The sequence below is a fragment of the Oncorhynchus mykiss genome, chromosome 4, assembly GCF_057628025.1.
Source record: "Oncorhynchus mykiss isolate SJ-2025 chromosome 4, ASM5762802v1, whole genome shotgun sequence".
Classification (NCBI taxonomy): domain Eukaryota; kingdom Metazoa; phylum Chordata; class Actinopteri; order Salmoniformes; family Salmonidae; genus Oncorhynchus; species Oncorhynchus mykiss.
Window position 1 is genome coordinate 38,577,057 of NC_143025.1, and position 69,909 is coordinate 38,646,965.

The 69,909-nt window shown below is 43.5% G+C and overlaps 1 protein-coding gene and 1 pseudogene across 2 annotated transcripts; both read left to right on the forward strand.

Moving 5' to 3' along the window:
• Positions 1-6,582: 6,582 nt before the first annotated feature.
• Positions 6,583-11,217, forward strand: LOC110520996 (syntaxin-binding protein 3-like; annotated as a pseudogene).
• Positions 11,218-12,292: 1,075 nt separating this feature from the next.
• Positions 12,293-33,161, forward strand: LOC110521785 (G protein-signaling modulator 2). Of its 2 annotated transcripts, none has more exons than XM_021599647.3 (14): positions 12,293-12,531; positions 24,119-24,340; positions 24,837-24,972; positions 27,943-28,082; positions 28,281-28,404; positions 28,586-28,701; positions 28,948-29,103; positions 29,318-29,426; positions 29,738-29,909; positions 30,452-30,528; positions 30,841-31,038; positions 31,296-31,458; positions 31,754-31,992; positions 32,222-33,161. In XM_021599647.3, exons 1-14 carry the CDS (start codon positions 12,503-12,505, stop codon positions 32,414-32,416), a joined length of 2,076 nt encoding a protein of 691 aa, XP_021455322.3. In that variant the 5' UTR covers positions 12,293-12,502; the 3' UTR covers positions 32,417-33,161. The 2 variants fall into 2 exon arrangements, with proteins under 2 accessions (XP_021455322.3, XP_090088077.1); XM_090231951.1 differs by lacking the exon at positions 12,293-12,531 and adding an exon at positions 19,365-19,777.
• Positions 33,162-69,909: the final 36,748 nt, after the last annotated feature.

Sequence of the window (69,909 nt, forward strand, 5' to 3'; positions counted from 1 at the left end):
GTTGTGGAGGACCTCTACAAAAGCAGAGAGCCTGTACTGGAAATGAAGGCCATCTACTTCCTGAGCCCGACAGCAAAGGTTCGACATCATTAAATGTCTCTACACCATACTCCACCTCAATATGAAAACGTCTATATTGATCATCATTCCAAACAAAATAGTACAAATAGTACAACTTGTTCTTCACGTGTTCTAAGTTTGACAGGGCTGTGAATGTGTATTTGTAGTGAAATATTTCCATTCAGTGTTGACAGTGTGTGGATGCCTTCATTGGTGACTTCAAGCTGAAACCTAAGTACAAAGCAGCCTATGTTTATTTCACTGACTGTAAGTATGTACTGAGGGAAGAAATATTCAGTCTTTTTTTATTATAAACCCCTTTATTGATGGTCAATTCTGGAACTCTCCCCACATCAGATTGTTCTGATGAGTTGTTCAGCAAGATGAAACAGTACTGTGCAAAATACATACGTGTCTACAGGGAAATAAACATTTCCTTCTTGCCCCAGGAGTCCCAAGTAAGTTTTTTTTCATTTTCCATTCACATAAGAAACTGTTACTCTCCCTTACAAAATAACTTGCACCATGTCAGTTACAGTAGGTTATTCATTTTTGTTGGTCTGTGAGTGTCTGTTGGTGCTGGATATCCGTAGGGCAAAAAGGTACACAAAATCCTGGAAGGGCGTTGCTCTAAAATCTTAATATGATATTATATTATGTGGCAATCTGTCAACGCTAGGATTCTGTAACAGAATATCTGGATACAGTAACACTTGTAGATTTATTCAAAAGACCTGTTCTGTTGTCAGGAGAAAATGCTTGAGGGGGGTGACTTGGATTATATGATCTGTGTTTTATCCCTCTAAAAAAACAGCTTTTAAGAATGCAGAAGCATGGGAAGATTATCAGTTACCGTGTGTTGATGGCACCTAGTATTTGAGAGTGAAGCTGAACACGATGAATTCAGTCAAAATTATTGGCTTTTGTAAATGGCATAAACACTTTTCTGGATGTTCCTCTCATCCATGTACAGTGGGGAGAACAAGTATTTGATACACTGCCGATTTTGCAGGTTTTCCTACTTACAAGGCATGTAGAGGTCTGTATTTTTAATCATAGGTACACTTCAACTGTGAGAGACGGAATCTAAAACAAAAATCCAGAAAATCACATTGTATTTTTTTTTATTTTACCCCATTTTCTCCCTAATTTTGTGGTATCCAATTGTTTAGTAGCTACTATCTTGTCTCATCGCTACAACTCCGGTACGGGCTCGGAAGAGACGAAGGTTAAAAGTCATGCGTCCGCCGATACACAACCCAACCAAGCCACACTGCTTCTTAACACAGCACGCATCCAACCCGGAAGCCAGCCGCACCAATGTGTCGGAGGAAACACCGTGCCCCTGGCAACCTTGGTTAGCGCGCACTGCGCCCGGCCCGCCACAGGAGTCGCTGGTGCGCGATGAGACAAGTATATCCCTACCGGCCAAACCCTCCCTAACCCGTACGATGCTAGGCCAATTGTGCGTCGTCCCACAGACCTCCCGGTCGCGGCCGGTTACGACAGAGCCTGTGCGCAAACCCAGAGTCTCTGGTGGCACAGCTGGCGCTGCAGTACAGCGCCCTTAACCACTGCGCCACCCGGGAGGCACATTGTATGATTTTTAAGTAATTCATTTGCATTTTATTGCATGACATAAGTATTTGATCACCTACCAACCAGTAAGAATTCCGGCTCTCACAGACCTGTTAGTTTTTCTTTAAGAATCGATCCTGTTCTCCACTCATTACATGTATTAACTGCACCTGTTTGAACTCGTTACCTGTATAAAAGACACTGTCCACACACTCAACCAAACAGACTCCAACCTCTCCACAATGGCCAAGACCAGAGAGCTGTGTAAGGACATCAGGGATAAAATTGTAGACTTGCACAAGGCTGGGATGGGCTACAGGACAATAGGCAAGCAGCTTGGTGAGAAAGCAATTATTAGAAAATGGAAGAAGTTCAAGATGATGGTCAATCACCCTCGTTCTGGGGCTCCATGCAAGATCTCACCTCGTGGGGCATCAATGATCATGAGGAAGGTGAGGGATCAGCTCAGAACTACATGGCAGGACCTGGTCAATGACCTGAAGAGAGCTGGGACCAGAGTCTCAAAGAAAACCATTAGTAACACACTTCGCCGTCATGGATTAAAATCCTGCAGCGCACGCAAGGTCCCCCTGCTCAAGCCAGTGCATGTCCAGGCCCGTCTGAAGTTTGCCAATGACCATCTGGATGATCTAGATGAGGAATGGGAAAAGGTCATGTGGTTTGATGAGACAAAAATAGTACTTTTTGGTCTAAAGTCCACTCGCCTTGTTTGGAGGAAGAAGAAGGATGAGTACAACCCCAAGAACACTATCCCAACCGTGAAGCATGGAGGTGGAAACATCATTCTTTGGGGCTGCTTTTCTGCAAAGGGGACAGGACACACAGCCAGGGCTACTAAGGAGTGGCTCCGTAAGAAGCATCTCAAGGTCCTGGAGTGGCCTAGCCAGTCTCCAGACCTGAACCCAATAGAACATTTTTGGAGGGAGCTGAAAGTCCGTATTGCCCAGCGACAGCCCCGAAACCTGAAGGATCTGGAGAAAGTCTGTATGGATGAGTGGGCCAAAATCCCTGCTGCAGTGTGTGCAAACCTGGTCAAGAACTACAGGAAACATATGATCTCTGTAATTGCAAACAAAGGTTTCTGTACCAAATATTAGGTTCTGCTTTTCTGAGGGGCTTTGACCCTGTGACCCCCATCCTTTTAGCTTGCCATGTACCTTAAACATGTTATTGAACAGAAATACAGTGCCTTCAGAAAATATTAATCCTTTGTGTCACTGGGCTACACGCAATACCCCGTAATGTCAAAGTGTAATTATGTTTTTAGACATTTTTACAAATTCATAAAATATGAAAGGCTTATTTCACTTATAAATCACTGTTTCACAATTCCAGTGGGTCAGAAGTTTACATGCACTAAGTTGACTGTGCCTTTAAACAGCTTGGAAAATTCCAGAAAATTATGTCATGGCTTTAGAAGCTTCTTCTAATTGACTTAATTTGAGTCAATTGGAGGTGTACCTGTGGATGTATTTCAAGGCCTACCTTCAAACTCAGTGCCTCTTTGCTTGACATCATGGGAAAATCAAAGCAATCAGAGCAATTTCCAAACGCCTGTAGGTACCACGTTCATCTGTACAAACAATAGTATGCATGTATAAACACCATGGGACCACGCAGCCGTCATACCGCTCAGGAAGGAGACACGCTCTGTCTCCTAGAGATGAACGTACTTTGGTGCGAAAAGTGCAAATCAATCCCAGAACAACAGCAAAGGACCCTGTGAAGATGCTGAAGGAAACAGGTACAAAAGTATATACATCCACAGTAAACGAGTCCTATATCGATATAACCTGAAAGGCCACTCCAAAACCGCCATAAAAAAAGACAGATTACGGTTTGCAACTGCACATGGGGACAAAGATCGTACTTTTTGGAGAAATGTCCTCTGGTCGGATGAAACAAAAACAGAACTGTTTGGCCATAATGACCATCGTTATGTTTGGGGTAAAAAAGGGGGAGTCTTGCAAGCCGAAGAACACCATCCCAACCATGAAGCATGGGGGTGGCAGCATCATGTTGTGGGGGTGCTTTGCTGCAGTGGGGACTGGTGCACTTCACAAAATGGATGGCATCATGAGGATGGAAATGATGTGGATATATTGAAGCAATATCTCAAGACATCAGGCAGGAAGTTAAAGCTTGGTCGCAAATGGGTCTTCCAAATGGACAATGACCCCAAGCATACTTCCAAAATTGTGGCACAATGTCTTAAGGACAACAAAGTCAAGGTATTGGAGTGGCCATCACAAAGCCCTGACCTCAATCCTATAGAACATTTGTGGGCAGAACTGAAAAAGTGTGTGCGAGTAAGGAGACCTACAAACCTGACTCAGTTACACCAGCTTTGTCAGGAGGAATGGGGCAAAATTCACCCAACTTATTGTGTGAAGCTTGTGGAAGGCTACCCAACGTGTTTGACCCAAGTTAAACAATTTAAAAGCATTGCTACAAAATACTAATTGAGTGTATGTAAACTTCTGACCCACTGGGAAGGTATGTTTTTTGTTAGGGAGAAATGTTTCCTCCTGTGTCTGACAATGTATCACTGACAATGTCACCAGCAAAGCACCCCCACACCATCACACCACCTCCTCCATGCTTTACGGTGGGAACCACACAGATCATCCTTTCACCTACTCTGCGATTCACAAAGACACGGCAGAACCAAACATCTCAAATTTGACTCATCAGACCAAAGGACAGATTTCAACCAGTCTCTAATGTCCATTGCTCGTGTTTCTTGGCCCAAGCAAGTCTCCTCTTCTTAATGGTCCTTTTAATAGTGGTTTCTTTGCAGCAATTCGACCATGAAGGCCTGGTTCACGCAGTCTCCTCTGAATAGTTGATGTTGAGATGTGGCAGATACTTGAATTCTGAAGGCTCCAATTTGAGGTGCAGTTAACTCTAATGAACATCCTCTGCAGCAGAGGTAACTCTGGGTCATCCTTTCCTGTGGCAGTTCTCATGAGAGCCAGTTTCATCATAATTCTTGATGGTTTTTGCGACTGCACTTGAAGAAACGTTCAAAGTTATTGAAGTTTTCCGCATTGACTGACCTTCATGTCTTAAAGAAACTGTCGTTTCTCTTTGCTTTTTTGAGCTGCTCTTGACATAATATGGACTTGGTCTTTTACCAAATAGGGCTATCTTCTGTATAATACCTTATCACAACACAACTGATTGGCTCAAACACATTAAACAGGAAAGAAATTCCACAAATTAACTTTTAACAAGGTACACCTGTTAATTGAAATGCATTCCAGGTGACTTCCTCATGAAGCTGGTTGAGAGAATGCCAAGAGTATGCAAAGCTGTAATCAAGACAAAGGGTAGCAACTTTGAAAAATCTCAATTGTAAAATGTGAACTCGGCAAAAAAAGAAACAACCATTTTTCAGAACCCTGTCTTTCAAAGATAATTCGTAAAAATCCAAATAACTTCAAGGATAGGGTTTAAACACTGTTTCCCATGCTTGTTCAATGATCTACAAACAATTAATGAACATGCACCTGTGGAATTGTCGTTAAGACTAACAGCTTACAGACGGTAGGCAATTAAGGTCAGTTATGAAAACTTAGGACACTAAAGAGGCCATTCTACTGACTCTGAAGAACACCAAAAGAAAGATGCCCAGGGTCCCTGCTCATCTGCGTGAATGTGCCTTAGGCATGCTGTAATGAGGCATGAGGACTGCAGATGTGGCTAGTGCAATAAATTGCAATGTCCGTACTGTGAGATGTCTAAGACAGCGCTACAGGGAGACAGGACGGACAGCTGATTGTCCTCACAGTGGCAGACCATGTGTAACAACACCTGCACAGGATCGGTACATCAGAACATCACATCTGCGGGACAGGTAGAGGATGGCAACAACTGCCCGAGTTACACCAGGAACGCACAATCCCTCCATCAGTGCTCAGACTGTCCACAATAGGCTGAGAGAGGCTGGACTGAGGGCTTGTAGGCCTGTTGTAAAGGCAGGTCCTCACCAGACATCACCGGCAACAACGTTTTGTCTCACCAGGGGTGATGGTCAGATTCACGTTTATCGTCGAAGGAATGAGCGTTACACCGATGCCTGTACTCTGGAGCGGGATCGATTTGGAGGTGGAGTGTCCATCATGGTCTGGGGCGGTGTGTCACAGCATCGTCGGACTGAGCTTGTTGTCATTGCAGGCAATCTCAACGCTGTGCGTTACAGGGAAGACACCCTCCTCCCTCATGTGGTACCCTTCCTGTAGGCTCATCCTGGCATGACAATGCCACCCGCCATACTGCTCGTCCTGTGCGTGATTTCCTACAAGACAGGAATGTCAGTGTTCTGCCATGGCCAGCGAAGAGCCGGATCTCAATCCCATTGAGCACATCTGGGACCTGTTGGATCGGAGGGTGAGGGCTAGGGCCATTCCCCCCCAGAAATGTCCGGTAACTTGCAGGTGCCTTGGTGGAAGAGTGGGGTAACGTCTAACAGCAAGAACTGGCAAATGTGGTGCAGTCCATGAGGAGGAGATGCACTGCAGTACTTAGTATCTGGTGTGGCCACCAGCTGCATTGACTGTTACTTTTGATTTTGACCCCCCTTTGTTCAGGGACAGATTATTCCATTTCTGTTAGTCACATAGTCACACGTCTGTGGAACTTGTTCAGTTTATGTCTCAGTCGTTGAATATTGTTATGTTCATACAAATATTTACACATGTTAAGTTTGCTGAAAATAAACGCAGTTGACAGTGGGAGGACGTTTCTTTTTTGAGTTCATTTCTTTTGGTTACTACATGTATTATTTCATAGTTTTGATGTTTTGTTGTCTTCACTATTATTCTACAATAAAGACAAACCCTTGAATGAGTATGTGTCCAAACTTTTGACCGGTACTGTACGTTTTGGGGTATGTTTTTTTTACGTACGCACGGTTTATAAATGAGGCCCCAGGACCTGGTGTCCCTGGAGGTGTTAAAAGGACAAATGGATGAACAGGTTGTTGGTACATCTAGTTGTCACCTGATGTCCCTAGTTTATGTGGCCTTTTGTAAGGAAGCATGTTTTACTTTACACACACCACACATATGCCTACACACACATCCACTCACTGTTTGTTTGCTGTTGTGTTTGTGCTGTTGGCAGTGTCTTCAGTCTTTGTCTGTTTTGTCTTAAATTGATTTTTTTGTTCGTTTTTATCCCAGCCCCCGTCACCACAGGAGGCCTTTTGCCTCTTACCAGGCCTTCATTGTAAATAAGAATTTGTTCTTAATTGACTTGCCTGGTTAAATAAAATGAAGTAAAATCATTGTTTTTATCATTTTTTTCTGTTTTCTAGATCACAATAAGTGGCTTATCGCAGCTTATGAAAAAGATGCCCCACTCCCGCAAGCAGGTGGCTCAGGTATGTAGCACCATGTAACCTGGTCCGTTTTGGTTGTCATCCTGAGTTGGTCTGCTCTGTTTGGGTGTGATGCCTCTGAGGCCCAGTATATTGTGGTGTTTCTTTTTCCACCTGCTCTCTATGATAATGATACTGTGGAAAAACAGGTCAGTCCTCTATTATGTGACTGGGTTTGTATGGAAATTAAAGCTGTTCACTTATACTGCCATGTGGGAAAATGTATTGATATTAGAATAAAATATTAGACTGGTTTTCCTCAGCCATGTTTCTATGTCAACCACAGAACAATGTCCATCTGAATTTGACTGAAGACTGTATGAACCACTTCCAGAGGAATGTGCAGAAACTCTGCAAAGCTGAGCAGGCATGCTTTACAGCGTCTCCTATTTTTGGACAACATGTGACTGTTGTAATGTACATGTCCCTTATGTATGACCTTGTGGTTTCTGACTGATGCTGTGTGTTCACTGTTGTGTAGGACCTGGCAGTAGGGTCTGATGTGGAGGGTCAGAAGGTGAAGGACCAGATGAGGACACTGCTTCCTGTGCTGTTGCACCCCCACGACATCTACGGCAAGATCAGAGCTCTTCTCCTCTACATCTTCAGCCTCAACGGCAAGTCTGCTGCTTTGACTCACCCTGTGCCCTCACAGTTTGAAAGAGGATCTTTAAATGTACATGTAAACATTTAGACGCTTTTATATGGCATCTATTCAATTGAAAATTCTAAAAAGTTTACAGTTTTAAAATGGAAGATCATGAATTCCTTATGTGCCCCTTGACAAAAGTACCATTGGAGCTTCAGCTATAGGAATATTCCTTCAATAGAATCTATTTTCGTTTGGCCTGAGGTAACTTTAGTCAATTACTATTTTTAAAACCTTTTTCTTTCTGGTTCTGAACAGGAACAACAGAGGAGAACCTGAACAAACTCATCCAACACGTTAAGATCGAGGAGGACAGAGTTTATTCTCAACTGTAGAGAACTGGGAGTCCCCATCACATCTTCGGTTAGTGGGATTTTATAGGGCATAGCTGTATGTAGTTTGCTAGATCTTAGCATGGTCATAGCCCAGGTGGATTATACAGTACCATCAGTGTATTGTATTATAGAGTGGAACTTAACTAGTTTTATGTTTTTTCTTGCTATCCTTATTTTGTATCTTCTTACCTTAAACTTTACTTTTATTTATGGTTTCGTTTCTATGTCTCTCTTTCACTCTCTCCAGCCAAGCTTGTTCCCACTGCTTAGGTCGTCTCGAAGGGAGCGATTTCAGGAAGAGACATACAACCTGTCTAGATGGACACCTGTCATCAAAGACCCGATGGAGGTCAGCGTAATGCAGATGATGATAACGTTGATAAACCGTTTCTTTGTCTCACAGAACAGAACTGTGTCACTTAGCTTTTTTCAGGCACAGGGAGGGAGGGAGTTACAAGGGCAGGGTGGAGCAGGAAGTGATGGGCTCAAACAGAGCCTGTATTCACAAAGTAGGAGTGCTATTCTAGGATCTTACAAATTCTCATAAAATAGATTAAGTGAATTCAATTAATGAAAACATATTGGAAAAAGTGAAATTACGTTAACAATGTCATAGAACAATTTTATTAACATTTTGAATGTAGTGGCCTTTCCTTGTAGGCTATGTTTATTTAATTTATCTAGGCAGGTCAGTTAAGAACATATTCTTGTTTACAATGACAATGTTTACAATGACAATGTGATGCAGTGCCTTAGACCGCTGCTCCACTCGGCCCCCTTATGAAGCAAGGTCACATTCATAATTTAGTTTAATTTTAGACAAAGCCTCTTCATTGTTAAAATAGGCCTACAGAGAGGAAGGGGTCCATCCAAATCATCTTGGTGCCTGGACCCTATCCTCACATTTCAAGGCTGTGCTGAGACATTTACTTATTAACACTCCAAGTCCCCCTCAGGTAATCCCAACTGTAAATTGTCAGCATTGTCTTTATACTGCCGGCCTGCACCAGGTAACCTTCATTGACTCTTGTTTTAACCCACGTCCTCGCTCGAGGCATAAGCCCAATGGTTCAGTTGTATACAATCCTGTACCTATTCCAATTGAAACCAATCCCATGGCATTTTCAAATAATGGGACTCCATAACTCCATCTGACCTGAAATCCCGCAGCTGCGGTCTTGGAATTTGTTCATATAAATGCCAGAAGTTTGATTTCAAAGATGGATTTGATTTTAAATTCTAGCTTCTCAATCCAACGTGAACATTCTGGTAATTTCGGAAACTTGGTTGAATAATTCTGTGCTGGACTCTGATGAATCTCTGTCTGCTTATAATATTTACAGATTGGACAATTTGCAGAGGTGGTGGTGTAGACATATTTATAAAGGACAATTTAAATGTTACAGTTTCTCTTGCTGCCTCTCTCCCTAAGCAGTTTGATTGTCTCGTTCTTAATGTGGGCCTTGGTCATAATAACCAGCTGACACTAGTAGGAGTGTATCGCCCTCTCTCGGCTCCCTCATGTTCTCTTAGCAATTCAGATACATTAATGTTATCTAAGTATGGTAAATCTGAACCATTCATTTTAGGCGATTTCAATATTGATTGTGGGACGCCAGTGTCAGATACATTGAAAGATATTTGCTATGAGCTACACCTGTCTCAGCCTATAACTGAACCTACATGGCCACATCCTAAAGATCCATCAATCTACCCTGATTGATATTATTTTGACGCATACTCCAGATAAATATGTTGCTAGTGGGGTTTTCCCAGTGGATTTGAGTGACCGTTGTCTATGTCAGAGATGTGAGAATGCATCAATCTAAGCCTCGTGTCATCACTAAGAGGAACTTTAAAAACGTGTGAACAAGCTTTTTTACATTATTTTAGTGACCTTTGTAGACTGCAAATTGACCACAATAATCCCAGATATAGTATTTAACTAAAACACCATTTCAAATCTTGCTCACATTTGTAAATGATCTCTCTATAATGCTTGGGAATACTTGGGACCAAAATTCCAAAATTAAAATCCCTTGGAGACAATTTCTGGTATTGTTAGTCTTATGTCCAAGAATGAAAATCCCCCCAAATATTAATTATTTTGTGGATTTGTTTAGGGCTCAGAAGACTTTTGTGGGGTGGGGGGGAGGCAGGCAAATAAAAAAACCCACGTGCCAAATTCGGGTCTGCGGGCCGACAGGTCGGGAACCCTGCTTTATAGTCTAGGTCTCGGATATGGAAGAGATGCAGATGATTATTTTTTTAATTAATAAAATCATATATGATAATGTGACTTAATAATAAGTTCCAATCTCACACACACCCTCTCCATATCTTAATCCCTCTCTCCTCTCCTAGTGCCCGTCAGAAACACAAGGCCAGTTCTCAGGATGAGCGGAGGAGTGGCTCCAGGCTCATCATATTCGTCATCGGAGGGATCCGCTACTCAGAGATTCGCTGTGCCTACCAGGTCACACTGTCCATCAAGTCCTGTGAGGTCCTCATAGGTGGGTACCAACAGCAGTGGGTGAATCTCAAAAGTATTCACGGTTAGTTGCGTCCTCTCTCGTCGCTTCCAAGGTGAATTAAGACTTTTGAGATTCACCCAACCATTGCTATTGTCCCAAACTACAGCCCAGTCAGTACCTGTTCTAGTGCTTGACACCCCCTGTTGTAAATACACGGTAGTACAAAAAACAAGAGGTAATGAATGAAAAATGAAGATTCACAGTACAACAGTATGGTTCTGTCATGGTCTTGAATGTCAGGAAAAGCAACACTACAGAATGTTCTTCATCAGTGATTTTTATGACATTATTTTGTTAGTAAACAAACATGTAATTTTCATTACATCTCCAGGATCATCCCACATTGTGACCCCAACCAACCTCCACCAAGGAGTCCTTTACAATAGTGAAGGAGTGACCCACCCTGTAACCCTTCCCCCTATGTAACACCAACCACACTCCCCTTTTCCCTGTACCCCTTCCTCAAATGTAACACCGCCCCCCCCCCCCACGTTGGAAAACCTGTGAGAAATGCTTAGAGATGTAATTTGGATGAAATAAGACGTTGAAGAGCTGAGCTAATGTTGTACATATGATGTAAGCTATGTCTGCTGCTTGCTAAACTCTCACCCTGCTCTTACTGTTTATATTTTCTCACCTGTATTATGATTATCAACAGTGTTTTATCTTGCTGTGTTGAACAACTGATAAACAAATGGATGTGGTTCAATGGTGCCTTATTCTTTGGAGTGATTGCTCACTTTGTTAAAAAGTTCTGCTATGAAAAACAACTATACTTTAGTGGGGGGGGGGGGGGGGGGGGGGGGGTCAAACATCTCTTATCTGAAAAATGAAGAAAATAAACTTACCAGAAAGCCTAATCAGAACAACAGTAATGTGATCTTTGCAACACTTGTACCAAAAGCCAGTCCTCTCCAGTGGGCAACTACAGACAGGAAGCAGAGGCAAAGATTTCAATGGAGAAGACAATAAGAGCAGCAGGGTTTTTGACTGGTATCCGGCAGAGCTGGGACTTGGGTATCGGGTGGACGAAGTGTCCTCATAACTGAGGGAGACAATGGGTCTCCCCCTCTCTGAGAATATGAGGCTTCTGTAATGTAATATATCGAATCTGCCACATGTTTTGCCAGGCTCCCTGAAGAATACAGGATCACAGCCATGTTTTACATTGTGTCAATTGATTGTTGGTGGTGAATCATCGCATTGGAGTGTGTAGGCTACATATATTACTAGTGCCCCATATTGACCCCGTATTAGCAACCTGAATTGAATTGACTGAATTTTTCAGACACATTTTTGGGGATAAGTGCACCATAGAACATATATAACATTAACTATATGAACAAAATATCTCCACGTCTTTGGTTTTCAGATCAGTGTGTAAGAGGAAGCTGCTGTAGAGTATTGAGACTGATCCATCCCTAGTCTGAGAGACAGAGCAGATTAGCCTCACAAATTGTTGTTGCTAAATTCATTGAGCAATAAAGCATTATTAGTGATAATTAGGTGGACATGCATGTAATGTCTTCCATTTGCCTCATAACAGTCTTGTGAATCAGATTGCATTTCTTATTCAAATATTAGATCAGTTAATAGACCAAGTCCATTGACAGTAGTAGTCTAATGCTGCCTTTGTTTCCAAATTGACCTTGAAAACAGTAACAGAAAAGTAAAAATTACAATGTATCTCGACTATAGGTATGTCGAAATGTAATTGGTCAAGGATACCAGTGTTACTATAAGGCGTGGTTTGCTTCAAGTTGTGTTTAACGCCATTGGCCAATTTGGTATTTTGTGGGGGGTGCGCACTGGCGAAAGTAGTGAGGCAAACATTTTTCACTTCAATGAAACGGTCTATTTGCTAAAAATCGACATTACCGCGAAATTGAAAATATGAATAGGATATGCTGTTAGGTTTCTGAAGTCTAAGCCACATTGAATAATGGGCGAATCCGAATACACAATTATAAGGTAAGTTTGTTCAGGCTACTAATGCGAACGTGCCAGACGACTCCACGCATGAAAACAGTTTCTTATTAACTTTGGGGCTCATATGGAAATGTGCATGGAATTGAAGTCTAAATGCATGAATATGTACGCTACACTAACTATGTTTTATTGTTCTGTGCTTGAGAAGCCTCTTGCGTACTTTGTACTGATCTGGTATACACTAACAGCGAAAAATGGCATACTACCAAGTGGACCAACCAACAAAATGTAAACAAGGGAGTAAAATGCTTGATTGGTCCTAAGATTATGATAAGGGTAAAACAGTTTTAATCCATAAGGTAGGTCATATATTTCGAAATCAACTGGTATATTTCATTAGGTTTAATTACTGTCTGAATAGGACACGATATTGGGCAATGGGTGGTGTGTCAGATCTGACTTTGTACCAGTTCCTGACTCCAGCATGGTGGGCATGTTCATGATGTTTTCATGTTATTTTTTTTTTTTACCTTTTATTTAACTAGGCAAGTCAGTTAAGAACAAATTCTTATTTACAATGATGGCCTACACCAACCAAACCCGGGCAAATTGTGTGCAGCCCTATTGGACTCCCAATCATGGCCGGTTGTGATACAGCCTGGATTCGAACCAGGTTGTCTGTAGTGATGCTTCTAGCACTGAGATGCAGTCCCTTAGACCGCTGCACTGCTCGGGAGCCCATTCATAGCCACACAGTGCAACCCAAATCCACAGTACAGCAAATTTCCCATCAGGTCCTGATGACTTGTTTGCTTATCTGCGGTGTTTCGCGCTTCTTTCCATCCATCTAGAAAACCAAATAACTTGCCCTGGCCCACCAGCTTGTCTTTCATCAGTCTTGAAAGTAGGTAAAATAAGCTAAAACCAGGGTTGAGAATGAGAAGCCATCCAAACCAAACATCCAAGCTGAAATGCAGGCAACCCTAATACAAAGTCTTCTATGAATGGTTGCCTTTTACACACTACTGGGCCTGCAGTCTCACTCCCTTGTCCCCTTGTTGTGATTATGTTGAACCCTCTACAGCAGGGATTGGCAATTTTGATGGGGCTGGATGCCACAACAAATCTGAACTCCTCATGAGGGGCCGTAGTGACTCTCCGGTCTGCATCCTCTCATTCAGAGTGACTGACAAATCAATGTTGGCCTCCCTGTCCATAATTCGAACTTGATTATTACAAATTCAGATAGCTGGGGGGGGTTACTTGTGAGGTCTTTGCTGTTGTTTTCCCCTTGTGCAACGTTTGTGTGGTGTATTTTTCCACTGTCTCGCTTACCCTTTGGCACTCGCACAGCAGTGTCTGCCTGACTTCCTTTTGAAATGGTTTGCATCTGGTTTAGTTTTTATTTGAGCTACTACATTTTATTTCTTCCAAAGTGTATGGTTGGCTGTGATTCCTCCACCATGCTCTCCAGCTCTCTTTTTCTCCGCCTGGTTTTTAATTTGGATCATAATGACTTCTGTACTTGTTATGCACCCATAATGGACAGCAGTGTTTCTCTGCTTAGCGCGCAGGACGAGGAGCAAGCGCTTCATTCCCGCCACCTATCTATATAAAGTATGTGTGTTCTCTCCTCTTATTTTGGGGCATGTAACTATGCCACCCTTTTGGAATGTCATTTGATGTATTGGTTAGTTCAATCTGTGTTCCCTGTGGTGACAGTGACCGGAGGTAGGCGATTCTCTCCTTCAGTCTCAGTACACCGACATCCCAGTGGTAGGCCAGTGATATGGAGTTGAAGTAGCCTTAACAGGCCTGAGGTTGTAAGCAGTGTTTTGAATTAAAAAAAAAAAAAGTTTTTATATTGTCTTTATAGTTTGGCCTCGGTCCTCCACAGTGCAGACTGTGAATGTTCTGCTCTCAATTTTGGAGCTTGTCTCTGAACTGAAGCACATTTCAAAACGTGTCCAACTGTCATTCCGCAGACCGGTTTGCCTGGAAATGGAGCAAACCGGTATAGTGTAGATTACATAGCAACGTCTCTCTTCCTTGTAAAAAAAAATAACCCGCCCCATTTTACTGGGAGTAAAGATCCTGGTCAATAGACAAATAATCTGTCATTGCCATGTGCATGACTGAAACCTTAATTCAATACAATTTAGACCGGAGGTGTGACCTAACCAGTGCTTTGATGCCACCTGTCCTTGTGAAAGCTAATCGGTAAACATAGTGGTTCACCGTAGCATACACCCAAGCCGAGGGCACCTTGGGCCAGGACAGTCATTACGGTCGTTCCATGTCATTTCACCAAGCCATGACAGCCACCAACCTCGGATTGTTCTGAAATTATTTCTGTATTTAGAAACAGATAAGATTCACATTCCTGTAACATTATTTTGTCAATATAATATATTTTAAAAATGCAGCTAATTGATTGCACCCAAATTGGCCATTTTAATTTATACAATTCATATATTTTTTTTAATAAATACAGTACCAAAATCTGTTTTGGACCAACATTTGTTTTTAGACAGTGAGTTAGACATATTCCTTTCAGACATAGCTGATACTATATACTTGTTGTTGAGGTGGGGTTGGGAATGGAGGGTCCCTGGGTGGCTTTTAACCATTTCATTGGATTCCTCATGTCTAACTTGGTTAGAAACATGTTTGGTACAAATCAGATGTTAGGGACTATATTTATTGAATATTATATTAATCTGATTTTTTTTTAGTTTTATTTATTTATTTTTTTATTTATATATATTGTAACAATGTTGCAGGAATTATAATCTTATCTGTTTCTAACAGAAACAATTTCAGAACAATCAGCGACGGTGGGTGTCAATCCAATTGTATTTATTTTTGTGCTTTTTGAAGTGGAACAACCCATTTTTAATGAGTTAATGCACTAAATACAGACAAGTGGATTTCTTCAGATTGGCCTTATTTACCCAACTGGAGGATAAGTAGTGGGCCACCACAGTGCCTTGTGGGAAATTGAGTTCTTACCCTGTTCCTGTTGTGCTGCTGTAGTTGTGCAGCAGATACTATCTCCATCATGGACATTTGACTTCGTTATCTCCAAAGTTCATATCAGGGGTGACTGAAACTCGTGTAGGGGTTCCCTGAATCATTCCAAAATCATGGGCATTAATATGGAATTGGTCCCCCTTTGCTGCTATAACAGCCTCCACTTATCTGGGAAGGCTTTTTCACTAGATGTTGAAACATTGCTTCGGGGACTTGCTTCCATTCAGCCACAAGGGCTGATGTTGGGCGATTTGGCCTGGCTGGCAGTCTGCATTCCAATTCACCCCAAAGGTGTTCGATAGGGTTGAGGTCAGGGCTCTGTGCAGGCCGTCAAGTTCATAGAAGAGCATGGCACAGCCATAGCCTTGGCTACTAAGCACAGATAAATAAAACTCAACATGCTATTCTGTTCTTTTGTATCATGATTTTCATGACCTTCCTCAACTAAATATTGATTGATTTCTTTGTGATTGTGTATATTAACAGTGAGATTAGTACCGAGCAGCCTCTAGTAAAGATGAGGTCAAGCGCATTGTCTTGTGAGTTGGAGGGGATTTGGGGAAGGGTGAGGTCAAACGAGGCAAGAAGGGGGAGATGGAAAGAAATTAATTGAAGGCAGACGTCTGGAAGTTGGAAGTCGCCCAGTATGAAGAGCGGTGAGCCATTGTCAGGAAATGAGCTTATCAAGGTGGCAAGCACATTGAGGAACTCTCCAATGGCACCTGGACTGTTTTTCGATGATGATCAAATAGCACCACAAATGCCAGACAGAAGGGTGGTTATAGACATGAGCAACCCACTGAATGATTTTGATGAAATCAATTTCAGGGACCGTTTCCGTATGTACAAAGAAAATGCAGCTAACATTTGTTTGCTTGAGTCATAACTTTCATCAGACTCTCTTCTGGGAAGGCCCATCCCTCCTTCACTTCACTGGGATTTTTGGCAGGGTGTCACGTCTGCTGCAGGTGCAGTTGATGAAGTCAGTTGTTCGACTGGAGCTAGCTAGTGTGTTCATGTTTCAAACATGTTCTCAAATGCCATTGAAATGGCAGCAGCGGTATGACGGCTAGCATATTCATGAGCCCGACATATGACTTCAGTACAAAATCCTCGACGACCCACTGCGCTGTCAGACTCAGCAATGCTCATGGGGCTGATATCGCTGGTCCAAATGTCAGTCGTGAAGCTAATGGCAGTAACGCTATTACTGTGTAACTCCGGTAGGGCAACATTTGGAAAAATAGCGTGTGAACCGGTGATCGACCAGTAGGCGAAGAGCCAACATCACCCACGACAGAGAACAGTTGATTGTCAAGGGCAATGATTTCCATTATCTTTGTGTTAATGGATTTCGCCTTTTGATTTGTCTCGCTGAAATTGTTTTACTCTTTCAAATGACTGCTCGACTTGTTGACTGCTCGATCCACACAGCAGACATTGTGGGCTAGGTTAGGAATGCTGTGTAGCGCTACATTTTACGTGGCGTCATGTACCTACGTTATAGAGGTATGCATGTCAGCTTTGACATCAGCTTTGCACATTGGCGTTAAACTAGACATCGGGTCGACGGTAGCATTTTTAGCTAATATCATCTGATTCCAATATATCGTGCATCCCTATAACACATTGTCATTGTTAGAATCTTAATATGACAAAAATGTAATGGTTATAACCAGTTTGGACATATAATTTTTTTTAAAATGTTTTTTCCCATTGCCCCTCCTGACATTAGGGCCTGCTCCACTCCCTTTCCCTAGTTGAAGGTGCTGTGCCCAGTTGATAATCACCCCCATAATTGCTTCAAAACTGAATCAAAACTAATTTCACAGATATAACAATAGATTAAATAAAGTACAGTAGCATGGGGGAGAATGGGTGTTGATGAGCGAGGGGAAGCGAACGATGCATAATTATGTAATCACCAATTGTGAATGAAGAACAGGGCGGGTCATTGTATTGCATTCATCTTTTCTAATTATAATCTCAAAATGGTGTACCCACTATCACTCCACCAAACACCAGCAGTTTTTTAAGTTGTCAGCATGCTTCAGTTCGCCTAGTAGGTGACCTGAATGATTGTGCTTGCGTACTCCCTTAAAATACCTTTGAGGGCCTACCGAGTGGCGCAGCAGTCTAAGGCATCTCTACAGACCCAGGTTTGATCCCGGGCTGTGTTGCAGCCGGCCAAAACCGGGAGACCGATGGGACGGTGCATCGTTGTCCCAGCATCCTCCAGGTTAGGGGAGGGTTTGGCTGGCCGTGATGTCCTTGTTCCATCGAGCTCTAGCGACTCTGTGGCGGTCCGGGTGCATGCATGCGGACGCAGTCGACAGCTGGACGGTGTTTCCTCCGACACATTGGTGCGGCTGGCTTCCGGGTTAAGCGAGCAGTTTGTCAAGAAGCAGTGCAGCTTGGCAGGATTGTGTTTTGGAGGACGCCTGGCTCTCGACCTTCACCTTTCCCGAGTCCATACGGGAGTTGCAGCGATGGAACAAGACTAACTGCCACTTGGATATCATGTAATGGGGAGAAAATAGGGGGATGTAAATAAATAAATTCATTTTTTAAAGACCTTTGCTTGAACAATGTAGTACCGTTTTGTCAATTTTGAGATGGCGTAACCAGTATACACTCCCTCAAAATAGTAGGATTTCTGAAATCTATCATTCATTTTGACGTTTTTTACCGAGGAGATTCTAGTCGTGGAATTTTACATCCAAGATGTTTGGTGCAGTGTTTCTCATTGAAAAATATTTAGCATCTGATACTGTTTTGCATCATATGATACAAAATGCATCATACGGGGATTATTTCCTTATTTTGACTGCTGACAAGCAAAACATTTGGGAATTATCTCACCAATGGAGTAATGAAACAAATACCAAAAGAGTTTTGGGGTGGAATTTTCCTCTAGACCGTAATGGAGTATGCTACACAGTGAGAGCATGCGTAATTTACTATGGCAAGACCAAGACGAATGGATGCACATGCTGCGTTAGCTTTGCTACAAGATCTAAATGAAAACGTCTCAGATGATCCAGACATTTCTGATTCATGCTGAACGGCTTTCCATATCTGGGAAAGGATCAATATCAGGCAGCAGGTGAGTGAGTGTTGGATAATGTTTCGGATCAGATGGCATGGCTGTACTTGGTGAAAGGAGGAACTTGCTGCTGACCTGTTGCTGTGTTCTACAACATGCTTGACTTGGCTGCTATCAACGCACAGGTGTTGTTCACGAGTCTGACACACAGGGCTACGGCACGAGTCTGACACACAGGGCTACGGCACGAGTCTGACACACAGGGCTACGGCACGAGTCTGACACACAGGGCTACGGCACGAGTCTGACACACAGGGCTACGGCACGAGGGCCAAAGCAGCAGCAAAGATTCCATGTGAAGAAACTGCCAGGTGGGCAGATGCACTTGAACAGAACCCAGCACCATGGTCAATTTGGGTGCAATCAATTAGATTCATTTCTCAAAGATCAAAATAAATTTGCAGGAATGCTAATCTTCTGTTTTAGGGACCACAGCGTTTGGTCCCTAAAACAGTGCGCTGAACGATCAGCAGACGAACACTCGATCCACATTCGTTGAGGTGTCATAAGGAGTGGGTATGCCCAGCCTCAGTCAGAATTCACAGGTATTTTGTAACAAAAAGCATTAGTCAATCCCGGAGCCACTTAGCTATCCCCTGTAATTACCTCTGAACATGCTGGCTAATGAGATGTGACACGCACCAGCAGGTGGCCAAGAGGAGGGAGGAGAAGATATGCTGCCGTCGGCTAAGCCCTGCTTACCGTAGTCACTACCACAACCCCTGATCCCATTCCTGTATGTGAAACCTACTTTTACCTCGACTGCAGCCCTGACTAGACTGTCAACAGAAGATTTGATGCTTTGGACGTCTAACTGGGAGGGGTTAGGAGTCCAGGACAGAAGGCAGTTATAGTCTGAAGTTGTGCTGTTACTGCAGGTCAGAGAGACGGTTTTAAGAGACTGTGTCGACATTGGAGAGTCTTCCTGGGGATATATATATTTATTTTTAGTTTTTGTTGTTGCTGTATCTGGGCTAGCTAACGGTTCACCGCCGTTGGTATGTGTATGCACGCCAAAGGACAGCAACTGAGTTGTCTCTCCCTGAAGGAGCCGGTCTCGATCAAAGCCAGTGACCGAGTGATCAAGAAGCTTGCGATGTCTGTCCTATCAAGGGTCCGGGAATGGGTTAGGATGAAGAGAGGCAGCAGGTACTGTATGTTAGCTATAGGTGCAGCACTGAAGTCTCTGGATGACTGGCCCATATGTCCGATTAGCTTTGCATGGGTGTGTCGGGCATTATATTCTAATCGAACTCTAATCACAGTAATGATTTGTCTTGGACATTGGTTGTGGTTGTTCATTAATGTACTATTTTCCTATCAGCTAATGTTCATTGATGTTTGAATCGGATGCTGGAAAATGCTTGGTTGGTAGTGAGGAGAGCAGGGGTTTACTGTATTGTATGTGTTGGATTGAGTTGACCATGTTTTTGCCACTTCAGGCAGTGTGCCTACAGCATGTTATATGCTGTGCTGTATGGAGGTGGGGAGTCATGCTTGGACAAAGCCATGCTAATTATGGGTAACTATGATGTGACATAATAATCCTATAGTTTACTCTTCCTTCAGCAGTATACTCTCCGGGTAGGTACTGTAACCTCGTCCTCAGGCTAACCCAGGAAGAGTCTGAAAGGCACTACTCTTCTGGTGAGACTATTTTTTTTTTTAGAAATGCCTGTTGTTGTTTTGCTGCCTCTATGGTGGCATCAGAGGAAGCCTGAAGCTGTACTTTTTAAAGAAAGCAACAGAACTTCCCTGAGGAGTAACCAACCACAGCTGTTTTTAAGCTGGTGGTGGCAGGGTGTGGACTGTGTACTTCTACAGTATAGATGCAGATCCTAACCACATGCACGGATGGGTGTGCTGTGGAGCCGAACTGTCTTCGTGGAATGATCTTTGGTTCGGTATACCAACATGACAAATGTATTTCAGCAGTCCATGTCATTGGTCTGGTGTACCCGGAGTGCCCGTCTGTGCTATCATGCAAACAATTGTCATGCCATGTTTGGCTTGAAAATGACAGCAATTACCATGAGCACAAACAGATCTGGGACCAGGCTAGGTCTGGTATTCTCTGATTGGGACAGCACTTTGACCATAACTGCTATGTTTGCGATTTACGATCTTATGTGTGTTTGTTCTGGTGATGGTGGTCGTTGTCGGCCTTTAACACGAGAACCGCCATAGGCCAACAGCCACTGATGTTTGCTTTTGTAGCTATGACCTGCTCCTTCCATGACTTTTCCTAAATGTTTGTATTTTACACTACTCATTTGTCTGAATTTTTAAATCAACAGAGAAGTATTTAGGGTCTTTTTCCACACACTTATTCCTAACATAATCCGCCAAGACGATGTGCTGTGGGACGTTGGTACCCAGCCACGCTCTAATGAGTCTCTCTCTCCTCACTGAATGAATCACAAATGGATGAAGGGGTGGTAATTGTGCACCTTACTTGACAGTTGAATTTAAGTTAGGCCTAACTGAATGAGGTTGATTTTATTTATTTAGAACAACAATAGTATAATGTTGAGTTTGTTATGCCTTTATCAGCACCAAATAATTTGACCATGCCTTTTGGGGTTGATAACATTCTCTTTTACATTTTACTTTGTAAAAATAAGCTGTTATTTGACTTTTATTTACTATAAATCTATTACTGAGCGACTGTATTGTAGGGGAAATGATAACATGCTACATGTTGGAGTAGGCCATTAGAATAATGAAAAACATATCCTTGACTCTATCCAGTGAAACAATTGATGCCAGCCCACTGAATGAATGACAAATGCATGGAATAGGTTATAATTGTGCAAGTTGCTAAACATCGCATTTTTAAAGTAGGCTGAATGAGGAGGTTGAATATGTTGATTTTAATTTAGAACAACAATGGTGTAATGAGGAGTGTATGCCTGTTTATCAGCTTTGGCGCTCATGTTAATTTGACAGCACGCCTTGAGGGTTGATACCATTTCTCTTATGTTTTAGCTGTTACAGGACTATGTTTACTTTAACTCTGTTACTAATCTAATTTATTGCAAGGGAAACAGGACCAGGCTATGTGTTGCTTTAGGCCTTCAGAATGACGCAAACCATATCCTTGACTCTATCCAACTTGATGAGCGGAAAACAAACGATGCCATCGGCCTGCAACTAATTTTGTACATGATGAGTTAGCCTGTAGACTAGATTCAATTGACAATCTGATGAGCATATTCTGCAGTTTCGTCAAATACAGTGCATTTGTTATTTTGTTACTTTTTATTATTTTTTACTTTAGTGTACTTGGTAAATATTTTCTTAACTCTTCTTGAACTGCACTGTTGATTAAGGGCTTGTAAAGTAAGCATTTCATATTAAGGTCTACACTTGTTGTATTCGGCGCATGTGACAAATTAAGTTTGATTAGGAAGTATTCAAACCCCTTGACTTTTTCCACATTTTACAGCCTTATTCTAAAATGTATTCAATAGTTTTTTTTCCCCCCCTCATCAATCTACACACAATACCCCATAATGACAAAGCGAAAATGTTTTTTTGTTTTTTTTGTGCTAATTTATAAAAATTAAATAATGGTACCTTATGTAAATAAGTGTTCAGACCCTTTGCTGTGAGACTCGAGATTGAGCTCAGGTGCATCCAGTTTCCATTGATCATCCTTCATGTTTCTACAGATTGATTGGAGTCCACCTGTGGTAAATTCAATTGATTGGATATGATTTGGAGAGGTACAAACCTGTCTAAATAAGCTCCCACAGTGTCAGAGCAAAAACCAAGCCATGAGGTTGAAGGAATTGTCTGTAGAGCTCCGAGACAGGAATGTGTTGAGGCACAGATCTGGGGAAGGGTACTTAACAATTTCTGCAGCATTGAAGGTCCCCAAGAACACTGCAATCATTCTTAAATGGAAGAAGTTTTGAACCACCAAGACTCTTCCTAGAGCTGGCCAAACTGAGAAATCGGGTGTGAAGGGCCTTGGCCAAGAACCTGATGATCACTCTGATAGAGTTCCTCTGTGGAGATGGGGATAACTTTCCAGAAGGACAACCATCTCTGCAGAACTCCACCAATCAGGCCCTTTATGGTTGAGTGGCCAGACGGAATCCACTCCTCAGTAAAAGGCACGACAGCCCTCTTGGAGTTTGCCAAAATGCACTTAGACTCTGACCATGGTCTGATGATACCAAGATTGAACTCTTTGGCCTAAATGCCAAGTGTAACTTCTGGAGGAATCCTGGCACAATCCCGGCGGTGAATTGTGGCGACATCATGCTGTGGGGATGTTTTTCAGCGGCAGGGACTGGGAGACTAGTCAGGCTCAAGGCAAAGATGAATGGAGCAAAGTACAGAGATCCTAGATGAAAATCTGCTCCAGAGTGCTCAGGTCCTCAGACTGGGGTGAATGTTCACCTTCCCACAGGACAACCACCCTAAGGACACAGACAAGACAACGCAGGAGTGACTTTGGGACAAGTCTCTGAATGTCCTTGAGTGGCCCAGCCACAGCCCGGACTTGAACCCGATCAAACTTCTCTGGAAAGACCTGAAAATAGCTGTGTAGCAACGCTCCCCATCCAACCTGACAGAGCTTCAGAGGATCTGCATAGAAGAATGGGAGAAACTCCCCAAATACAGTTGTGCCAAGCTTGTAGCATCAGACTCGAGGCTGTAATCGCTGCCAAAGGCGCTTCTGCCAAGTATAGATTAAAGGGTCTGAATACTTATGTAAATGTAGTGTTTTTTGCTTTGTCATTATGGGGAATTTTGTGTAGATTGAGGGGGGGTCTATTTTAGAATAAGGCTGTGGAGAAAGTCAAGTGGTGGGAATACTTTCCGACTGCATTGTATGCTAAAGGGGACGCCCAGGCAATGTTTTCTAGCGGGTACTTATATGCTGAAAGGGCATGCGGTTCTGGTGTTAATATTGTTTTACCCTGGCTACCACACAAAATGTCCAGGTGCAATAAAAATTCCTTTCATAAAGATGTTGGGTATGGTTAAATTTCACGTGCCCTTAGGCAGAACTTGGCGTCTTCTGAGGTTGAGTTTCTAGCTGTCAAATCCGCTATAGTAGTCTTAGAATGATCTATTATGTGTAATATATGGTCTACTTTGAACCAGATGGATTATAGGCTAGATTTATGTTATGTTCTGGGCCTGGCACTGGGAGAATGAACGGATAAGGATGTTCATACAGTGAGTTTTTCGGGGAGAACGTGACTGACTCTGTTGCATACATTTTTTGTTTTCCCCCTTTGTTCTGCACCCTGTTTTTATTCAACCTTTTTAAAATCCAGAAGTGTTTTGCCTTATCCTTCTGAATATATAATTTACACACCTGAACCATCTAAAATTCAGAACTGATGGAAGTATACCTCAACTTTCCTCCTAAATTAGTTTCTGTTCCTAGACTGTCTGATCACACAAACACACACACACACGCACACACACACACAGAAATTGGGCTATAAAGTGTTTTTCTCCTTCTAGGATGGAGATGTCCTGTCTGGAGCTGGCCCTGAAGGGAGAGAGGCAGTGTAAGGTGGGGGATTACCATGCTGGGGTCTCCTTCTTTGAGTCGGCCATCCAGGTGGGCACAGAGGACCTCCAGATCCTCAGCGCAATCTACAGCCAGCTGGGCAATGCCTACTTTCACCTGCAGGAGTACAGCAAGGCTCTGGAATACCACTGCCATGACCTCACCCTCACCAGGTACACACACTTAGCACGACCTCTCGCTGATCAGGTACACAGCACCGCCATGACATCAGAACACCGCTACAATCTCACTCTGACCTAACCTAATGTAGCAGGTGTAAAATAAAAACGTGAAACGAAATGCCATACATTCTGGTCTTGACGAGAAGGGGGGAACACTTTTGGGAGGTTCTCTTCTACACTGCTCAACCAATCCAGTAAATGTGGAGGAGGAGTTAAGATGGAGTTGTTGGACTCTACAGAGGCTACTGGGGGACTGGCGAAGTGATCAGTTTGTTGGTTTGGGCAGAAAGTAAGCAAAGCACCCAGGTCACAGTATCCCATGGGGATGAAACATTTATCACCTCAAATGGGAGCTTTACTCGAGTAGGGAGACAAATGCTGATTTGTGAAGCAAATTCAAATTTCTCTTTTCTCTGTCAAGAATGTTTCATGGTACAGTATACCATTGACGTTTCTCATTCTGTGTTTGGGTGTGATTTCTCTCCAGAACCATTGGGGATGAACTTGGAGAAGCAAAAGCCAGTGGCAACCTTGGAAACACCCTGAAGGTTCTGGGACGGTTTGATGAAGCAGTGGTCTGTTGCCAAAGACACTATGACATTACCAGAGGGATGTACGATAAGGTGAGACATTCAAACGTAATAATTAAATCACAAGTGTTAGGTTCTAAACAGAGTAAAAACTCAAATGGAATACTAGGAAAAGTTTATTCACCCACTAGGTCAAACAGCTGCTAAGACAAATACCTGTTTACACAAGCACATATACAGTATTTATACACTCTTACTAGGTGGGGTGTCAACTCCTTCCATCTAGACAGCCAATACATCTGTTGCTAGTCAGGAACTGAATTGGTTCCTCTCGTTGGTGTAGTCATGGCCCCTCCTCCTGCTAGACCCTTCGTGTGCATGTAAGTATGTGTGTGTAACAGGACTGTTCCTTGTCACTTCACCTGACCTGACGCCAAAATCCTCACTCCTCTCTAATCCACGGCTGTCCTACCTTATCAGTTACTGAAACCAAACTGTTGCCCTTTGCCTCCCTCCTTAGGAGCCATGAGATTTGTCACCCCCTTTATCTCTCCAATTTTGATCTCATCGCTGCAACTCCCCACCGCCAAACCGCTCTATTTAACAACCGCCAGCTGCACCAATGTGTCAGAGGAAACACCGTTCAACTGAACGGTCAGCCTGCAGGTGGCCGGCCTGCCACAAGGAGTTGCTAGAACGTGATAAGCCAAGTAAAGCTTCCCCAGCCAAACCCTCCCGTAACCCAGATGACGCTGGGCCAATTGTGTGCCGCCCTATGGGACTCGTGATTACGGCCGGTTGTGGTACAGCCTGGGATCGAACCCGGGTCTGTGGTGACTGCTCCCGGGTCTGTGGTGACGGCTAGAATAAGTGATTAATAATTACAATTGAAGTCGAAGTTTACATACACCTCAGCCAAATACATTTAAACTCAGTTTTTCACAATTCCTGACATTTAATCGCAGTAAAAATTCCCTGTGCCTTAGACCGCTGCACCACTCGGGAGGCCCAACAACACCATGTTTTGACAGAATGTCAACTTTATTCACTCCCCCTTCCTCACTCAGTAACTTTCCATACACCTAGTTCTCATCCACCCTCCATTGACCTCAACATTAACCATCCTTACATGTAACGTAATCAATAAGTTATAGTATGGTAACATGAATAAGTATATTTCAAGCTAGAATCCAACACAAGTAAATAATATTTTTGTATTGTAATTAGTAGTACTCAGAAACCCTGGTCCTGGAGAGAAACATGCTGTTCTAATCTTGGTTCCAGCCCAACACATATCTTATTCAAACGTTCAATCATAACATCAAGACCTTGTTTAATGAAGATTTAGTGCTAGACTGGAACGAAAGACCACTGATTGTGGCCATAATGTATTTAGCCAAATACATTTAAACTCAGATTTTCACAATTCCTGACATTTAATCATAGTAAAAATTCCCTGTCTTAAGTCATTTAGGATCACCACGTTATTTTAAGGATGTAAAATGTCAGAATAATAGTAGAGAGAATGATTCACTTCAGCTTCATCACATTCCCAGTGGGTCAGATGTTTACATACACTCAATTAGTATTTGTTAGCATTGTCTTTAAATTGTTTAACTTGGGTCAACCATTTTGGGTAGCCTTTCACAAGCTTCCCACAATAAGTTGGGTGAATTTTGGCCCATTCCTCCTGACAGAGCTGGTGTAACTGAGTCAGGTTTGTAGGCCTCCTTGCTTACACACGCTTTTTCAGTTCTGCTCACAATATTTTTATAGGATTGAGGTCAGGGCTTTATGATGGCCACTCCAATACTTTGACTTTGTTGTTATTAAGCCATTGTGCCACAACTTTGGAAGTATGCTTGGGGTCATTGTCCATTTGGAAGACCCATTTGCGGCCAAGCTTTAACTTCCTGACTGATGTCTTGCGGTATTGCTTCAATATATCCACATAATTTTCCTCGTGTTGCCATCTATTTTGTGAAGTACACCAGTCCATCCTGCAGCAAAGCACCCCCACAACATGATGCTGCCCCCCCTGTGCTTCACGGTTGGGATGGTGTTCTTTGGCTTGCAAGACTCCCCCCTTTTCCTCCAAACATAACGATGGTCATTATGGCCAAACAGTTCTATTTTTGTTTCATCAGACCAGAGGACATTTCTCCAAAAAGTACGATCTTTGTCCCCATATGGAGTTGCAAACTGTAGTCTGGCTATTTTATGGCGGTTTTGGAGCAGTGGCTTCTTCCATGCTGAGCGGCCTTTCAGGTTATGTCTATCGGACTTGTTTTTACTGTGGATATAGATACTTTTGTACCTGTTTCCTCCAGCATCTTCACAAGGTCCTTTGCTGCTGTTCTGGGATTGATTTGCACTTTTCGCAAAGTACGTTCATCTCTAGGAGACAGAGCGCTTCTCCTTCCTGTGCGGTATGACGTCTAGGTGGTCCCATGGTGTTTATACTTGCATACTATTGTTTGTACAGATGAACGTGGTACCTTCAGGCGTTTGGAAATTGCTCCCAAGGATGAATCAGACTTGTGGAGGTGTACCATTTTTTTTCTGAGGTCTTGGCTGATATCTTTGATTTTCCTATGATGTCAAGCAAAGAGGCACAGAGTTTGAAGGCAGGCCTTGAAATACAACAGGCACACCTCCAATTGACTCAAATTATCTCAATTAGCCTATCAGAAGCTTCTAAAGCCATGACATCATTTTCTGGAATTTTCCAAGTTGTTTAAAGGCACAGTCAACTTCTGACCCACCGGAATTGTGATACAGTGAAATGTAAACAATTGTTGGAAAAATTACTTGTGTCATGCACAAAGTAGATGTCCTAACCGACTTGCCAAAACTATAGTTAACAAGAAATTTGTGGAGTGGTTGAAAAAAACGTTTTTAATGACTCCGACCTTATGTATGTAAACTTCTGACTTCAACTGTATGTGTTGATGTCTAGACTAGTTTGACGCCCAACCCTCTGTGTGCTGGGCAAGTATTTACAATGTTGGTTGTGTTGGCCTGTTCCTCTCTGTGTGTGTGTGTGTGTGTGTGTGTGTGTAGGTTGGGCAGGCCCGAGCGCTGTATAATTTTGGCAACGTTTACTACTCCAAGGGGAAGAGTATCTGCTGGACTGGAGCAGAGCCAGGAGAAATCCCAGAGGAGGCCAAGTTTGCGCTAGTCAAAGCCACAGAGTATTACGAGTGAGTTAATCAGTGGGTTTCTATAATGGAGTCTGCCTATGATGTAAAGAAGAGTGTAATGGTGAATGTATGACTTTTTCGAATGTCTGTGACCTTTTTAATACTTTATATGATGGCGTCGGCTGATAAATGACAGTGTACGAATAAATTACTTTTGGTGAATGTTACCCTTAATACTTTTGTCTGTTTATTGTATAGATTAAACCTGTCCATTGTGAAGGACTTGGAGGATCGGGCAGCACAGGGACGAACCTATGGTAACCTAGGTAACGCATACTATCTGCTCGGAAACTTCCAGAAAACTGTGGGGGCCCATGAACAGGTACATACCCTAAATTAGTGGCATCACAAGTCTTAGTACATGACTACCAGGGTTATTATTTATATATATGATGCATGTGTGAATATTGTTGTATGATATTATATGTTCTCGTTACTTTATTTAGTAGAAAAGAGAACATATCACTCAGACCACTCAAATTCTTCCATTATTTGTTTTGAAGCGTCTCCTCATCGCTAAGGAGTTTGGCGACAGGGCGGCTGAGAGGAGGGCCTACTGTAACCTAGGGAACGCCTACATCTTCCTGGGCCAGTTTGGAGTGGCAGCTGAACATTACAAGTGAGTGGACTTACTTCCTTAGACCAATTGACCATCAAAGGCCCAGGGATTTCTCAGACACTACTGCCAAGTTAGTACATGTACGTTTGGACGTGGGAAAGAATAAAAACCAAAAAAGAAGGAAAAGTGAGGGGGAATTATAAGTGAATATGTTTCTGGAAATCTCTTAACAAAGCCCCACAGTTAGGGGCAAGCAAGATTAGTTTCTGGTGACCTCTTCCTTATCTCTTGACCTCTGCCCCCCAGGAGGACGCTGCAGCTGGCCAGGCTGCTGAAGGACAAGGCTGTGGAGGCTCAGGCCTGTTACAGCCTGGGGAACACCTACACACTGCTGCGCGACTACGAGAGAGCCATCGACTACCACCTCAAACACCTCATCATCGCACGGGAGCTCAAGGACAGGTACACACACTTACAATACTTGGTTGCTTATGGTTGTTGATCGTGTATGACCATGACCATCTTTAATTATGAGTCCTCTGATCATGACCATCTTCTTTGCCTAAGACATGCATTGTTCAAAAGGCTTATGCAAAGTGTTCACAGTAGGGAAGTGTACTTTCTGAGTTGGCAATTATTCAATCTCCCTTCTGTCTGTCCTTCTGTGTTTGTTCAGAGTCGGGGAGGGAAGAGCGTGCTGGAGTTTAGGAAATGCCCACACGGCCCTGGGGAATCATCAGGATGCCGTTCACTTTGCTGAGAAACATCTGGAGATATCCAAAGAGGTGTACTGCCTGGTCAATGTTTACTCCACCTCCCTATTTAATGCACGTTATCAGTACCTGTCATCTAGTCACAGATTTTTCTACATGGAATGAACCTGCTCGTTATTGTCCGATAAGTCACAACTCTAGGAATTCCGTATGAATAAAATGAACGAGGCAATCTCTTCCAGTACCGAGGGGAGGGGTGAGGACAACAACACCTCAACTCTCTATATGGCCAGATTATTCCCCAGCTGTGTTCAAGTTGTGTTCTTCTTAATGCAGTTATGTTTTTTTTCTCTAATACACTTCTCATCCTGTATTTGGTCCAGACTGGAGACAAAAATAGCGAGGCAACAGCCAGGATGAACTTGTCAGACCTGAAGTTATTGCTGGTTCTGGGTCAGAACCCAAGCTCAAGCCTCAACACCAACAGCAGCTCCAACTTTAACAGCAACAGCTCTGTTCGGACTGAGAACCTCAGGAAGCAGAATACCTTACCAGGTACAAGTCCTTACCGTCCTACCAGTAACAATGCTACAGTATTATTATGATGATATATATATTAGTGTAAATCAATATGGTCCTGTGTGGCTCAGTTGGTAGAGCATGGCGCTTGCAACATTGATCGTGGGTTTGATTCCCACTGGGGTCACCCATGCGAAAATGTACGCACACGGGTCGCTTTGAATAAAAGCATCTGCTAAATGGCATATAATATTATAAATAACCATTATTCCATTTGAACTCATTATGCTGAACCTTATTTTTTTTACCTTTATTTAACTAGGCAAGTCAGTTAAGAACAAATTCTTATTTTCAATGACGGCCTAGGAACAGTGGGCAGAACGACAGATTTGTACCTTGTCAGCTCGGGGGTTTGAATTTGCAACCTTCCGGTTACTAGTCCAACGCTCTAACCACTAGGCTACCCTGCCGCCACAAATCTGTAGTTCGAAGTCAGTCCAGGTGCAAGCCTGGCAAAGTGACACATGCAAATGGATACATATGGCACACACACCCACTTCTGATTTTGTTCGTTTCAGGCGTTAAGTCAGAAGGAAGGAGGAACAGTATGGAGAACTTGGAGGTGGTAGGACTGAGTCCTGAAAAAACTGTGGAGGTGGGTACAAAAATATGTACAGTACACATGCATATTAAGACATGTACATATTCTTATGAGCAGGAATACCCCCTCTCCGTCATGTTACTATTGTATTGATTTACACTACCGTTCAGAAGTTTGAGGTCACTTAGACGTTTCCTTGTTTTTGAAAGAAAAGTATGTATGTAAATTTTGTTTTTATTGATTGGTTATATAGCGATGGTGACGTCTCGACTAAACTGCCTACACACACCACCTATCACGCCCCTATCCTCCATGTTTCTTTTCATGTACCGGTACACTTGTCTTCATGTACTGCCCTTACAACAGAACTGGGACGAAGGCGTGTTCAGGCCTCCTAATCCTAAATCCAGCATGGCCAAGGCCGCCTCCAAGCTGTTCTTTATCAACCGGCTCAGAGGAAAGAAACACAAGAAGCACAGCTCTCCTACCAGAGACGGAGTTCTCCAGGACACCAGGAACAAACCCACAGCCCCAGAGATGGAAACACAGAAGTCAGAAGCCACGGTAGCTTCAACCGTAGAGATAGGCCTACATAGTAGCGTAATCATATAATTGGTCTATTGCTATTATTTTAAATGCATTCCTATGGGTTCAACAGCCTACTTTGGTTTAGCTACAGTAGATGACATGGAGGCTGGGCATGTTGTGCAGTCCATTGTAGAGTTCTTGTCTTATAATGACAACCATAAAAAGGATATCCTTTTTATCTGAGACTTTTCTGGTTGTTTTAGTGGGTGTTTTGTGCCTCTTTTCTCCTGTAGATTGGAGGTTCTGACACTCTGGGTGATGAAGGCTTCTTCGACCTCCTAAGTCGTTTCCAGGGCAGCAGAATGGAAGACCAAAGATGCTCCTTATTGGACGACCAGAGCAGTCTCATCGACCCACTCTCTCTCTGTACCACCCCACCCGTAGCCATGAGGAAATGTAAGTTAGTCTCGCCCACCCTCTGCATGCCATGTGTCTACCAATGTGCCTGGTTGGCACTTTGTGACCTACGCATCGTCCAATGCCTTTCCTGTACGTGCCTTCCTTATCCTATTCACTGGTGGTAGGAGCTCATCTACTTGTGATTTTTCCTCCTTGAATTTTGTGTTCATAATAAAAATAATATTGCTTTGGCAAAGGAGATGTAGCTTTCAGGCTAAACTGAAACTACTCCTTCCTTTCCCTCTTTCTATCATCACCCCTTCCTCACCTCTCTGTCCTCTGCTACCTCAAGTAACTACTTCCGTGTGCGAGGCCAACCTGGAGCCTGGGCATTTCCTGGACCTGCTGGCCACCTCCCAGGGCCGTCGGCTGGACGAGCAGAGAGCCAGCGTGGGCAGCAGCTTCCCCGGTCTACGTCTCTGCAGCTCCAATCATTCCCTCAGCCCCCCCACCACGTGCAGTCCCCTGATGACCAGTACTGACCAGCCTCAGGCTGATGACGTTTTCTTCGACATGCTAGTCAAGTGCCAGGTAATCAAGACCTAGCCTACAGTAGGCAATTTTAGGTGGTTCACTGAAAATGACTTTACTATTCAGAAGTTAGTAAAAGCCTCATTTGCTTACACCTTAGTACTGATTGTAAAGATGATGAATTGTAACTCATGGACCAAATTTATTGAAAAATACTATATTTCAGAAATTTTGACTGACACTGTTGATTTGAGATCAAAATCTGGTCTGTTCCAATGTGCCTGTGTAGGGTTCTAGACTGAATGACCAGCGGTCTACAGTGCCCCCTCTCCCCACTAAGGGTTCTACTGTCCCAGACGAGGACTTCTTAAGCCTCATCCTGCGATCCCAGGCCAACAGGATGGACGAGCAGCGGGTCCCACTACCACTACCTCCCAGCTCTGACGCTGTCCCTAGCCAGCCCTGCCAAGATTGCCCAGACTGATGCCTTATATGTCTGCCTACCTATCCTCTAACTTGAGCTCATTCCTGAACTCCTCACAGCCTGTTCCAGACTGACTATCCCACTTTTACCTGCCCAGGCACGAGCTCCTCAAGATTGATGCAATGATCACAGGGTTTCCTCTACCACAGCTGAAAAATGTATCTACCCTGTGAACCCAAATAACCCCTGCCAGACATTCACGACAGTATTCCCCTTTACACTCTGGATTCACACAGCCGGGCTCAGACAGTCAATTACATGGGTCTCCAACTCCACACAACTTTCAATGGATTAGTGGACCGTCTTCTCTGCAGGGAAACATGATCTGAGCCCCCACACTACTGTAGAATCACCAGGTTTGAGTTGGAAGAAGTGACATGAACTTGACTCCTGCTGAAATGTTTGAATTTTGTTTTTATTTCTATACCGTGTTTGAGTTGACACTTTCTATTATTGTACAGAAATGTTATTCTGGCAGAGATTTTCAATTTTTTATTTTTTTTCATGACGGATCCTTTCAGCTGTTCTCAGTATGTGAAGAACCAGACATTGCAATGAACTTTGACACCAATTTACCAGACATGTCATAAACACCTTTTTAATGAAATGTAGAGACACAAGCTTATGTTGATAGAGTAAAAAAAATATGATGCGCAAAAAAATGTATTGTACAGGCCAGCAATGTTTTTTTTTTTTTTTACTTCCAGTTTATGCTGACCATGGGGAAATAAATCATTTTAACACACTTTTTGTGCTTTTACCACATTTTCTCCCAAATTTCGTGATATCCAATTGGTAGTTAGTCTTGTCCCATCTCTGCAACTCCTCTACTGACTCGGCAGAGGTGGATGTGGAGAGCCATGCGCCCTCCGAAACACGACCCCGCCAAGCCTCACTGCTTCTTGACACACTGCTCGCTTAACCCGGAAGCCAGCTGCACCAATGTGTCGGAGGAAACACCGTCCAGCTGGCGACCGACGTTAGCTTGCAGGCGCCCGCTACATGGAGTCACTAGAGTGATGGGACAAGGAAATCCTGGACGACGCTAGGGCAATTTTTAGAGGTTAGTTACTGAAGTTCCATTGGTTGATTTTGAATAAACATCAAACCCCTGTGATGTCACTCAGGTTGATCTCACTTGGCGAAGTAGCTGGTTATGGAGGAGCAGGTACTGGAGCCCGGCTACCCTCGACCTGGTAGCATGCTGAGGTGGGCAGGTCTTTGCACTCTGACATGAACACAGGCAGAGCCGACACTGGGATCCACTGCAAGACAAACAACAGGAGGATTATTCTGATGAGGAATATTTTGAATAGAAAGAATTGTAAAAAGGGGAAAAAAACTCAGGGGAAATGTAATAACAGAAGTGCATATTCGAACAGCAGATCAAAATATTAGGCTTAGAAATCAGTCGACGTTAGGGAAAGGGTTCATGTCTGCTGGCTGTATACACTGCCTATAATGTGTCGTAGGTATCGGTGATTAAGAAGGAGATGAATGTGTAGAGGTAGACTCTGCTGAACAGCCACACCAAATAACTAATCTGCTGTAGGTCATCTCTGTTGGTCAAGGAGAACAGGCACTCTTGAAACTGTGTTCCAAAACTCACAGCTAAACAAAATGGTTAATGTAATAAAATGAGTGTTCCCAGTTAGGTCTCCTTTTTCTGTTATCACTCAACCACACAGGTGCAGGTGTCAACACTCTAAACACAAAGATCAATTCCAGTTTGATCTTGTGGCAGGGCCTGAGCACGATCCAGCCACAGAAACGGTACCCCAGGTAGAAGATTCTGGTACTGAAACGCTGCTCTCAGGGGTCAGAGTGGGAATCTAGGAATACCCCAGCACAATACACACATCAATGGAATTCTGGTGGAATTGATCAAATATTCCACTTAACTAAATAATAGGGCTTGTGCGAAGCATCAAGTGTTGAATTCAACATGAGTTTCTTACATTGTACCTCTTGAAGTAGTGTATGACTCTGTGACTCTGTGTATGCTGCAGACATTGTAATGGGTCAGAATCGAATGGGGGAAAGAACAAACGCTGTCACCACAAATTAAACATATGTATGTGAAGGCACAGACACACAGTACAAAACTTTACCTTTGTCTGGATTTTGAGAATGGAGCCGATGAGGATATACCAGCCTTTCAGAAACTCCAGTCTATCTGACCATGGAACCTCAACACTGGAAGACTATACAGAAGTATATGTACTCCTGTCAAATCACACAGACAGGTTTACACAAAGGTTTACACAGACAGACATTTCTTTGTAAACTCAGCAAAAAAAGAAACGTCCTCACTGTCAACTGTGTTCATTTTCCGCAAACAATGTAAATATTTGTATGACATAAGATTCAACAACTGAGACATAAACTGAACAAGTTCCACAGACGTGACTAACAGAAATGGAACGTGTCCCTGAACAAAGGGGGAGGGGGTCAAAATCAAAATGAACAGTCAGTATCTGGTGTGGCCAGATACTGCATTAAGTACTGCAGTGCATCTCCTCCTCATGGACTGCACCAGATTTGCCAGTTCTTGCTGTGAGATGGTACCCCACTCGTCCACCAAGGCACCTGCAAGTTCCTGGACATTTCTGACGGGAATGGCCCTAGCCCTCACCCTCCGATCCAACAGGTTCCAGATGTGCTCAATGGGATTGAGATCCGGGCTCCTCGCTGGCCATGGCAGAACACTGACATTCCTGTCTTGCAGGAAATCACGCACAGAACGAGCAGTATGGCTGGTGGCATTGTCATTCCTTTGACGATAAACGCAAATCCGACCATCACCCCTGGTGAGACAAAACCGCTACTCGTCAGTGAAGAGCACTTTTTGCCTGTCCTGTCTGGTCCAGCGACGGTGGGTTTGTGCCCATAGGCAATGTTGTTGTCGGTGATGTCTGCCTTACAACAGGCCTACAAGCCTTCAGTCCAGCCTCTCTCAGCCTATTGTGGACAGTCAGCACTGATGGAGGGATTGTGGGTTCCTGGTGTAACTCAGGCAGTTGTTGTTGCCATCCCTCACCTGTCCCGCAGGTGTGATGTTCGGATGTACCGATCCTGTGCAGGTGTTGCTACACGTGGCCTGCCATTGCGAGGACGATCAGCTGTCCGTCCTGTCTCCTTGTAGCGCTGTCTTAGGCTTCTCACAGTACGGACATTGCAATTTATTGCCCTGGCCACATCTGCAGTCCTCATGCCTCCTTGCGGCATGCCGAAGACACGTTCACGCAGATGAGTAGGGACCCTGGGCATCTTTCTTTTGGTCTTTTTCAGAGTCAGTAGAAAGGCCTCTTTAGTGTCCTAAGTTTTCATAACTGACCTTAATTGCCTACCGTCTGTAAGCTGTTAGTTTCTTAACGACCGTTCCACAGGTGCATGTTCATTAATTGTCTATGGTTCATTGAACAAGCATGGGAAACAGATCTTTTGAAGTTATTTGGATTTTTACAAATTATCTTTGAAAAGATAGGGTCCTGAAAAAGGGACGTTTCTTTTTTTGCTGAGTTTATATATCAATAAAAAATATGTGGATTCATGACTGACTGGTGGGGAAAAGACGTTCCTTGTCCTGATGTTAATTCTCAATTGGAGATCGAATTTCAATATTGAAACAATGTTGTAAATGTCGATGGACAGACAGCAATGATTGTACAACCAACCGCCTGTTGTTGCAAACCAAATGTTAGGCTAGAAGCAAGGGGAAATAATATCTAGATGCTTTTTACAGTGGAGATCAAGTTAATTAATTGGCTGGTAGGACATTGGATGTGCAGGAATTTCTCAGATGGAACAGAAAACAAGATGTACATTTTTGCATCGTAGGCTAACCTGTGCTAAACAGGTTTTTCGCTTAGAACGCGTCTCAACCAATGAGTCAGGTTTGTAGGCATCCTTGCTGGCACATGCTTTTTCAGTTCTGCCCACAAATGTTCTATAGGATCGAGGTCAGGGCTTTGTGATGGCCACTCCAATACCTTGACTTTGTTGTCCTTAAGCCATTTTGCCACAACGTTGAAAGTATGCTTGGGGTCATTGTCCATTTAGAAGACCCATTTGCGACCAAGCTTTAACTTCCTGACAGATGTCTTGAGATATTGCTTCAATATATCCACATCATTTTCCCTCTTCATGTTGCCATCTATTCTGTGAAGTGCACCAGTCCCTCCTGCAGCAAAGCACCCCCACAACATGATGATGCCACCCCCTGTGCTTCACGGTTGGGATGGTGTTCTTCAGCTTGCAAGCCTGGACCTTTTTCCTCCAAACATAATGATGGTCACTTTGGCCAAACAGTTCTATTTTTGTTCCATCAGACCAGAGGCCATTTCTCCAAAAAGTACGATCTTTGTCCCCATGTGCAGTTGCAAACCGTAGTCTGGCTTTTTTATGGCGGTTTTGGAGCGGGGGCTTCTTCCTCGCTGAGCGGCCTTTCAGGTTATGTCGATATAGGACTTGTTTTACTGTGGATATAGATATTTTTGTACCTGTTTCCTCCTCTGAGCGGTATGACGGCTGCGTGGTCCCATGGTGTTTATACTCGCGTACTATTGTTTGTACAGATGAACGTGGTACCTTCAGTCGTTTGGAAATTGCTCCCAAGGATGAACCAGACTTGTGGAGGTCTACAATTTTTTTCTGAGGTCTTGCCTGATTTCTTTTGATTTTCCCATGATGTCAAGCAAAGAGGTACTGAGTTTGAAGGTAGGCCTTGAAATACAACAACAGGTACACCACCAATTGACTCAAATTATGTCAATTAGCCTACTAGAAGCTTCTAAAGCATGCCATGATTTTCTGGAATTTTCCAAGGTGTTTAAACTTAGTGTATGTAAACTTCTGACTCACTGGAATTGTGATACAGTGAATTATAAGTGAAATAATCTGTAAACAATTTTTGGAAAAATTACTTGTCATGCACAAAGTAGATGTCCTAATCGGCTTGCCAAAACTATAGTTTGTTAACAAGAAATGTGTGGAGTGGTTGAAAAACTTCTGTTGGAGTCATTAAAACTAGTTATGTAAACTTCTGGCTTCAACTGTATGTACAAGGTGGGCATTTCTTAATAAAACAACTTTGAAGCACTGACCTTCGGCAAATCGATGTAGTTGGAGCTAGATTCCACAACGCCTGATCTCTACTCCATGCTTGGTGAGGTTCATCAGAAACATCCTTCACCGGAGTGGAGTTTATTCTGCTACTGTTACTCAAACGTTTAACACTAGTAGGAGTTAACCTTAGCTAGCCAAAGAAGAACAACCACGCCACCCTTATTCCCCACCGCCGTTAGCTAGTTCGTTTACAAACTTTGTCATTTCTATCCTATCCATCAAAGTGTTTTTCTCTACCCTGTTTAGTTTCACCATGTGCCACCCAATGTCTCTACAACTAGTTTTAACAGTTAAGACAGTAGCAAGTATTTGCCATCAGATGTCGCCACAGCACATGTTTTGTTCTGACTAGCTGGCTCTGTAAACTGGGCTGAAAATTACACTGAGTACTTGTGAACAAGCCTCAATCGATTTCCATGGATTTTTTCACACACCAGACAGAAAGTAGACAAAACAGACTAAATAAAGTAGGTGTCGTAGGGTGTTTGATACAGCATATTATTAACTCTCAATACCTTATACTCCACTTCAAATATCTCTGTGAGTAGGCCTAACTGCAGGCATGACCAACCACAAAGAGACCCATGAGCACAGCCAGTGTGGGCAGTAAGGTGAAAGCCAAAGGTGTGCATGACCCCCATATATAATAAGTATATGGTATAACCTCTTGAGTATATCTAACTTTGGATCACCATATTTATTCACCTTTTTATATAACGCTAATGTAATTTAAATGAAAAGTAAAGTAAACAAAGTATGACAATTCAACATTTCTTCTGTTTTGAATCCATGTAGACAAACGAGGCTGATGAGTCTCCTGTAGGAAGTGTTGCAGGGTCTGGTAAGATTTATTTGATGCATTATACAGGCTAATAGACATTTTCCTGAATGTTCCTGGCTCATTTCCTGTAGATCAAACTCATGATACTGCAATGGCTAACACTTAAATATAGAACAATAAGCGGGGACATCCTGGGCATGAGTTCACTGAAATTCACTGGACTCTCTTCTACTGCTCCAGAAATGTAGACCACTGACACTATTTCTTGGATGTTTCTATTGAAATTCAATAAATCATTAGCAACCTGAATTCTGCTTTCTGAATAGGCCAGCGATGGGTCTCTAACACAAAGGGTTGTGTGAAAATGCTTTGCCTAAATTACTGCAGCCTTCGCTATAGTATAATCTCACTGATTTACAATTTGGTAATAAGGACATAATTTCCCTCTGAAACTATCAAGTCTGTCTGATAAACACCAGCATGATCTACATCTGGTTTCTCATCAATTCACATTACTTTCGCAGCAGAAATAAACACAGTACTCTCACGTGCTTCTGTTCCAAAACAAACAGGACAGATAACAGCTCTTTGCAAATTACCCTCCTGATTGAATGGCAAGCCTGTATATGAATGCTTGGCTGAGAAGGCCTGGCTCCTGCGATACACGTCGTTCACTCAGACAGATACTAAGGGTTCCAGAGGAGACTATTTTACTCTTAAACAGTGATGTAATGTGTACGATATACTCAACAGTGCTGACTCTTTGTGGGGGAAAAAACCTGTATACCCTCTGCATGCTTTTGATGTGAGCAAGGGTGTACTGTTGCAGACCCTGTGGACATGCACACGACTACTGGTATAATACACTGCTCAAAAAAATAAAGGGAACACTTAAACAACACAATGTAACTCCAAGTCAATCACACTTCTGTGAAATCAAACTGTCCACTTAGGAAGCAACACTGATTGACAATAAATTTCACATGCTATTGTGCAAATGGAATAGACAACAGGTGAAAATTTTAGGCAATTAGCAAGACACCCCCAATAAAGGAGTGGTTCTGCAGGTGATAACCACAGACCACTTCTCAGTTCCTATGCTTCCTGGCTGATGTTTTGGTCACAATTGAATGCTGCCGGTGCTTTCACTCTAGTGGTAGCATGAGACGGAGTCTACAACCCACACAAGTGGCTCAGGTAGTGCAGCTCATCCAGGATGGCACATCAATGCGAGCTGTGGCAAGAAGGTTTGCTGTGTCTGTCAGCGTAGTGTCCAGAGCATGGAGGCGCTACCAGGAGACAGGCCAGTACATCAGGAGACGTGGAGGAGGCCGTAGGAGGGCAACAACCCAGCAGCAGGACCGCTACCTCCGCCTTTGTGCAAGGAGGAGCAGGAGGAGCACTGCCAGAGCCCTGCAAAATGACCTCCAGCAGGCCACAAATGTGCTTGTGTCTGCTCAAACGGTCAGAAACAGACTCCATGAGGGTGGTATGAGGGCCCGACGTCCACAGGTGGGGGTTGTGCTTACAGCCCAACACCGTGCAGGACATTTGGCATTTGCCAGAGAACACCAAGATTGGCAAATTCGCCACTGGCGCCCTGTTCTCTTCACAGATGGAAGCAGGTTCACACTGAGCACATGTGACAGACGTCACAGTCTGGAGATGCCGTGGAGGGAGGTCATACAGGCACGTGGAGGCCACACACACTACTGAGCCTCATTTTGACTTGTTTTAAGGACATTACATCAAAGTTGGATCAGCCTGTAGTGTGGTTTTCCACTTTAATTTTGAGTGTGACTCCAAATCCAGACCTCCATGGGTTGATAAATTTGATTTCCATTGATAATGTTTGTGTGATTTTGTTGTCAGCACATTCAACTATGTAAAGAAAAAAATATTTAATAAGAATATTTCATTAATTCAGATCTAGGATGTGTTATTTTAGTGTTCCCTTGATTTTTTTGAGCAGAATTAGAAAGAACAATGAAATGAAACTAAGCGATTAAACTCAAAACAGCTCATGAAGAATGTCATCATTCCTATTCTCATCATTTATAATGTGTGCCTGACTCATGCAGCCCATAGTGGCCGTGTGGGATGAGGAGGCTTTGGAGCGAGAGTCATCTGAAGTGTTTGCAGCACAAATTCAACAATGAGTTGTTTGGAAGGAATCGGTGACAGTGGCTAACCGCAAGCCTTGCAACTGGTCATTCAGACTGGGAAAATACGTTTTGAACGGGCATCCAATTCGGAATTGTAAAACTTTTTCTTTGATGACAAAATTTGCCATCGAAGGACCACCGCTCACAACAAGGTCAGTCCAAAAATGTCTTATATGTTGCTGCATAAATTATGTAATAACACCAGAGAGATATGGTCAGTCATATCAGCTATGTTTTTTTAAAAGGCAGTAAACGAGGCTGAATGAATTGTTTCGCTGCCAGACAATGCTCCGCTGATAGTCAGGTGTAGCAGTGGTAAGATGTTGGGAATGCTGTTGGGACAGCTTTATGTACGCCCTAAAAGTTTGTGGGCACTGTTTGTCACCATTATAGTGCAATCAATGTATAGTTTAGTGTTGTGTAGTGGCTTTGCTGGCATACATCCCACTTTCATTTGTTTTTGCCCCACCAAGATTTACATGCTAAAATCACAACTGAATACTGCATTCTGAATTAAATTACTTGTAGCTATTGGCCAGTAAGTTACTGCAGAGTTTCAGGACTAGGTTTAGTAAAACTCCTAAAATACAGTATGTTACCATTTTGTGTGGTGGTACAGAATTCTTAATCATGGGTTCAACAAGTATAGCCACTTACAAGGCACGCCTTAAAATATGTTAATGAGCCAGAGACTCTTTCCACTGCCTACAACATTTTCATTCTACATTGTTTTACTTTTGAAATTACAGAAAGGTCTGACAGTGTGCTGTAAAATGAATGTATAGTGTTTTACGGTGCATTATACGGTAATCTGCTGTGTTCAGTTTATACAGTATCATAATGTTGATTAATACAGTAAATGACAGATCAAATTACAAAAGTGGCTAACAGTGTAAGGATTACATTAAAAACGACCCAGCTGCTCGGTCAACCCAGCATGAAAGTAAAAAATACCCAACTGATGGTTAAATTAACCCACGTTTGCTATAATCGCAACAAGCCAACATGGGTTATTCACGCAACCCAAGTGTCTGGGTCAAAAATAACCCAGCGTGTGTTCTGTCCAATGTTTATGAAAAAATATACAAATATGCACATCCAACTTATCAGGTGCAGGACAGAAGAACGTGTCATGACGAAGATCTAACACGGATCAACATTTTTTTTTTTATGTGTATGATTAAATCACCCTCGGAGCATAGCAGAGTTGCAGACATTTCTTTTTTCTCTGTCCAATATTTTCCCAGCACTGGGTTACCAAAGAACACAAATTGGGTTGTTTTTAAACCAGCATTTTGTAGGTGTTGAGATACAGGTGTTGACACACTCTGACTAATAAACTTCTTTGTGCTGTTGTCATCTCAGGTTGTGTTATGGGATATATCCGCCCACGTAGAACAATTACAGAGTACACGCACCAGCAGTGGAAATAACATCGCAATGAACACTAACATACAACCAGAATGTCCTAAAAACACTGATTTGATCCCAGTGGTATACCTCATGTGAAGTCATTGTTAAAACGTATTTGGGACCAGTGGGCAGTATTTAGTAGCTGCTACTCAGGCCCAAAAGCTAGAATATGCATACAATTAGTAGATTTGGATAGTAAACACTCTGAAGTTTCTAAAACTGTTTGAATGATGTCTGTGAGTATAACAGAAATCCAGCCAGGAAGTGGGAAATCTGAGGTTTGTAGTTTTCCAAGTCATTGCCTATCGTATATACAGTGTCTATGGGGTCATATTGCACTTCCTAAGGCTTCCACTAGATGTCAACAGTCTTTAGAACCTTGTTTGAGGCTTCTACTGTGAAGGGGGAGAGAATGAGAGCTGTTTCAACCAGGTGTCTGGCAGAGTGCCATGAGCTCAGTCTCGCGATATATGGAATCAATCTTTAGGATGTTTTTATCGTAAATCTTCAATAATCTTCCAAGGCGGCGCACAATTGGCCCAGTGTCTTGAGGGTTTGGCCAGTGGAGTAGGCCGTCACTGTAAATAAGAATTTGTTCTTAACTGACTTGCTTAATTAAATAATTATCCATCTATCTCTATCTCTGTCTATTACATTCTTAGAAGTAAAAGAGTCTCAAAGAACATTTTGGGATTCAAAAGAGTGCCACACAGTTGTTTTTTATTGTCACATACACCAGATAGGTGCAGTGAAATGTGCTGTTTTGCAGGGTCAGCCATAGTAGTAGTACAACACTACTGGAGCAAATTAGGGTTAAGTGCCTTGCTCAAGGCACATCAACAGATTTGTCACCTTGTCGGCTCAGGTATTCAAACCAGTGTGACCTACTGTCCCTAACCACTAGGCTACCTGCCGCCATTTGAGGAACTAGAATCCTACCCGGAAGCCAGCCGCACCAATGTGTCAGAGGAAACACCGTGCACCTGGCAACCTTGGTTAGCACGCACTGCGCCCGGCCCGCCACAGGAGTCGCTGTTGCACGATGAGACAAGGACATCGCTACCGACCAATCCATCCCTAACCCAGACGACGCTAGGCCAATTGTGTGTCGCCCCACGGACCTCCCGGTCGCGGCCGGTTATGACAGAGCCTGGGTGCGAACCCAGGGACTCTGATGGCACTGCGCCACCCGGGAGGCCCCTTGTTTTACCTTTTTTTAAATATATTGTAATGGTGACAGCCTATCATAAGATTGGAAGTGTGGATTATTGGACATCTGGCTTTCAGATAGTTACTTTTGGCCACCCGTGAGAGTAAATGTCATTCCTGTTCATAATGTTAAAGGACACAAACAGTCAAAATCATGTTTTTCAGTAAATTGGATGATATTTGTATGAACCAAATCAAAGTAGGAAAAATGACTGTTGCTTCTACAGTATGTTGATCAAGTTTGATCATAAAGTTACTGTGCCCCTCTCCCATGTCAAACACTTGGATTCAGGAGGCGGGATTATTGAGGGGATATGGTGACATCACCCTAACTCTCATTTTAATACACCAATGGTAACATGATAATCTCTTACCTAATTTAAATAAGTACTGCCAACATCTGAGAAGTACTGAAAGGGAAATTAACCTTCCTCAAGCATTGATGGTTTCCAGCCAATTGTATCGGAAATAGATTAATTACTCAAGGTATTAAAAGTTTTAGTTTAGTTTATTAATGCGACCATTTAAAAAAAACAAGCACACATAAAACTTGAAAAAGCCATACATGCACATGAATAAAATGATCGAGGATAACAAACAAAGTCTGGGACTTATTTCCATTGTTACGGTGCGTGAATGAGGACCCAAAAGCGAATTAACGTAAACAGAACTTCTTTAATAACAAAACATAGGTAGGCTCAGATGGACCGGCAGATTCCGACAGGACAGGACAAGGTTGCAGCAAACATGACGATAGTCTGGTTCAGGCATGAAAAACACAAACAAGAATCCGACAAAGACAGGAACAAAAACAGAGAGAGATATAGAGGACTAATCAGAGGGAAAAAGGGAACAGGTGGGAAAAGGGGTGACGAGGTAGTTAGGAGGAGACAAGGAACAGCTGGGGGAAAGAGGGGGAGAAAAGGTAACCTAATAACGACCAGCAGAGGGAGACAGGGTGAAGGGAAAGGACAGAAACAAGACACAACATGACAATACATGACAGTACCCCCCCACTCACCGAGCGCCTCCTGGCGCACTCGAGGAGGAAACCTGGCGGCAACGGAGGAAATCATCGATCAGCGCACGGTCCAGCACGTCCCGAGAGGGAACCCAACTCCTCTCCTCAGGACCGTACCCCTCCCAATCTACTAGGTACTGATGACCACGGCCCCGAGGACGCATGTCCAAAATCCTACGGACCCTGTAGATGGGTGCGCCCTCGACAAGGATGGGGGGGGGGGGAAGACGAGCGGGGGCGCGAAGAACGGGCTTGACACAGGAGACATGGAAGACCGGGTGGACGCGACGAAGATATCGCGGAAGAAGAAGTCGCACTGCGACAGGATTAATGATCCGAGAAATACGGAACGGACCAATGAACCGCGGGGTCAACTTGCGAGAAGCGGTCTTAAGGGGAAGGTTCTGAGTGGAGAGCCAAACTCTCTGACCGCGACAATATCTAGGACTCTTAGTTCTACGCTTATTAGCAGCTCTCACAGTCTGCGCCCTATAACGGCAAAGTGCAGACCTGACCCTCTTCCAGGTGCGCTCGCAACGTTGGACAAAAGCCTGAGCGGAGGGGACGCTGGACTCGGCGAACTGAGATGAGAACAGCGGAGGCTGGTACCCGAGGCTACTCTGAAAAGGAGATAGCCCGGTCGCAGACGAAGGAAGCGAGTTGTGGGCGTATTCTGCCCAGGGGAGCTGTTCTGACCAAGACGCAGGGTTGCGAAAAGAAAGACTGCGTAAGATGCGACCAATAGTCTGATTGGCCCGTTCTGCTTGACCGTTAGACTGGGGGTGAAAGCCGGAAGAGAGACTGACGGAAGCCCCAATCAAACGGCAAAACTCCCTCCAAAATTGAGACGTGAATTGCGGACCTCTGTCTGAAACGACGTCTGACGGAAGGCCATGAATTCTGAAAACATTCTCGATGATGATTTGTGCCGTCTCTTTAGCAGAAGGAAGCTTAGCAAGGGGAATAAAATGAGCCGCCTTAGAGAACCTGTCGACAACCGTAAGAATAACAGTCTTCCCCGCTGACGAAGGCAGTCCGGTGACAAAATCTAAGGCGATGTGAGACCACGGTCGAGAGGGAATGGGAAGCGGCCTGAGACGGCCGGCAGGAGGGGAGTTACCGGACTTAGTCTGCGCGCAGACCGAACAAGCAGCCACGAAGCGACGCGTGTCATGCTCCCGGGTGGGCCACCAAAAACGCTGGCGAATGGAAGCAAGCGTACCCCGAACGCCAGGATGGCCGGCTAACTTGGCAGAGTGAGCCCACTGAAGAACGGCCAGACGAGTAGGAACGGGAACGAAAAGAAGGTTCCTAGGACAAGCGCGCGGCGACGGAGTTTGAGTGAGTGCTTGCTTTACCTGCCTCTCAATTCCCCAGACAGTCAACCCGACAACACGCCCCTCAGGGAGAATCCCCTCGGGGTCAGTGGAGGCTACTGAAGAACTGAAGAGACGAGATAAAGCATCAGGTTTGGTGTTCTTAGAGCCCGGACGATAAGAAATCACGAACTCGAAACGAGCGAAAAACAGCGCCCAGCGCGCCTGACGCGCATTAAGTCGTTTGGCAGAACGGATGTACTCAAGGTTCCTATGGTCAGTCCAAACGACAAAAGGAACGGTCGCCCCCTCCAACCACTGTCGCCATTCGCCTAGGGCTAAGCGGATGGCGAGCAGTTCGCGGTTTCCCACATCATAGTTACGTTCCGACGGCGACAGGCGATGAGAAAAATAGGCGCAAGGGTGGACCTTGTCGTCAGAGAGGGAGCGCTGAGAAAGAATGGCTCCCACGCCCACCTCTGACGCGTCAACCTCGACAACGAACTGTCTAGTGACGTCAGGTGTAACAAGGATAGGTGCGGATGTAAAACGATTCTTGAGGAGATCAAAAGCTCCCTGGGCGGAAACGGACCACTTAAAGCACGTCTTGACAGAAGTAAGGGCAGTGAGAGGAGCTGCCACCTGACCGAAATTACGGATGAAACGACGATAGAAGTTCGCGAAGCCGAGAAAGCGCTGCAGCTCGACGCGTGACTTAGGGACGGGCCAATCAATGACAGCTTGGACCTTAGCGGGATCCATCTTAATGCCTTCAGCGGAAATAACAGAACCGAGAAATGTGACGGAGGAGGCATGAAAAGAGCACTTCTCAGCCTTCACAAAAATACAATTCTCTAAAAGGCGCTGGAGGACACGTCGAACGTGCTGAACATGAATCTGGAGTGACGGTGAAAAAATCAGGATATCGTCAAGGTAAACGAAAACAAAGATGTTCAGCATGTCTCTCAGGACATCATTGACTAATGCCTGAAAGACAGCTGGAGCGTTAGCGAGGCCGAAAGGAAGAACCCGGTATTCAAAGTGCCCTAACGGAGTGTTAAACGCCGTCTTCCACTCGTCCCCCTCCCTGATGCGCACGAGATGGTAAGCGTTACGAAGGTCCAACTTAGTGAAAAACCTGGCTCCCTGCAGGATCTCGAAGGCTGAAGACATAAGAGGAAGCGGATAACGATTCTTCACTGTTATGTCATTCAGCCCTCAATAATCTATGCAGGGGCGCAGGGACCCGTCCTTCTTCTTAACAAAAAAAACCCCGCTCCGGCGGGAGAGGAGGAGGGGACTATGGTACCGGCGGCAAGAGCTACAGACAAATAATCTTCGAGAGCCTTACGTTCGGGAGCCGACAGAGAGTATAGTCTACCCCGGGGGGGAGTGGTTCCCGGAAGGAGATCAATACTACAATCATACGACCGGTGTGGGGGAAGAGAGGTGGCCCTGGACCGACTGAACACCGTGCGCAGATCGTGATATTCCTCCGGCACCCCTGTCAAATCACCAGGCTCCTCCTGTGAAGAAGAGACAGAGGAAACAGGAGGGATAGCAGACATTAAACATTTCACATGACAAGAGACGTTCCAGGAGAGGATAGAATTACTAGACCAATTAATGGAAGGATTATGACAAACTAGCCAGGGATGGCCCAAAACAACAGGTGTAAAAGGTGAACGAAAAATTAAAAAAGAAATGGTTTCGCTATGATTACCAGAAACAGTGAGGGTTAAAGGTAGCGTCTCACGCTGAATCCTGGGGAGAGGACTACCATCCAGGGCGAACAAGGCCGTGGACTCCCTTAACTGTCTGAGAGGAATGTCATGTTCCCGAGCCCAGGTCTCGTCCATAAAACAGCCCTCCGCCCCAGAGTCTATTAAGGCACTGCAGGAAGCTGACGAACCGGTCCAGCGTAGATGGACCGACAAGGTAGTGCAGGATCTTGAAGGAGAGACAGGAGTAGTAGCGCTCACCAGTAGCCCTCCGCTTACTGATGAGCTCTGGCTTTTACTGGACATGAAGTGACAAAATGACCAGCAGAACCGCAATAGAGACAGAGGCGGTTGGTGATTCTCCGTTCCCTCTCCTTAGTCGAGATGCGGATACCTCCCAGCTGCATAGGCTCAGCACCCGAGCCGGCAGAGGAAGATGGTAGTGATGCGGAGAGGGGGGCAACGGAGAACGCGAGCTCCTTTCCACGAGCTCGGTGACGAAGATCAACCCGTCGCTCAATGCGAATAGCGAGTTCAATCAAGGAATCCACGCTGGAAGGAACCTCCCGGGAGAGAATCTCATCCTTTACCTCTGCGCGGAGACCCTCCAGAAAACGAGCGAGCAAAGCCGGCTCGTTCCAGCCACTGGAGGCAGCAAGAGTGCGAAACTCAATAGAGTAGTCTGTTATGGATCGATTACCTTGACATAGGGAAGACAGGGCCCTGGAAGCCTCCTCCCCAAAAACAGATCGATCAAAAACCCGTATCATCTCCTCCTTAAAGTCCTGATACTGGTTAGTACACTCAGCCCTTGCCTCCCAGATTGCCGTGCCCCACTCACGAGCCCGTCCAGTAAGGAGAGATATGACGTAGGCGACACGAGCAGTGCTCCTGGAGTAAGTGTTGGGCTGGAGAGAAAACACAATATCACACTGGGTGAGGAACGAGCGGCATTCAGTGGGCTCCCCAGAGTAACACGGCGGGTTATTGATTCTGGGCTCCGGAGATTCGAAAGCCCTGGAAGTGGCCGGTGGATCGAGGCGGAGATGGTGAACCTGTTCTGTGAGGTTGGAGACTTGGGTGGCCAGGGTCTCAACGGCATGTCGAGCAGCAGACAATTCCTGCTCGTGTCTGCCTAGCATCGCTCCCTGGATCTCGACGGCTGAGTGGAGAGGATCCGAAGTCGCTGGGTCCATTCTTGGTCGGATTCTTCTGTTACGGTGCGTGAATGAGGACCCAAAAGCGAATTAACGTAAACAGAACTTCTTTAATAACAAAACATAGGTAGGCTCAGATGGACCGGCAGATTCCGACAGGACAGGACAAGGTTGCAGCAAACATGACGATAGTCTGGTTCAGGCATGAAAAACACAAACAAGAATCCGACAAAGACAGGAACAAAAACAGAGAGAGATATAGAGGACTAATCAGAGGGAAAAAGGGAACAGGTGGGAAAAGGGGTGACGAGGTAGTTAGGAGGAGACAAGGAACAGCTGGGGGAAAGAGGGGGAGAAAAGGTAACCTAATAACGACCAGCAGAGGGAGACAGGGTGAAGGGAAAGGACAGAAACAAGACACAACATGACAATACATGACATCCATTGTGGTCCTCTTGAGACGAGATGGCTAGACAAGATGGAACACAGTATGGAAGTGAAATAATTAAACAAAAACAGAGAAGAACATCTATCTCATCATTCCAGTTACATCATAGGGGTTATTCATATGGGCACAGAGGACATCAAACATATTTTTACTTTATTTTTAAAGCTGTCCAGAGAGGACGTTGTTTTTATGGGCAGGGGGAAATCATTCCATTCTGAGGCTCCAGTATACAAGAAACGACCTTTCCCAGCATTACTCCTGAACCTGTTTAAGCACACATCAGCAACACCTGATCTGGTGCTGTGATTGTGTGCTTCCCTAACACTAGGAAAGTAATCACTTAGATATCTGGGCGCAGGACCATAAATACTCCTGTAAACCAAACCTAGTCTAATCTGGGACACCCTAGCCTCAACAGGCAGCCAGTTTAGTTCCTGGAAGCAGCTCCTGCCTATGTGAGTAAGTGGACTCACCTTCAATACTACCCTGATCAGCTTATTCTGGGCTATCTGGAGCTTCCCCTTCATAAGTTTAGATAAGCCACCAAACCAGTAAGTACTAGCATAGTCAAAATGTCATTGAATGTGGGCAGTAGCTAGCACTTTCATGGAGTCCTTATCAAGCAGCTTGGACTTTCTAGCCAAAAACTTAGTCCTGGCATTAACCTTCCCTAGCACCTTATTGGCCATGCTCACACCTCCCAAGCTTCCATCAAGGATACATCCCAAGTAGCTAACAGAGGTTTTAGTAGTCAGCACCTCACCCCCTAACTCCACTCTGATTTCAGACGACCTACACAATTTAGGTCTGGATCCAAAAATAATTGCTTTAGTTTTCCCTAAGTGCAGAGATAGCTTATTATCTCCAAGCACTTTGCTACACTATTTATCCAAGGCAAAGATACGTATATGTCTCCCCTTTCATCTGTGTCTGGTGTTAGCTAGTTACTGACTAGCTAGGTCTTCAGCCAGCATAGAACAAAAGGGGGGCATGGGTCGTTTAAAACTCTGACGCAGTTGTCATGTCAACACATCCATCATTGCATCTGTGAAACGCTGAACAAGAGACATGCCAAACAGGAAATGTATAAAAAAATAATTGACATCATTGATGCAATGTTGCTTGAGGTGATTTTACTGCAACTATGCTCACCACATCCATTATTCTTGTCATAGGCATTTCAAAGAGCTGTCAGTCAAGGTGATCTGATGAATATAAGTTCCCCGCCCACTCAGCCTGTCTTTTCAAACTTCCTGGTAGTTAGCCACGAGAGAAAATGAAATGTTCTCATATGTTTTGACATTTTGCATGTGAATCAGAATGACTGTTTAAGTTTCTAAACTCAACATGTTTGTGTTCCTCTCTACACTCTTTTCTCTCTCTTCAATTTAATTTTCTTTCAACCGACTAGGGAACAGTGCTAGTGACAGTGGCTTGACTGCGGCTGGTGCTGTTCCCCTAGTCCACGGACCACTCCGACACCTGAATGACTGGGGACAAAGGAAAGGTAACAGTCTAGTCCCCCCCGGACCCTCTGAGCTGCCTTCACCAGTTATATCACCCTCGATCCCTCCACCAAGACAGTTCAGGGGGCCACCAGTCAGTCAGACCTGTGAACAGTCAAGAACCACCGAACAACAAAAACTACCCGCCAGAAGCCCTCTCAACCCCAGTTACCCATTACCATGACCCTGACAATACCATCAGAACAGAAAGACATACTCCAGTTGGCTGTTCATAGTTGCATCCCCACTAGGGAATCCATCCATAGACACCACAAGGTACGTAGAGAGAACTGCCCCCACGGATGCACTCACACTGAACACACGTCCCACCTGTTTGTGAGTGCTCGGTGGCCAGGTGGGTCTAGGCCCTGTTTATTCCCTCTGTCCTCCAGCGTCCAGCCTTGCCGCTGCATTGCACTTTCTCCAGCACCAGTCCCAGCATCAACTCAGTTCCCGGTTTCCAGTACCAGACCACGAAACGAGACACAGACCTTCACTCAGAGCGAGCAGGCCACAAGGGAGTGCCACCGTTGACTTCCAGATCTTCCTTGTGTGTCTGTTTGTGCCTCAGATTGTCCTTCCTCCCCTATATAGATCCGGTACCCAGCCATGGTTACCAGCCCCTTCGTCAACCCTGTACACAGCATTGGTCACCACAACCGCCACCTCCACCCAGCCATCGAATATACGTTTTTCTGTGGTGTTCATACATTTTTTTCAGCATGCCTTTTGATGAGCAGCTGATTAGATTCTTCTGCTATGATTTCATGACTTATTGATGTAATTCCTTATTATTTATTAAACTGTTTATTTACTGAATTATTGATTATCTTTTGACTTGACTGAAATGTGTACATGTTTTGACTTAATATACAATATCATATAAATGATATTAACATTGCTGTTTACGTATAGCAATAAAGTGGTAGCTACTCCAACATTGGAATTTGCATAGGCTTTTGAGGAACACAGGCACCTCTATCAACCTCAATGGAACTACAAATCTTTGCATCCAGCCTTAGCATGTACTTGACAGTACAACAAAACCGATGAACATGAATTACATTTACTCTACTGGGTAGCCCAAAATGATCTACAGTGCCTTGCAAAACTATTCACCCCCACCTCTCTATTTTGTTGCATTACAACTTGTAAATTATAAGGATTTACTTGGATTTCATGTAATGGACATACACAAAATAGTCCAATTTGGTGAAGTGAAATGAAAAAAATTACTTGCTTCAAAAAAGTATTTTTCAAAATAAATGGAAAAGTGGTGCGTGCATATGTATTCACCCCCTTTGCTATGAAGCCCCTAAATAAGATCTGGTGCAACCAATTACCTTCAGAAGTCACATAATTAGTTAGATTGCACACAGGTGGACTTCATTTAAGTGTCACATGATCTGTCACATGATCTCAGTATACATACACCTGCTCTGAAAGGCCCCAGAGTCTGCAACACCACTATGCAAGGGGCACCACCAAGCAAGCGGCACTATGAAGACCAAGGAGCTCTCCAAACACGTCAGGGACAAAGTTGTGGAGAAGTACAGATCAGGGTTGAGTTATAAAAACTATCAGAAACTTTGAACATCCCACAGAGCACCATTAAATCCATTATTAAATAATGGAAAGAATATGGCACCACAACAAACCTGCCAATTGAGGGCCGCCCACCAAAACTCACGAACCAGGCAAGGAGGGCATTAATCAGAAAGGCAACAAAGATTGGAGTATCTGTCCATGGGACCACTTTAAGCCGTACACTCCACAGAGCTGGGTTTTATGGAAGAGTGGCCAGAAAAAAATAAGCAAACACGTTTGGTATTCGCCATGTGGGAGACCCCCCAAACATGTGGAATAAGGTTCTCTGGTCAGATGAGACTAAGATTGAGCTATTTGGCCATCAAGGAAAACGGTATGTCTGGCACAAGCCCAACACCTCTCATCACCAGGAGAACACCATCATGCTGTGGGGATGTTTTTCATCGGTAGGGACTGGGAAACTGGTCAGAATTGAAGGAATGATGGATGAGGGAAACCTGTTTCAGTCTCCCAGAAATTTGAGACTGTCTTGAAATGTCCTAGACCCAGACCTCAATCCAATTGAGAATATGTGGTATGACTTAAAGATTGCTGTTCCCCACGGAACCCATCCAACTTGAAGGAGCTGGAGCAGTTTTGCCTTGTAGAATGGGCTAAAATCCCAGTAGCTAGATGTGCCATGCTTATAGAGACATACCAAGAGACTTGCAGCTGTAATTGCTGCAAAGGTGGCTCTACAAAGTATTGACTTTGGGGGGGTTGAATAGTTATGCACACTCAAGTTTTCCGTTTTTTTTGTCTTATTTCTTGTGTGTTTCACAATAAAAAATGAAACGCCACTGAAACACCAAGTGCTTTGAAGTACACTGCTCAGCGATTTTGACGCATGCCTCGGAGCTCAGGAATCAAACATAACAGCAGACAACATAATGTGACTTTCAGGCCTGATGTGTTTGGTAAACTATGAGCTTCAGGGCACTGTATTAGGGTAACACACAACACCCCATGATGTCATAGTATAATTATGTTTTTTGAATTTTTTTACAAATTAATAAAAAATGAAAAAAGCTGAAATGTCTTAAGTCAATAAGTATTCAGGAGTAAACATTTGCTTAACAAGACACGTAATAAGTGTTTCACATGATTTTTGAATGACTAACGTATCTCTGTATTCCACACGTATGTGTGGAGTACAGAGATAAGGATGGATCAACAATGTTGATACGGATGGATCAACAATGTTGTGGTCCCGTGCAGCTCAGATGGGAGAGCATGGCACTTGCAACGCCAGGGTTTGATGTACCCCGGGGACCAGTACGAATGAAAATGTACGTACTTACTACAAGTCACTCTGGATATGAGTCTGCTAAATGACTAAAATGTAAAATTCCACAAAACCATCCTAATTGATAGAGTGAAAAGAAAGAAGTCTGTACAGAATAAAAAACATTCCAAAACATGCATCCTGTTTGCTGGAAGGCACTACAGTAATAGTGCAAAAAAATGGCAAAGCAATAAACTTTTTGTCCTGAATACAAAGTATTATGTTTGGGGCAAATCCAATACAACACATTACCGAGTACCACTCTACATATTTTCAAGCATAGTGGTGGCTGCATCTTGTTGTGGTTTTTCAGGATAAAAAAGAAACAGAATGGAGCTAATCACAGGCAAAATCCTAGAGGAACACCTGGTCCACATTTATTTTAGCAAAAAAGAGCTACAGTACGTACTTCCAGTATTTAGCTATTCCGCTACATGGCAAAAAAAGTAGTTAACTACTGAAAACACTACCAAGATTTTGAATTTAAATGTATTTAAATTACTAGCTGAACTGGATATCTCTTGGTGAAGGCCACAGGACTGAAAATGAATGCATGTAACAGCCATAAGGCTGCATCTTCTCTCCCTTCATTAACTGTGTCTCTGTTTACTCCAGTCAACATCCAGTATCCAGAGTCAACAACACTCACACACACCACACTCCAGCTCTTAACTAAGTGCTGTATGTAGGCCCCTGATAGGTCGGTTACAGCCGATACCACACACACGTACACAAACACACGGCTGACATAAAACACACATCTGATTACATTTTGGCAGAACGAACATGGTCAGTTCTATCAGCTAAAGGCCAATTAACGACGAGTGCTTTGAAAGGCATGCTCTTACTAGCACCTGCTACTAACTTATCAAGCGTAGTGCACAGTATAGGGAATAGGGTGCCATTTGGGATGAATCCAGTGACATACATCAAGGCCCATCCAGTAGACATGCAGTAACATATAGAGCATCCCCAAGCATGCAGCTACACTGTTTAGTCTAGATCTCTTTCCAATAATCCAGTGATCTCAGCCCTCATGAGAAACAGAGCCAACTGTGGTTGCCAAAGTAAAAAGTTCAATCGCATGCTCTGCTTTAGGCAGTATGTACAGTAATATAAACCACAGTCTGGTTTAATTTAGACTGTTAACAAAGCAACTAACTACAGTGTTTAATTTCGGTCTTTGGTGGAATATAATAGAATATAAATGATAATTCTGTTACAATGAAGTATGTAGAATTATATATGCCAAAGAGAGAGTTCAAATACTGTACATTTAGTTGTTTTGTTACGAGTGGAAATTCAAACCAGAATGTGGTTTATATTATAGTTGTAACTCTGTATCTTCCATAGTACTATTATGTTGTGGAGACTATTGATTGACCTTTTCAGTGTGTATGACATCCTGCAGTTTGCTGTTTGTTCTCTGCTGTTTTGTATGACTACCACACTATAAACCCCAAGGCATTTTTAACTCAAACACTTACAGTAAGTTGAACTCAAAGTCAATGAACAGTAATCATTACTTAAAATGTTTATATGGTACTGACTCAAAACTAAATGAGAAGTCACATCAAGTACCTATTTTTAGGTTATGATAACAAAATTACTTTTTATCCAGCATGCTCTACTGTAGGTACATTTTTTCATGAATTGTTTATAATATCTGCGTTTTTGCATGTACATTGAGTGATTGATTGAATAATCCTATGCTACACAAAGATAAATAACATACATTTTTCTAAACAGAGCCACTGTTGGATTTTTTTGCACGCGTTACTGAAATGGTTGTTCCAGTTTTAATGGCTTAGCTAGTCTCCTCACACTGTCCCTATCTCTAGCAGTCATTATGAAGATAAAAATGCAGGTCAATAAAAATTCCAACTATTGGATATCCTAACTCTGGCTGGATTTCAATTGGAATTACATGTCCCATGGCAAGTCCGCATAATATGACTTGAAGGTACGATTGTGGAATTCTGGTGAATTTCCCAGGTTTTCCAGAAACGTCTGTTGGAAGATTAAAATCTGGGAATTTTGGTTAAAGTTACTGGAATTCTGCAACCCTACTTGAATGCCTAATGTGGCCTATAAACCAGGAATGTTATGGCACTGTACTAGAGTAAAGCTAGGCCTCAACAAGGCCTTACGCGTTATGTATTGTCATAAAGAGTTTAACGATAATGTTCACCTTGGATGAAGGCCACAGAACCATGTCTCTGTCACTAACAAATACAGTCATGGTTAGTAACTCTACAATTCACTTGAAAAGGCACACTGGGAAATTATATTGGAGCTGTGGCTTAGTGGGAGCGTTACATTTGTGTTGATACAACTCAAATTTGGACACCGTATAGGGTCACGGTGACTCTATTGGTTTGAGTAAATACTACACTATCACTTTAAGTAAATAAAAAAAACAGGTGTTTAAAAAAAACAGGTTTCCTCAAAAGTATTGAGTAATGACAGCCATTGTGATTTACAGTTTGAAAGGATGCTGCTTCCACTGTAGAATACAAATCTTCTATTAGATCATGTAAAAACATTTATCATTTTTGTTGGTTCTTACCATGGGAAAAATACTAATGTATTTTGTGCTTGGCTATTTGACTTAGATGTGTTTTTTTCTACTTCTAAATTCTAAATTCTTGAAAGTTTTCCTGATTTCCAACTCACTCAGCTCCCACCTTATCAGATCTAAAGTAAACACTGACAAAGTGCCCAAAATACCAGAGAATGGGAGAACTACTCAACTCGACACAAAGCCGACGCTTTAAAGCGTTCCACGCCTAATTTACACACTGACATTCAAACACTTAACGTGAAAAGGGTCAACTAGGCCCTCTTATCGATCTAATGATTTCAGAGTCTAATTTTGGAATGATGACCCTGTATAAATTGCAATCCAATCGAACTTAAAAGCACTTTGACCGTTATGCAATTCATTTTTAGCAGGATCTGAGATGGTGGATCAGTGAAAGCAGCTACAGCAGAGAAGGGCTATGGTAAGAGGTTTATAGGAGAGGTCAAGGGTGAATGTTACAATTGGCTTTTAGACATATTACTGTGGTCCATCTACAGTCAGGGGTCCTGTCAACACAAGCCTCCCCAACAGGTCAGAGCATATAATAACAGGTGACACATCTTCAAGTAACTTGTCATGATGCCTTTATAGTGCTGTTGTCTAATGATATCCCTAGCTACATGCCTTTCCCACAGCTTCATTTACCAAGGAAGAGAAGAGGTGTTAGGCAAGATTTTGAAACACAATGTACTGTATGTGCAGTAATAATAGCAATGGAGACTTACAAGGCAACCCATTCTTCATGCTCTATGCTTGCATGGAGTGAACATTAGTTCATTAAGCAAGGATTTTCTACTAGAACATCCCTGGTCATCCCTACTGCCTCTGATCTGGCAGACCCACTAAACATAAATGTAAATTATGTCTGAGTGTTGGAGTGTGCTATCCGTCAATAAAAAAATAAAGACAATTGCGCTGTCTGGTTTGCCTTACCCTATTGGATTAATAAATATTGTAAGACTCCAACCATCTGCATCTGGGTCTCGCCTTGTGTCATGATACTGACTGGTACAGTATAGGCTCAAAGTGACATAAACATAAAATATCTGACTAAATACAATCATCCTATTTCAAAGAAATACTGAATTACCCTCTGTCTGTCTCTGTCTGTGTCTGTGTCTCTCGGTCTGTCTCTCTGTCTCTCTCTGACACCGCAGTGTGATGTTTTGGGACATCTGTGCTCCCAGACCATGGCCGACCAGAGGAAGGCAGAGGAGAAACCCCTGGAGAATCCTCACAGAGTTCCCAACACCTTCAAACACCTCAACCTGGAAACCACTATTCAGGGTACGGCATAACATACTGTAGCATTACTGGTTTATAACAAACCCTGTTGTTTAGTGGTAACACTCCTGGCACATATAATGTGAACCCAGAGACCAGGGTTCAATCCCCATGGTAACCCTTCTCACCTTCACATCTACCTTCCCCTCCACGTCTAATCTGAGTTACAAATACAGTAGAACATAGTGAAAGATAGTGGTGTTTCACTCTTTTTTTTTTAAAATATATATGAAAAAATGCCTGATTTAGTAATGCAGTCTGTGTTTGACAGTTCTCTAAAGGTATTAGATATATGTCAAAGCTATTCTCGCTGTTATGCCAGGTTTCCCTGCCTAAGATCAATACCGACACAGAGTATAGCCCTTTGAAATTCAGCCTGCGAGACAACACCTGTGACAACCATACAGGTAGAAATGCAGGTGAGCATCTCTCTTCCCTCTGTTCATTTCTCTTGCTGTTAGTCTTCTTTTCCTCTTCTCGTGTCCACGCTTTTTTCTATCACCTTGAAGCAACATAGGTGAGCAGAACACTGAACTGTGAAGGCAGGAAGCCCCCCCAAAACAATCTGTCTTTAAATCAGGAATCTTAGGAGAAAGATATAACAGATATAACAGATACGAGACTGGTTACTCTGTGTCATGGACCCGCAGGGCACACACTATTTTTGGATTGTGTTTGCCAGTGTGTGGGAGTGTGTGTCTGTACATTGCGTACGACCTGCTTGTGTATGATGTGTGTGAGTGTGCACGGTCTCAGTTTCTACTTTGGATCAGTGAGCACCATGATCAGTGGGGCATGGCCGCCCATACTGTCTCGGATCTCTCGCATCTGGTTTCACACTGTTTTTAACGATCCGTCACAGACCCAAACAAGGCTCTCATAGTGAAGGGGCAATAGCTTTACTGACTGTCAGCTGTTTGCAATATGCTGCCAAGCCCCTGGGGCCAAAATATGTCCCTTTGTCCTGGGTGATACATCAACAAGAAATCCAGCTTTGATGAAGGTTATGGAATTAATACACTTTAAGTTCCTGAGCCCAAGGTCAGTTTACCTTGTGTTATTCATTTACATGACTTTCCTTGATCTGTCCAGCCCTTATATTTAGCCTCACAACACAGTGCTTTACCATTTTCTTTTCAGGACATCCAGGGCTACAAGTAGAACACAAACAATTTGACATAAACAGTTGCCTTCATGAGTTTTATTGACAAATGTCAACAACAAAAAAACTGATTAAAATGAACGCATATGAATACTGTACATTCAGAAATGGTTTGCTCAGCGGGAAATGAGTATCCAACCAGTCAGTGACAACTGTCTGGAATTTGGAGTTTGTAACATCAACTATGTGAGCTTATTACAGTACTATAGACACTATGTTCTTGTATTTCATATGATTTTCTATGTAGAGGAACCCCTTACCTTCTAATGACTCTTCAGTAGCTCGTGAGCGTCATAGAGCAAAACATTTCAAAGGTAGCTTTTAATAGTTTGTAGCTCCAATCATTCTTACTCTACAGATGCGCCTCACAAACACCGCTCTAGCTCAGCCTGTGTGTTTGTGCTGCAGACGTCTGTAGCTCAAACACACCATTTTAAAAGGGGTTAGCACTCCACATCGTGCTGGCGTTGTGGTGGGACCGACCCTCATATTCTCCATCTCCCTTCTTCCTCTCTCCTGCTGATGGACAGATGACAGAGATGGCAGCTATCATCACATAGCTGCAGGAGGACCCTGTCTGTACTGTGGTCAACTGCCCTGCTCCACTCACAGTCATCAGGATAAAGAGAACAGGAGTAGTGGGGGAAAAGCTTCAACAATTAAGCTACTGGGGAAAAAATGCCCTAACCATGATGTTTAACTACTTCACAACCTTGCTCACTCTCTGCTCCTTCTGATAACCTCTGTTGGACCTCACAGACAGGGCCCACCTGAATGCAGAGAGATCAGAGGTTGTTCCAAAGTACGCCCTACTCAGAGTGCCTTCAGCCAAACAACTCAAGCCACTGGAGGACATCAGCACCAAGTTCTATGCAGGAACCGAGGTACAGTACTGTAGGTTCTCTTGCCCATATCTCCTGTATACATGGATGGATGGAGGTTTCAAAGGAGAAACTAATATCAAGAAACTCAAAAGTACATATTACTAGAGGAAGAATGAGTTTCATGAAGTTATGGAGTTAATACTCTCCCGCATCTATCATAAAGTAATCAATTCAAGTCACATATCTTGTCATATGCCAACTATACACTCTCCAACCTGGGGCTTAGTCACAGTAAGGTAAAAGCTCTGTTGCTCTTTCTATCATGTTTTGCCCCCAGGACAGGGAGATTGTGTACACAGACTGGAAGTTGGAGAAGGGCAATGACTCTGGAAGACTGTTCAGTAAGGTCACCGTAGATTAGACTTGACCTAATATAATATACTCTAACTTGAGTGGTGTAAAGTACTTAAGTAAAAATACTTTAAAGTACTACTTAAGTATCTGTACTTTACTATTTCTATTTTTGATGACTTTTACTTCACTACATTCCTAAAGAAAATAGTTTACTCCATACATTTTCCCTGATACCCAAAAGTATTTGTTACATTTTGAATGCTTAGCAAAAAAATTGTCCAATTCACTAATTATCAAGAGAACATCCCTGGTCATCCCTATTGCCTTTGATCTGGCAGACTCATAGCACACAGGCTTTGTTTGTAAATTATGTCTGAGTTTTGGAGTATGTTCCTGGCTATCTGTAAATGAAAAAAAAAACAAGAGAATGGTGCTATTTGGTTTTCTTAATATAAGGAATTTTAAATGATTTATACTTTTACTTTTGCTACTTAAAACAAAATATTTTTACTCAAGTAGTATTTTCCTGGATTACTTTACTTGAGAAATGTTCTTTATTTTTTTTGTGTATTTTACCCCCCTTTTCTCCCCAATTTTGATCTTGTCTCATCGCTGCAACTCTCAAACGGGCTCGGGAAAGGCGAAAGTCGAGCCATGCATCCTCTGAAACATGACCCACCAAACAGCGCTTCTTAACACCCGCCCGCTTAACCTGGATGCCAGCTGCACCAATGTGTAGGAAGAAACAACGTTCAACTGATTACCGAAGTCAGCCTGCAGGCCCCCGGGCTGCCACAAGGAGTCGCTAGAGCGCAATGAGCCAAGTAAATCCCCCTCTGGCCAAACCCTCACCTAACCCAGACAGCGCTGGGCCAATTGTGCACCGCCTTATGGGACTACCGGTCACGACACACCCTGGGATCGAACTCTTAGACCGCTGCGCCACTCAGGATGCCCTACTTGAGTCTTTTTCTGTTAAGATATCTTTACTTTTACTCAAGTAGGACAATTGAGTACTTTTCCAACACTGTCTAACTCACTTTGAACAGCTAACAACAATCTCCTAAACCTCTAGAGCTTTGAGTAATGGGAAGAAATGAGTTGCAAATTTAAAATATTTTGCTTTCATCAAGAATTCCTTAAGTATGATGAATGTAACCTCTCTTATGGAAAAAACACATGTGTTCACATATGGAAAATCACATGATTTCACATGAAAAGAACAATTAGTTATGATACACACACAGTGCTTTTATCATAGTGTTTTGACCTTTCATATTTGACACGTTGTCTGTTTTTATTATTCAACGTGTCACCTGGGATTTCAACTGGGTTCACTGCATTCTGATTTTCCTGCCACGCCGCCATGTCTGTGTCAATAACTGATTTCACCTGTATTCCTACACTTTGGATTTCAAAGTAAATCCCTAGACAACTATATAGAAAACATGGTCCTTACCCTTACGGAAAAACCTCATGAATTTCACGTGTTTCACATGCGATCTTATTTGGTTAATATGAGAAGCAACATGTCATAACATGAAACTACACATGTGAAAACATGATCTCATGAAAAATGTATGTGAAATAAATGTGACACATAGAGATGAAACCTCCCTAAATCATGGCATTGAACAGTTCCGCAGACTTTTAGCCTTCCATAACTGGCTACGAGACTGTTGCAGATCTGTGAGTGTAACATTTAATGACAATGTTGATACCTTCTGGAAACAAATCTTGTATTATAAGGAAGCATGGGATCCTTTCACAGCATTATGAGGCTGCGTTGAGACAATGACTTATCAATGATCCATGCCCAGCTCATTTAATCACTACCGTTGTGTCGCTGAGTTGTCATAACGCTTCAGCAAATGTACATTATCCCAGGGGCGCTGGAAGACACAATGTAAGTAACCTAATTTATGTCCCTCTTACTGCCCTGAAGGCCTCTGCTGATCCTACGGCTATTGTATGCCGTAATCATATGCCTATGAACCAGAGTTATACTGTTAGCACTGAGGTGGTGTGCCCTAGCAGGAAGTACACTGTGTGAAGCTCACCCTGCTCTAACATAAATAACATCTCCACCTTTATTTTTTATTTCTTTTATTTCACCTATATTTAACCAGGTAGGCTAGTTGAGAACAAGTTCTCATTTGCAACTGCGACCTGGCGAAGATAAAGCAAAGCAGTGTGACACAGACAACAACACAGAGTTACACATGGAGTAAACAATAAACAAGCCAATAACACAATAAACAAGTCAATGACACAGTAGAAAAAAGAAAGTCTATACAGTATACAGTGTGTGCAAAAGGCATGAGGAGGTAGGCAATAAATAGGCCATAGGAGCGAATAGTTACAATTTAGCAGATTAACACTGGAGTGATAAATGAGCAGATGATGATGTGCAAGTAGAGATACTGGTTGCAAAAGAGCAGAAAAGTAAATAAAATAAAAACAGTATGGGGATGAGGTAGGTAGATTGGGTGGGCTATTTACAGATGGACTATGTACAGCTGCAGCGCTCGGTTAGCTGCTCAGATAGTTGATGTTTAAAGTTGGTGAGGGAAATAAAAGTCTCCAACTTCAGCGATTTTTGCAATTCGTTCCAGTCACTGGCAGCAGAGAACTGGAAGGAAAGGCAGCCAAATGAGGTGTTGGCTTTGGGGATGATCAGTGAGATATACCTGCTGGAACGTGTGCTACGGGTGGGTGTTGTTATCGTGACCAGTGAACTGAGATAAGGCGGAGCTTTACCTAGCATAGACTTATAGATGACCTGGAGCCAGTGGGTCTGGCGACTAATATGTATCGAGGGCCAGCCGACTAGAGCATACAGGTCACAGTGGTGGGTGGTATAAGGTGATTTGGTAACAAAACGGATGGCACTGTGATTGACTGCATCCAGTTTGCTGAGTAGAGTGTTGGAAGCTATTTTGTAGATGACATCGCCGAAGTCGAGGATCGGTAGGATAGTCAGTTTTACTAGGGTAAGTTTGGCGGCGTGAGTGATTGAGGCTTTGTTGCAAAATAGAAAGCTGATTCTAGATTTGATTTTTGATTGGAGATGTTTAATATGAGTCTGGAAGGAGAGTTTACAGTCTAGCCAGACACCTAGGTATTTATAGTTGTCCACATATTCTAGGTAGGAACCGTCCAGGGTGGTGATGTTAGTCGGGCGGGCGGGCGGGTGCGGGCAGCGAACGGTTGAAAAGCATGCATTTGGTTTTACTAGTGTTTAAGAACAGCTGGAGGCCACGGAAGGAGTGTTGTATGGCATTGAAGCTCGTTATTTAGCACAGTGTCCAAGGAAGGGCCAGAAGTGTACAGAATGGTGTCGTCTGCGTAGAGGTGGATCAGGGAATCGCCTGCAGCAAGAGCGACATCATTGATATATACAGAGAAAAGAGTTGGCCCGAGAATTGAACCCTGTGGCACCCCCATAGAGACCGCCAGAGGTCCGGACAACATGCCCTCCAATTTGACACACTGAACTCTGTCTGAAAAGTAGTTGGTGAACCAGGCGAGGCAGTCATTAGAAAAACCAAGGTTATTGAGTCTGCCGATAAGAATACGGTGATTGACAGAGTCTTTACTATTTATATTTTTGACAACTTTTACTCCACTACATTCCTAAAGAAAATAATGTACTTTTTACTCCATACATTTTCCCTGACACCCAAAAGTACTACTACATTTTGAAAGCTTAGGAGGGCAAGAAAATGTTCCAATTCACACACATCAAAAGAACATCCCTGGCCATCCCTACTGCCTCTTATCTGGCAGACTCACTAAACAGGGAAGGCAAATAGGGAAGGCAACCAAAATGTGAAGGAGTCCAGGGGAGTCCAATGAGCGCAGATGCGCGTAAGTATTCTTGCCGTTTGCTATGAGACTTGAAATTGAGCTCAGGTGCATCCTGTTTCCTCTGATCATCCTTGAGATGTTTCTACAAATTGATTGGAGTCCACCTGTGGTAAATTCAATTGATTGGACATTATTTAGAAAGGTACATACCTGTCTATATAAGGTTCCACAGTTGACAGTGCATGTCAGAGCAAAAACCAAGACATGAGGTCAAAGCAATTTTCCATAGAGCTCCAAGACAGGACTGTGTCGAGGCACAGATCTGGGGAAGGGTACCACAAAAATTCTGCAGCATTGGAGGTCCCCAAGAACACAGTGGCCTCTATCATTCTTAAATGGAAGAAGTTTGGAACCACCAAGACTCTTCCTAGAGCTGGCCTCCAAACTGAGCAATTGGGGGAGAATGGCCTTGGTCAGAGAGGTAACCAAGAACCCGATGCTCACACTGACAGAGCTCCAGAGGTTCTCTGTTCGAGATGGGAGAACCTTCCAGAAGGACAACCATCTCTACAACACAATCAGGCCTTTATGGTAGATTGGAGAGATGGAAGCCACTCGTCAGTAAAAGTCACATGACAGCTTGCTTAGACTTTGCCAGAAGGCACTAAAGACTCTCAGACCATGAGAAACAAGATTCTCTGCTCGGATGTAACCAAGATTGAACTCTTTGGCCTGAATGCCAAGCGTCACATCTGGAGGAAACATGGCACCACCCCTACAGTGACGGATGGTGGTGGCAGCATCATGCTGTTGGGATGTTTATCAGCGGCAGGGACTGGGAGACAAGTCAGGGTCAACAGAAAGATGAAAGGAGCAAAGTATAGAGAGATCCTTGATGAAAACCTGCTCCAGAGCGCTCAGGACCTCAGACTGGGGCGAAGGTTCACCTTCCAACAGGACAACAACGACCCTAAGCACACAGCCAACACAACACAGGAGTGGCTTCGGGACAAATCTCTGAATATCCTTGAGTGGCCCAGCCAGAGCACAGACTTGAACCTGATCTAACATCTCTGGGAGAGACCTGAAAATAGCCGTGCAGCAACGCTCCCCATCGAACCTGGCAGAGTTTGAGAGGATCTGCAGAGAAGAATGGGAGAAACACACCAAATACAGGTGTGCCAAGCTTGTAGCGTCATACCCAAGAAAACTCGATGCTGTAATTGCTGCCAAAGGTGCTTCAACAAAGTATTGAGTCAAGGATCTGAATGCTTATGTAAATTAGATTTTTCAGTTAAATTTTTTTTATACATTTGCAAACATTTCTGAAGTACTGTTTTTGCTTTGTCATTATGGTGTATTGTGTGTAGATTGATGAGGGGGGAAAAACAATTTAATCCTCCATTTTAGAATAAGGCTGTAACATAACAAAATGTGGAAAAAGTCAAGGGGAGTGAACTGTATAAGTAGGAAAAAGGTATGTACAGTTGTAGTTATATAGGATGAGCTATTTTGAGAATACAGTATGTACATATAAAGTGAGTAATCAATAAGCATAGTTTCTCAGAAATAAAATACAATTTCAACAGAATAATGTTGCAGGAATGCTCATCTTATCTGTATCTAACTACGGAAACTATTTCAGAACAATAACCATTATGTAAACATTATTAACGTGACCAGTGTTAAATGACTCTTGTGTACCTATGGCAACAGTCAGTCTCTAAGGCGCAGGGTAGAGTACTGGGTGATAGCCGGCTAGTGACAGTTTCTAAGGTTCAAGGCCAGCTAGTGATGGCTGTTTAACCAGGCAGGTGCCGTGGTACAAGTCAGTAATCGGCGTCCCTCCATGTCTGATGACATCGGGAGATGACGTGGAAACCGGCCACTAGGGGGCGACTGTGATCGCTGTTACCTTCAAGTAGGTTTCGGTTTTGCTAGGGTGTTGTGGATTGTTGTAAGATTTTGTTCAAGATTTTGTTTTAGGCCTGTCCCAAACCTTAACCCTAACTTTAGCCATTCAAAGTTAATGCCTAACCTTAAGAATTCAGAGTTAATGTCTAAACTTTACCCTAACCTTAAAAACTTGGAGTTAATACATAAACAAACCATAAACACTTTGAAATTTTTTTGAGGAACATGGATGAACGTCTAATTCTGATATGAGACTGTGAAATCTTGATGAGTTTAACGGCCTGATGGCCTAGAGATAGAACCTACACTCATAGGAAGGAACACAATTGAAATCATCCCCAAATTGTACCTTAATGTATCTTTGCCACCCCAAAATGGAATGCCTACTAATCTTAACCATATGCCATTGTAGAGCACTAAGGGAAGATGACAGTGATTATGATCGAAACCTGCGTTTAGCCTTTTTATTCAGAAATTATACCGTATTTGGCTCAGAGATTATGTTCATTTATTCTCTTTCCTCTCAAATAGACAGAACAAAATGACTGTTATGGCAGAAATGAATGTCAAGATGATCGAAGACTAGTTTAGGGCTAGAAAATATATTTATTTTCAATTCAAACAAATCTCTCTCGTCCACCCATTGTTTTTGCGCTCAGTTGGAGACACAAACACACAAATTAAATTCCGACTAGACCAAATACTTTTACGACTAGGCTACGAATACGCCAACCTCGAAAATGTAAAAACAAACACAGTAATTACTGTTTTCAGAAACGTGTTTTGATTTTCTTTCGTCTGTCCCTGATAAGATTGAAATTCAAAATGCTCTTTATTGAAATAACTCTCTCACTTTCTCACTCACACCACACGCTGAATTTGTACTTGCTAGTCCTGGCCTGCTGCTAATGAGTATGTGGACTGGGTTGTGGATATGAAACTAGAGTTAAGGTTAGGGTTGAACCCGGGATGTGGGACATGAAGCTATGGTTTTTGGGCCAAGAATAGGCCTCTTGAAATTCAACCATAGCACTGTTGCGGTCTCTTGATGACAGTATGTCCATGGCAACACTGTGACATTATGTGACCTCCTGCTGTCCTCCTACCAGCACAGCATAGCGGCCTCCATCGGACTCCTTCCTGTCATGTGAGGTTTCACGCTGCCGCTTTAGTGTTCACATCCACTCCAAGAAGGGGTGTGTGTGCGTGCATGTGTAAAAAATAAACGTGTGTTTGTGTGTCTGGACGTGCACGTGTTTGCGTTACGTGTGTGGGCTCTAGAAAACATTCTTTAGCCTCTGCAGCTGGGCCTAAGAGCTGAGATGAGCGTGTGTGAAATGTGTGGAGTTTGCAGAGAGATTTAGACTTCACAGAGAGATTTAGACCTCCCCGTGCAGTCCCCAACCCTCTACCCCCCCCCTCCCTACCCCTTCCCTGGACCCCCACACCCCCACACCCCCACTAAGAGCAGCTAGCAGCGATGGCCAGCCCAGCACAATGCCCCAGCCGATGGCTTCATTTGACAGATCAGATTTACAGGCCTCCTGCCCAGCACCTGTTTGCGTTATTTCCCAGGATTTGGAGGAGAAAGCTCACGAGGCAGCTAGCTGTGATAAAATAGGAATGTAGCCCAGGCCAGGCAAGGAAAGCATCCCCCCGTAGTTTATTCAGATGTCTCGCAGTTACAGATCTCTTATTTTTATGTTTGGGAAATCTCTGTGGCTTAGATGCTTAGATTAAGAAATCAACTGAGGAAAATCTGACAACATGAATACTCTCCTTCTCTGAAGGGGGGGGGGGGGGGGGGGGGGGGGGGTTATGGTGAGTTCAAAAGGTTTATGAGAGTTGTTGTTTACTGTTCTGTGAGGGCTACCATGTGACCATCTTGGTAGCAGCTACAGCAGACTTTCTGTGTTTGACTGACTAGGTTGAACAATGTAGTTTGACAATGCATACTTTCTAAAACTACAAGCCAACCCATGTATGCTTGTATGGCATGCTTAGTCAAGTATCCCTTCATGAGCTTCTCAACTATAACTAATGAAAACAGTGTCATAACTGCATTAAAACGGATTATAACCACAGATATATGTATGTTGGAGCACATTCAATAGCCAGCCTGGGAGTGCAGCAGTCAGATTAGGTCCCAGGGAGAGTTGGGGACAGAGTGTTGGGAATATGAGGGGTCCTTTCACCCCACCTCCCTCTCACCCCACCTCCTCCCTCTCACCCCTTCCACCTCCTCTCTCTGACAGGTCCGTGTGAGTAAGTCATGGAGAGTGAAGTCACCTGTGTGGCGTTTCATCTGTCCGACATTCTTTCCCTTGGTGTTCTCCATGCTTTCTCTTATACTCTGTGTATTTATCTTGCGTTCTCTCCCTCTACCTCATTATTGCTCGCTCAGAGATGGTATCGGACCCATGGCGTGACAACCTGGCAAAGGCTAGCTGCCTCCGCATTTTGCAGTATCCCCTCCCTCCCCTAATCCATCCATTGCTCTCCCTCCCTCCCCTAATCCATCCATTGCTCTCCCTCCCTCCCTCCCTCGGCACCTCCAGTCTCTTTCATGGTAACCACCGCCTGTCACTGGTGACTGTGGAGCTGTTTACCCACTCTCGACCTCAAATGTAACCCTGTCCCTCTCTTTTCAGTTTCCCTATTTCACCCCCCCCCAGGGAAGAGTGGCCCCATAACAAACCAGACCAAACTCACCCCATTCATTCCCAAAGGCATCACTGTCCATCTCAAACCCAGCCCCTGCATAGGGTAAACTCATAAAAAGTTCAGGCAATGCTTTTTATTTTTTTGTCCCATGCTACAGACGTCTATATCGGTCCGCTAATACAGGACTAGTAAAGGCCCAGTGCACTAATCACTAATTTTGTGATTTAAAAAAAATCTAAAAAAGTTGATTTATTCTGCAGCACCCTCAGCACCCCTAATTCCCGTGGCTATGCAGACATGTGTGTATGTGTGAAAAGCTCACTCATTATTTATGAGGAAGCTCTCCCTTCACTGCATGTACCTGCTAGCAAAACAAAGATTCACACGGTTTTCTGAACAATTTAATGAAAACAAATCCAGATTTCAATAGTGTACATAGAAAATATAGAGTGTAACAAATGACATTTTCAATCGAATAGACACTTTGTGAGTTGTGTGGGCGGGGCGCCACTGGTCTCAGAAAGCATCAGACATCAGACTGAACACTGGACACCAGAGTTGGGGTCAATTCCATTTCAATTCAGCAAGTAAGCTGAAATTCCAATTAAATGAACTGAAATGGAGTTGACCCCAACCATGCTGGTCACAGGGTGTCTTATCAGGTGTCAGACTGAACAGTGGGTTAGGGTAGGATGTCAGATGTCAGCCTTGTTGTCCGTGTCAGACAGCAGACCCATGTCCTTCAGTATGACTTTCTCCAAGGACAAGTATTCCTGATAAAAAAAACAAAAAACGTTTAGCCCCTGCAGCTGGGCCTAAGAGCTGAGATGAACATGTGTGAAATGTGTGGAGTGACCTTTTGCAGAGAGATTTAGACCTCCCTGTGCGACCCCCATAGCTTCATGTCCCACATCCCGGTTCAACCATAACCTTAACTCTAGTTTCATATCCACATCCCAGTCCACATCCTAGGGTTAGGGTTTGGGTTGTGGTTGGTTAGGATTGAACCAGGAGGTGGACATTAAGCTAGGGTTAGGGTTGAGGATAGGGTTAGATTTACACCAGGATGTGAGCATGATGATAGGGTTAGGATTTGGGTTGTGGTTAAGGTTAGGCTTAGGGTTGAAATCCTAACCCTGGCTTCATGTCCACATCCCGGTTCAACCCCAAGGTTAGCCTCAACCACAACCATAACCCTAGTTTAATGTCGACATCCTGGTTCAACTCTAGCCCTAGCGACAACCACAACCATAACCCTAAGCCTAAACCTACCGTCATGTCCACATCCTGGTTAAACCCTAGCTCTCAGCCAACACAGGTTACATTGTACTGTAATTACACAGTAATAACAACACTGTAATGTAAAGTGTTTGACACTTAAGTTGATTTTACAGACTGATCATGAATTTGCTGCTTCATTACAAATGTCGCCACACACATAAATCACTCAAGTTTCCTCTAAAGTCCCCTCAGGCATGGGAGGTAAATTTCATTAGTTGACTTTTGAACCCATAAGAGATCAGGTGGCCAGGGTATTGGAATGGAAAGTTACCTCTTGATTCCTTCATTTTCTCTTTTTAAAGCTATGTTGAGTTTTGACCAAAGGCTAGGCCTACTCTCTCCACCATAAAGCTGACAGCTGAGGCACACAATGGGAGGGATTTGAAGGTGTGTGTGTGTGTGTGTGTGTGTGTGTGTGTGTGTGTGTGTGTGTGTGTGTGTGTGTGCCTTACAGTCCCAGTGCGCTCTGGGAAACCTGATCTGAGACTATTTAAGCAGAACTTTGAGAGGAGACTGGGTGGTGTCATCATCGCAATCTGGAATATCACTGCACTTCCTCCTCTGAGGATTGAATCATCACCACAACCAATATTGTATCAATCAGGCCAGGGGCAAATGTATGAGAAAGGAATGAAGACAGAATTTGTGGTGAATAAGCGGACGCTAGTTGAGATGTTCCGCTTGCAAATTGTAGGGGTCCAAATCTCGATGAGACAGACCAACGCAGCTGTCAAGGGTTATTTTAAAGCTTACCGTTAATTTTGCTTTCTCCTTCATCCCCACCAAAGCCAACGCTGATCCTCATACTGTTCTCATACTGAAAGGAGATTGCTCTCCTGAAGAAGGGAGCGAGGGAGAGAGAGTAAGAGAGGGAGGGGAGA

What these genes read in the sequence shown, in the direction of transcription:
- LOC110521785 (XM_090231951.1), top strand. Translation starts at nt 19,629, where the DNA reads ATGTGTATGCACGCCAAAGGACAGCAACTGAGTTGTCTCTCCCTGAAG. An exon ending in CCAGAGGGATGTACGATAAG is followed by an intron (nt 24,973 to 27,942) that starts GTGAGACATTCA and finishes GTGTGTGTGTAG; the next exon opens with GTTGGGCAGGCCCGAGCGCT. An exon ending in AAAGCCACAGAGTATTACGA is followed by an intron (nt 28,083 to 28,280) that starts GTGAGTTAATCA and finishes TTTATTGTATAG; the next exon opens with ATTAAACCTGTCCATTGTGA.